The sequence below is a fragment of the Bufo gargarizans genome, chromosome 1, assembly GCF_014858855.1.
Source record: "Bufo gargarizans isolate SCDJY-AF-19 chromosome 1, ASM1485885v1, whole genome shotgun sequence".
In the NCBI taxonomy this organism is placed as follows: domain Eukaryota; kingdom Metazoa; phylum Chordata; class Amphibia; order Anura; family Bufonidae; genus Bufo; species Bufo gargarizans.
Window position 1 is genome coordinate 507,809,434 of NC_058080.1, and position 55,378 is coordinate 507,864,811.

The 55,378-nt window shown below is 43.7% G+C and overlaps 1 protein-coding gene across 1 annotated transcript; it reads right to left on the bottom strand.

Moving 5' to 3' along the window:
* Positions 1 to 4,027: 4,027 nt before the first annotated feature.
* SEC14L2 (SEC14 like lipid binding 2) lies at positions 4,028 to 54,913 on the bottom strand. Its single transcript, XM_044288515.1, has 12 exons — positions 54,737 to 54,913; positions 38,543 to 38,624; positions 35,390 to 35,433; positions 28,080 to 28,142; positions 22,755 to 22,943; positions 21,743 to 21,838; positions 20,954 to 21,014; positions 13,798 to 13,881; positions 12,871 to 12,977; positions 10,569 to 10,708; positions 9,775 to 9,944; positions 4,028 to 5,542 (listed from the first exon to the last, which is right to left on the bottom strand). Exons 1-12 carry the CDS (start codon positions 54,788 to 54,790, stop codon positions 5,400 to 5,402), a joined length of 1,233 nt encoding a protein of 410 aa, XP_044144450.1. The 5' UTR covers positions 54,791 to 54,913; the 3' UTR covers positions 4,028 to 5,399.
* Positions 54,914 to 55,378: the final 465 nt, after the last annotated feature.

The window sequence follows — 55,378 nt, forward strand, 5'->3', positions numbered from 1 at the left end:
ACGGAACCCTACAGAAGCACTACGGAGTGCTTCCGTGGGGCTTCGTCCCGTACTTCTGTTCCGCAAAACGATAGAACATGTACTATCTTTTTGCGGAACGGCCAGATCGCGGATCCATTCAAGTGAATGAGTCCGCTGCGGCTGCCCCATGGACTGTGCTTGTGCATTTTACGGGCCGCAGCACGACCACGGGGCACACACACCCGTGTGAAAGAGGCCTTAGGATGAATAGACAAGGGTTCTAGCCCCTAAGGGGGCTAATAGTAAATAAATAGCAAAAAAAAAGAAAAAAAAACACCAAAATACTAAAAGTTTAAATCGCCTCCTTTCCCAATTTTACATATAAAATTTACAAACAATAAAAAATAAACATATTATATATCGCCACGCCCGAAAAAGTGCGAACTATTAAAATATTAAAAAATATTTCCTATGGGGTGAACAGAAAAAAAATCTAAACTGTGCGATTCGCCATTTTTAGTCACCTTGTCCCCCCAAAAAATAGGATAAGACTGTTCTATTATGGGCCGCACGTTTAATAAAATGTGGAATGCACACAGCTTTTTTGGTGTTTTATTTGTACTGTAAAAAAACATTTCACAAACTCGCGCTCGGGTTCGGTTCCAAGTTTTATTTGAATCGACTTCCGATGTTTCATCCGAAGTCCATTTGCTCATCTCTAGCGACAACCCTAGATACTTGTTTTAAATTTTGTGTCAAAATTGTTGCTGCATCTTAAGCCACACCCCTTTCCACCAAACCACTCTATTCCCATTAATGACACCAAATTAGGCTACTTTTACACTCGCTTTTGGTGCGGATCAGTCATGGATCTGCACAGACCGATCTGTTTAGATAATACAACCGCATGCATCCGTTCAGAACAGATCCGTTAGTATTATCTTTAACATGGCCAAGACGTCTTGAATAGCATTGAAAGTTAATGGAGGACGGATCCGTTTTCTATTGTGCCAGATTGTGTCATAGAAAACGGATCCGTCCCCATTGACTTACATTGTAAGAATGGATCCGTTTGGCTCAGTTTTTCGTCAGACGGACTCCAAAACGCAGCAAGCAGCAGGTTCTGTATCCTAGAGATGAGCGTGCTTTGGTCCGATATGTGCATATCAACCCAAAAACAAAAGACCTCGTGAAGATTGTGGAAGCTGGTAAGATTGTGTCAATATCCAAAGTGAAACGAGTACTGTATCAACATGGGCTGAAAGGCCACTCTGCCAGGAAGAAGCCATTACTCCAAACGAAACATGAAAAAGCCTGATTAATGTTTGCAAATGCACACAGGAACAAAGACCTGACGAAACAAAAATTAAACTTTTTGGCCATAATGACCATCGTTACGTTTGGAGGAAAAAGGGAGAAGCTGGGAAGCCTAAGAACACCATCCCAACTGTGAAACACGGGGGTGGCAGCATCATGGTGTGGGGTTGTTTTTCTGCAGGAGGGACTGGTGCACTTCACAAAATAGATGGCATCATGAGGAAAGAAGATTATGTGGAAATACTGAAGCAACATCTCAAGACATCAGCCAGGAAGTTAAAGTTTGGACGGAAATGGGTCTTCCAAATGGCCAATGACCCGAAGCATACTGCCAAACTGGTTACAAAGTGTCTTAAGGATAACAAAGTCAATGTTTTGGAGTGGCCATCACAAAGCCCTGATCTCAATCCTATTGAAAATTTATGGGCAAAGCTGAAAAGGCAGGTGTGATTAACACGACCAACAAACATGGCTCAGTTACACCAGTTTTTTCAGGAGGAATGGTCCCAAATTCCGACCAACTATTGTAAGAAGCTTGTGGAAGGATATCCAAAATGTTTGACCCAAGTCAAACAGTTTAAGGGCAATGGTACCAAATATTAATGAAATGTATGTAAACTTTTGACTTTGCAGAAAGTAATAAAAATGTCTTAAAATATTCTCTCTCATTATTTTGGCATTTGGCAAATAATAATAATTATGGTAATCTTAATTGACCAAAAACAGGAAGGGTTTATTCTGATTTCATGTCAGATATTGAGAAAAACATGCATGGTTTCAACTGTACATGAGGAATCTATCTGCCAATTATAGGGCTTGTAGATTTCCATGTTTCACAAGTTTTCCCTTCTGCAGACTCTACCTCTAATTGTCAACTTTTTCTGATCCAGTGGGCAGAGAATAAATGTTATGTCTCCCACACACTGCCCAAAGAAGGAGATCCTGCTCCCCTATCTCTCTGTAGTTGTCACGGTCTCTCCTGTTCCTTCAGCTTGGAGGACATTATGACAGTACTGATGTGAATCCAGCACTGGAATGAGATAGAAAACTTACCAGAGCCAGCAGCATCGTCTTTGTGTGTATCTCTGCCTCTTCTCCACTCTCCTTAAATCTCTGTGGGCAGCATGTAACCAGATCCTTGCAATTCAAAGCAGTACTCCATTCTTGATTTAAAAAAGCAGTGTCTTTTATTCACCCATGTTGTGATGTTTCCACTCCAGCTGGAGGTTTATTCAAGTTTGAAACGTTACAATATGGGTGAATAAAGGCTGCTTTTTTATCAAGAAAAGAGAAATGCATTTAACTGGAAGACTTGTGCTGTGGACTGCCTAAGACTACTTTCAGACAAGTGTTAATGTTTTCCGGTATTGTGATCCATCATAGGGTCTCAATACCGGAAAAAAACGCTTCAGTTTTGTCCCCATTTATTGTCAATGGGGACAAAACGTAACTGAACAGAACAGAATGCTCCAAAATGCATTCCATTCGTTCTCATACCAGAGATGCTTTCCGTCCTGAGATGCGGAGCAAGACAGATCCGTCATGACCCACAATGCAAGTCAATGGGGACGGATACGTTTTCTCTGACACAATCTGACACATTAGAAAACAGATCCATCCCACTTTGACTTTCAATGGAGTCCATAACGGATCCGTCTTGGGTATGTTAAAGATAATACAACTGGATCCGTTCATAACAGATGCAGATGGTTGTATTATCAGTAACAGAAGCATTTTTGCTGAACCCTGCCGGATCAGGCAAAAACGCTAGTGTGAAAGTAGCCTAAGTCCAGTTTTCTTGCACCCACCAGTGAAGTATATACATAATAGTGCTGCTTGTTTTCTCCTTTCTTATAGTAACCTGATCCCTCAGTGAGCTGATATTTCATCTCATCTCCAAATAAGGATTTTAGCTGTGAACCAAGGGTCAATAATCAGTTCAGGGGGAGGAGAAGAAGTGGCTTATAAGTGGAGAAAAACGCATTGTTCTCTAATAAGATATATTATAAAGTCTTTTATATTCGCTTGTACTATTGATTTATGCAAAGTTTGTTAAATTCAGAGCTCATTTTATTTTAAAAATGGAGGTCATTATCCTATACGATCACACACAGGGGAGTCTAGAAATGGCATTATTACTAGTTACAGAAAAGGATTAGACATGGTCAGTAAATAACTGAAGGAAGCTGGTCATGGTAATTACATTGTCTCTTTACTGATTCATGAACCTAGTATTGACTAATAATAAGGTCAATATAGCCAACACAGTGCAGAAATGGTTAAAGAAACGGTAAAATATGTCAATCTCTTAAAATCTCATTAAAATAATTCTTAAACTTTATCCCTGTATTTTCTGAGGTATGAATACTATTCCTAATCATCATGAAGGATAGACTCTACAAAAAAGCACTGTGCTTCAAGTATCTCTATGCCTTTAGTAGTCATTTCAAGCACTGATCTTTTCTTATCTACCTATAGGTAATTGTGGCTGCTGCTCTCTGTTTCATATACAGGTGAAACTCGAAAAATTAGAATATCGTGCAAAGTTCATTTATTTCAGTAATGCAACTTAAAAGATGAAACTAACATATGAGACTCATTACATGCAAAGTGAGATATCTCAAGCCTTTATTTGTTATAATTTGGATGATTATGGCTTACAGCTTATGAAACCCCAAAGTCACAATCTCAGGTACCCTTTGCTCAGGGGGTATGGATTAATTAGCTGATTAGAGTGTGACACTGAGTCTAGAATATTTTTTAAAAATTCTAATTTTAAGCTGCATTAATGCAATTCCTTTTAAGTTGCATTACTGAAATAAAAAGACTTTTGCACGATATTCTAATTTTTCGAGTTTCACCTGTATATGGAATGAAATGAGGCACATGAAAGAGCCACAATAGATTTTAAATGGTGGCCAAATGTCTTATTGCAGTTTCAGAACCATAGCCGGTTCATGCACACAGTGCTGTTACATACTTTTCATGGATGTATTTTAGGGTCTTGTACAAGCTTTACAGAAAGGACTACAGTGCATTTGGAAAGTCTTCAGACCCTTTCAATTTTTTCACATTGCTATCTTGTGGCCTCGTGCTAAAATAAAATAAAATAATGCACTCAGCCCCCCTTAATGAGAAAGTGAAAACGGAATGTTAGAAATTTCAGTCAGATCCTTTGCTAAGAAATTTAGCTCTGGGGGCCTCCCATTTCTCTTGATTATCTTTGAGATGATTCTGCACCTTGATTAGAGTCCAGCGGTGGCAAATGCAGTTGATTGGACATAATTTGGAAAGACACAGCCCTGTCTATATAAGGTCTGACAGCTGACTATGCATATCAGGCCAAAATCCAAGACATGAGGGGGAAAGAACTGCCTGTAGAGCTCTAAGACAGGATTGTGTAATCTGGAGAAGGTTGCAAAGATTTCTGCTGCACTGAAAATTCCTAAGAGCACATTCTGCGGTCTGATGAAACCAATTCTAAGTGTCATCTTTGGCGGAAACCAGACACTGCCCAATACCATCTCTACATTAAAGCATAGTGGTAGCAGCATCATACTGGGGGGGGTGTTTTTCAGCAGCTGGGACAGGGCGACTGGTCAGAACTGATAAGAAGCTGAATGGAACAATGTACAGAGATATTTTTAATGAAAATCTGATCAAGTGTGCTCTGGACCTTCTAACAAGACAATGACGCTAAGGACACAGCCAAGACAACACAGGAGAGGCTTAGGGACAACTCTGTGAAAGTCCTTGAGTGGCCCAACCAGAGCCCTTACTTGAACCCAATCGAACATCTCTGGAGAGACCTAAAAATGTCTGTCCACAGACGGTCCCTATCCAATCTGACAGAGCGTGAGAGGATCTGCAGAGCAGAAAATCCCCAAATCCAGGTGTTCAAACCATGTGCCATCATACCCAAGAAGATTGGAGATTGTAATTGCTGCCAAAGGTGCTTCACCTAATTCAATAAAGGGTCTGAACACTTATTAGTTTTTCCTTTTCAATAAATTAGCATTATGTGGTATTGAGTGCAGAATGATTGCGAAAAACAAGGCCGCAACATAACAAAATAAAGAAAAGTGAAAGGGTCTGAAGACTTTCCATATGCACAGTATATTTTAGAGGCTGCAACTGGTCTCCAACTTTTCCTCTAGTTTCTGGATCTTCTCTTCGGAGCCTCGGTCCGGCAGCAGGACTTCTACAGTGAAACTGACTTTCTTGGCATGTATGTAGCTGTACGTATTATCAAAGCGAAGCACATCTGCGGAGGGAGAAGAGCAGTGACAATAAGAGGCTAGCTGTGGTAACTGCATCAGCAGTGTGATAAACATGTGATAAAACAGATGTTTTCTAAAATTTGTGAAACATTTATGTGCTGCATATTCATAGGCTGGTTAGAAAAGGCATTTCCAAGTGCATCAATTATATTCATGAAATTTCTCCAATAAAAAATACATTATGCAATGACCTGCTTTGTGACAGTGAAAAACTGTATGAACGCTGTGGGAGAATTGACTCTATGGACTGCAACCGATTTGACGGCCGTTTTTCCACCGTTGAGTAATTGTACCATTTGATTAAGTGATAGAATCCTACAAACACACTAGGGGGCAGTGTAGGAACGCACACGAATCAGTCAAGAGCTAGAACTTGAATTTCTTTAGGTTATCTCTAGAGATGGACTGGGTTTGTTCACATGGTGTGGTCATGTTTATTTTTTTTTTGCACAAACCCCCCCCCCCCCCCCCCACAATATTACTGACATATTATTATACTCTGATCTAGGAAAGTTGATTCTGTCTAAATTAATTGCATATAAATGATTTATATTAACCTTTAAAGAAGCACTCCCACAAAATGTTTTATTCTCTGACCTGTTAGAAAGGTACATGATGTAACCTGTAATAAAAGGTAGGGTTGGGAAATATACCGGTATCTATAATATACCGCGGTATTAAGAAATAGTGATATGACGATCACCATTTCTTAATTACCGCAGTATTTAATGATGTCATAGGGGTGGTAATGGAAGACTTGTAATGGAAGCTGCAGGATAAGGACCTGACACTCGTAGCGTCAGAAAGTCACGTGGCCTTCTCTTAAGATCATGAGGCTGGCAGACACCAGGACGTAGCTAACTGTCACAGTGATGTCATCTAGTGTATGGGCGCCGCAGCTGACTTCATGGACACTGCCAGTGAGGAGCTAGGCTAGGCTCTGCCTCACTCCTGTGTCCTGCTCGCGCTGACTCTCCTGCTGCTGAGTGGGGCCTTCGTCTATCAGTCAATGCCCCAGGCCTCCCAGCTCTGCCCGCTCAGGCCCTCAGCTGCCCTGGTGACTGGACTGATGGTGGTACGTGCTGTCCAAGTAATATACTGTGTATTATGTATATGTACTAGTAATGTGATCTGCAGTGTATACTATTGCATCACATTACTAGTGCGTTACATAACATGTTACATGAGACATCATTTAATGTGTATATATATATATATATATATACACACACAGTACAGACCAAAAGTTTGGACACACCTTCTCATTCAAAGAGTTTTCTTTATTTTCATGACTATTAAAATTGTAGATTCACACTGAAGGCATCAAAACTATGAATTAACACATGTGGAATTATATACATAACAAAAAAGTGTGAAACAACTGAAAATATGTCATATTCTAGGTTCTTCAAAGTAGCCACCTTTTGGTTTGATTACTGCTTTGCACACTCTTGGCATTCTCTTGATGAGCTTCAAGAGGTAGTCACCTGAAAAGGTTTTCACTTCACAGGTGTGTCCTGTCAGGTTTAATAAGTGGGGTTTCTTGCCTTATAAATGGGGTTGGGACCATTAGTTGCGTTGTGGAGAAGTCAGGTGGATACACAGGTGATGGTCCTACTGAATATACTGTTAGAATTTGTATTATGGCAAGAAAAAAGCAGCTAAGTAAAGAAAAACGAGTGGCCATCATTACTTTAAGAAATGAAGGTCAGTCAGTCCGAAAAATTGGGAAAACTTTGAAAGTGTCCCCAAGTGCAGTCACAAAAACCATCAAGCGCTACAAAGAAATTGGCTCACATGCGGACCTCCCCAGGAAAGGAAGACCAAGAGTCACCTCTGCTGCGGAGGATAAGTTCATCCGAGTCACCAGCCTCAGAAATCGCAGGTTAACAGCAGCTCAGATTAGAGACCAGGTCAATGCCACACAGAGTTCTAGCAGCAGACACATCTCTAGAACAACTGTTAAGACTGTGTGAATCAGGCCTTCATGGTAGAATATCTGCTAGGAAACCACTGCTAAGGACAGGCAACAAGCAGAAGAGACTTGTTTGGGCTAAAGAACACAAGGAATGGACATTAGACCAGTGGAAATCTGTGCTTTGGTCTGATGAGTCCAAATTTAAGATCTTTGTTTCCAACTACCGTGTATTTGTGCGACGCAGAAAAGGTGAAAGGATGGACTCTACATGCCTGGTTCCCACCGTGAAGCATGGAGGAGGAGGTGTGATGGTGTGGGGGTGCTTTGCTGGTAACACTGTTGGGGATTTATTCAAAATTGAAGGCATACTGAACCAGCATGGCTACCACAGCATCTTGCAGCGGCATGCTATTCCATCCGGTTTGCGTTTAGTTGGACCATCATTTATTTTTCAACAGGACAATGACCCCAAACACACCTCCAGGCTGTGTAAGGGCTATTTTACCATGAAGGAGAGTGATGGGGTGCTGCGCCAGATGACCTGGCCTCCACAGTCACCAGACCTGAACCCAATCAAGATGGTTTGGGGTGAGCTGGACCGCAGAGTGAAGGCAAAAGGGCAAACAAGTGCTAAGCATCTCTGGGAACTCCTTCAAGACTGTTGGAAGACCATTTCAGGTGACTACCTCTTGAAGCTCATCAAGAGAATGCCAAGAGTGTGCAATTCAGTAATCAAAGCAAAAGGTGGCTACTTTGAAGAACCTAGAATATGACATATTTTCAGTTGTTTCACACTTTTTTGTTATGTATATAATTACACATGTGTTAATTCATAGTTTTGATGCCTCCAGTGTGAATCTACAATTTTCATAGTCATGAAAATAAATAAAACTCTTTGAATGAGAAGGTGTGTCCAAACTTTTGGTCTGTACTGTACATACATATATATAAAGCCCACTGCACTCACATAACATCACAGGGGTTGTCTGGGCTAGATATTGATGACCTATCTTCATGATAGGTCATCAATATCAGATCAGTGGGGGTATGACTCCCGGCACCCCCACTGATCAGCTGATTCAGGCAGCCGCGGCACCAGTTATTATAATGTGTACGGAGCACAGCTCTGTACATGGTATAGCGGCCATGCATGTGTACTGAAACTCAACTCCAATTTAAGGGAGCTGGGCTGCAGTACACTGGTGAGTGAAACTATACAGAGTACAGAACCTACTGCATCCAGCTCCATACCGTGTATAAATTCTGGTGCCACGGCTGCTCGAAACAGCTGATTGGTGGGGGTCCCAGGTGTTAGACCCCTACTGATCTGATACTGATGACCTATCCTAAAGATGTAAGACTGGTAAGAAAATTACATTCACTATAGTTTATAACATGTACTTTTCTAACATGTCATAGAATACAATTTTTTGTGTGGTACAAGTGTGCTACTTTAAAGGGGCTTAGCTGTGCCCAGGCCACGTGACATAGTCTTGACGTCACTGGCCTGCTGTAAACAGCGAGAAGGCTGCAGCGCTACTGCAAGCGCCACTGCCTTCTCAAACAGCTGATGCCCTCGCCGATCAGATGCTTATGACCTATCCAGAGGATATATCATCAGTAAGAAAAAGGTAAAGAACCCCTTTAACTCTCTAGTAGGTGCACAGTATATCTGTTGTGATGCTCATTTGGCCTTCCATATACTTGTGACAAATGCATTGATCAAATCAGGACGTGTGTATAGATGCAGAGCTGGCCATAGACATGATTTCAGCAAAGATGGCTAAAAGTGTGTTTATCGCACTCGAACCCTCGAAGATAAGTTGTTGCATATACAGAGGTGTCTGGGAGCAGCCCATTCCCCTCTACCCAGTGCAGTAGGGAGAGAAAGCTGTCCGCAGAACAATCATTTGGCTGCCAGCCATTTCTGACGGTGAGAGGGGAATCATCCCACAGGAACCAAGAATCAATTCTGTTAAACACCAAAAACAAATGATCCTTCTTTCTACTGACATCTACCCCCAGTACAATCACCTACCATGACATGACACATCTTGAAAGGGATGGGTTATGCACTGATGCAACTGTTTAGAAAACTGGTCAATAATAGTTTGATAAGTGTTTTTTTTTTGTTTGTTTGTTTGTTTGTTTTTTTAGAAAAAAAAGTTAAGTAAATTCTTTTTAAAATAGCTACAAATCTTCCACAAGGCTTAGATGCCATAACTTCCTTCCATTCTAAACATTTACTAGTTCCCAGGATCTTTCTGAGCGCATGGATTTACTCTCCTTTATACTTACATGCGCCCGGATCAGTGCATGTCAAGGTGCCATCCTCTGGTACCATGTGGGAATTGTATCTTTCACTTGGCAGCACCTCAATCATGTCTCCTGCTTTTTGTCGCTCTCCTGCCTTTGTCTTCCTGTAAACTCCAAATCCAATGTCACCGCCATCCGACTGGAACTGCCACCTAAGTAAATGAAAAGAGGGCCCTGTGTGACCAGTGCAATATAAATTCCACAATTTAGACAAGGGCACCAATATAGGGTATAATATGTAATGTGTTCTGAGCACAGTCATCCAAGGGACATACCATACTACTCGAGCCACATTAATCAGATTCAACTGGATGTGACACCAGAGACTCTCCAGTGATGTCACTCATCGGCCATGGGGAGGGCTACAGAGCAGCCAGAAGCAATTAAAATGATTCATTAGGGAGTTAAAGTCTTCCTAGTGAATAATTACAATTAACAGTATTCCCTTTCTATGTGATATATGAGAACTGTTATTGTGCATAATAATCAAATCAATACCTTGTTAACTCTCTGTGTGGGCAAACACATGGCCTTACAGCCAATCTGGCTTCCTAGGATAAGGGACCAGCCACACGGTCAGGTTTCTGCGTGCAGTTTCAGAAGCCAAACTCAGGAGTGGATCATAGAATGAGAAAAAGTATAAAGGACATATACGACTTCTCCTCCTTTTAGAATTTTTAATTCACTCCTGGTTTTGGCTTCCAATACTGCATGCAGAAACCTGACCGTGTGATTGTACGCTTACAAGCCTCCAAATAAGTGGCTGAACTGCTCACCTTAGTACACATCCTGGGAACAGAATCTCGTACTCCGTTTGATGGCTGGAGCCCCTGTTGATAGTTGCACTTTGCTCATAATTCTGCTGCACTTGGTCTCGCAAATAGTATGATTTAGGGATGTCTCCTCCATAATTTATCTGAAAAAGAATTGACAGAATTATCAGAAATGTAAATCTGATTGACTGTGAACTGTCTTTTTTTGGATTGTTATAATTTTAATCTATCACAACAGGGGTTGTCCACCCCTTTATATTGATTGCCTATCATCAATATCAGATTGGCACGAGTCTGACACCCCGCACCCCGGCAGATGAGCTGTTCAGGAGTAAGGCTACATGCACACGAACGTTGTTTGTTTTTGAGTCCGTTCCGTTTTTATTGTGGATAGGATGCGGACCCATTTATTTCAATAGGTCCGCAGTACGATGTGCTGTCCGCATCAGTATGTCCGTTCCGTTGCCCCGCAAAAAAAAATAGTGCATGTCCTATTTTTTTCTAGTTTGCGGACAAGGCTAGGCATTATTATAATGGATCCGCAAACCACATACGGTCATGTGCATGTAGCCTATGTTTGTGAAATAACCCCTCTAAAGTATTTGTTTCCAGTCATCATGGCTGCTACAAAAACCACGAGTTGGGTCTAAGGCCTCGTTCACATCAGCGTTCAACCTTTCCGTTCTCCTGCTCCGTTAAAGGAGCAGAACAGAAAGGACGGATTGGGCACATAACTGAGCCAAGTGGAGCCTACGGACCCCATAGACTATAATGGGGTCCGTTAGGTTTACGCTCAGAAGATGATTTTGGAGTGGAGACGAAAGTACTGCATGCAGGACTTTTGTCTCCGCTCCAAAATCATTTTCTGAGCGTAAACCTAACGGACCCCATTATAGTCTATGGGGTCCGTAGGCTCCACTCGGCTCAGTTATGTGCCCAATCCGTCCTTTCCGTTCTCCTGCTCCTATAATGGAGCAAGAGAACGGAAAGGCTGAACGCTGGTGTGAACGAAGCCTAATCCTGTCAAACGTAAGATTTTGCTTTCTTTCCAAAGTTATTACTACTACGTGTCAGATGTAGTATGGTGGCAGGTAGACAGCCGTGTGGTGCACAGGTAACAGAAGTTAACATCGCTTCATCTGCACTTAGCAAAGGTGCCAGACTATCATGAGCTGTATGCTATGGGACCTATATGGTTCATTATTTGAGACTGCTGCGTCATGTAATAATTGTAGCCAACCAGATTTCTGCAATTTGTGTCTGGGACTGTCTGGCAGCAGCTTTCTCCCCTTTCAGAATACATGCTTGCTCAGCCATGCTATGGGGATGTAGGGAGAGAGAGCTACCTATGGGTGGATTTACATCACATTTTTCCCATCAATTTAACGTATAAAAAAAAACGTATACGTTAAACGGATGCCTCAGACTGATGCCATACAGTGGCAACCGTTCACCGTAGAGTTCCATTCAAAAAAAAATAATAATAATAATAATAATAATAATTTTTTTTTACCGGACTCTGCAGGATACAAGAACGTGGTGTGCTGCGTTTTTTTTAGCCTTTTTATTTTTTATGTATATGTCAAATGGAGGCATAAAACATTATGTGAACGCACTCTAATGTGTATGGCAGGCCTCAGAGGTCCTTGACAATACACAGAGCCCTAAGTATCAGTCAAAGTTATTGTTTATACATATTCTCGGTATTGTCACAAGTAATGTTTTTACTACATATCTATATCTTTTCTGGTATCTTAGATCTTTATTAAAGGTTGCATTTATTGAGAATTGTGCATACAATGGGTTAAGGAGATGCATGTGCGCTGTTAAAAGGGGTTGTCTCATCTCAGCAAATAGCATTCATCATGCAGAGAAAGTTAATACAAGGCACTTACTAATATATTGTGATTGTCCATATTGCCTCATTTTTCCATCACATTATACACTGCTCATATTCATTGCTTGCACACTATAGGAAAAGGTGCCAGCCTCTCAGGTGGAGTGCATAGGTTGTCACTTTTTCCTATAGTGTGCAAGCACGGCCACGCTACTAGACTGCAAGGTGGTCGTAACCCCTGGAAATAAGCAGTGTATAATGTGATGGAAAAATGAATCCAGCCAGCGAAGGAAGCAATATGGACAATCACAATACATTAGTAAGTGCCTTGTATTAATTGTGTCTACATGATAAATGACATTTGCTGAAGTGGCACAACTCCTTTAACTCCCAATGAAAAAAAAGAGAAAAATTATTAGATAATGTTTCAGATTGAGGTTATGTCTTTTTATTTAGTTGTTTCAGTACCTTGGATTTACATTTCGGATCACCATCTGGGTCTGCAAGGGTTCCTCCATAGTATTTGGGGAGTTGATCTGCTGGAATGTATTTCTGAAGAACCTCTTTCCAGTTGTCTAGAGAATAGAACGTGTTACTTGCTCATTCTAGCAGGACAGTCAAAAGTAGACATTTCTGGTGCAATAAACGATTAAAAGACATTTCCAAAAAAAGACAAATGTTGTAATATTTAAAGGGGTTATCTTCTCAATGCATCCCCTGTCAGTATGCCCCATTTGGGCATATGGGTGTAACAGACAGGGATTCCCTGCACAGTACCCTCTCTATTAACGGCGTCTCTCAATATGGCAGACGTGGCTCATCCATACATTACATGGGCCGTGATATGTAACATCACAGGCAGAATTTCTGGAAAGCTGTAGCTGTTATGGCTGGAGTTTATGAAGCCAGGCATTCAGTACTCAGCGGATCATGGATGGATTCCATATAAGAACCCCTTTAATTGAATGTACTTTAACCCTTTAACGACGGTACCATTTTCGTATTCAGGAAAAATCCCATTTTTACCTCCCCGAATGCTGCCAGCCATAACTTTTTTATTATAATGACTAAACTGCTATTTGAAGCCTTGTTTTTGCAAGATGATTTGCACATTTTTAGCCACCATTTTACGGTATATATTAGTTAGTGTTTAATATATATGAGTTCCGTAACTAAAATAACCATACATTTTTGTGTAGATTTTAGGAGCAGCAGGATAGAAAGCATGTATATGATTATTACTTGTGTGTACTTTATAGGTTGATATTGCAGGCAAACCTATTAACATGTGCATGGATATGTGGCAATATTCCACTTCCCCACATGTACATGATATTACCATAAACGGTTAAAACTCAGTTTTGTTTTGTTTTTCAATGTACCTTGGTTACTCACCTCCTACCACAATGATCTTCCTCCTTGTGTCTTCACTCAAGAAATGTTTGACAAGGTTATATGCCACTGGGAAAAGCTTGGGAGCTGTAACAGGTACATAGATTTATGTATATCAGTACAAACATAAATGCACATATAACGTGTATAATATAGTGATAATACCACTCATCTCTTTGAGGAAAACCAGCAAGCTGCATAAACATGATTTATTTATTTTTTATTTATTTATTTTTTTAAATACATTTTGCAATGTGAACTACAGGGTGGGCCATTTATATGGATACACCTTAATAAAATGGGAATGGTTGGTGATATTAACTTCCTGTTTGTGGCACATTAGTATATGTGAGGGGGGGAAACTTTTAAAGATGGGCGGTGACCATGGCGGCCATTTTGAATCCAACTTTTGTTTTTTCATGTGACACATCAAACTTATTGGGAATTTCACAAGAAAAACAACGGTGTGCTTGGTTTTAACGTAACTTTATTCTTTCACGAGTTATTTACACGTTTCTGACCACTTATAAAATGTGTTCAATGTGCTGCCCATTGTGTTGGATTGTCAATGCAACCCTCTTCTCCCACTCTTCACACACTGATGATGTGTTTCCCTCTTTATGCACTGATTCTGGCACGTTCCCTGAGTTTTTCCAGCAAGATGTTGCACCACCACATTATGGGTGTCAGGTCCGAGCATTCCTAGATGAACAGTTTCCTGGAAAGTGGATTGGTCGTCGTGGGCCAGTTGAATGGCCCCCAAGGTCTCCCGATCTGAACCCCTTAGACTTTTATCTTTGGGGTCATCTGAAGGCAATTGTCTATGGTGTGAAGATGTGCAGCACCTGAAACTACAGATACTGGAAGCCTGTGCTAGTATTTCTCCTGCGGTGTTGCTATCAGTGTGTGAAGAGTGGGAGAAGAGGGTTGCACTGACAATCCAACACAATGGCATTTTATAAGTGGTCAGAAACTTGTAAATAACTCATGAAAGAATAAAGTTACATTAAAACCAAGCACACCATTGTTTTTCTTGTGAAATTCCCAATAAGTCTTGATGTGTCACATGACCCTCTTCCTAACAGAAGTTGGATTCAAAATGGCCAACTTCAAAATGGCCACCATGGTCACCACCCATCTTGAAAAGTTTCTCCCCTCACATATACTAATGTGCCACAAACAGGAAGTTAATATCACCAACCATTCCCATTTTATTAAGGTGTATCCTTATAAATGGCCCACCCTGTAGATTCAGTCCAGTCTGAACTTACACTTTACACATTATTTGCGCGACAAGAGGATCCTCATCCCAAGCCAGTCCAGTCTCCTGAATTCCCCCACTGTCCCTAGTCAGTAAGGCCCCTTTCACACGGGCGAGTATTCTGCACGGGTGCAATCCGTAAGGTGAACGCATTGCACCCGCACTGAATCCGCACCCATTCACTTCAATGGGGCTGTTCAGATGAGCGGCGATTTTCACGCATCACTTGTGCGTTGGGTGAAAATCGCAGCATGTTCTATATTCTGCATTTTCCTTTATAAACATGTTATAAGGGAAAATAATAAAATGAATAGAACACCGAACCCAAACCCGAACTTCAGTGAAGACGTTCGGGTTCCGGTCTTGGTACCACTTTCAGTTTTTTCTCACGCGCGTGCAAAACGTATTGCACTCGTGTGGAAAAACTGAACATCGGAAAGCAATCGCAGTCAATTTCGGGCCTACTCGCGCTGTTTTCCCGCAATGCACATGAGACACATTCGGAGCAAATCCGGGACGCCAGTGTGAAAGAGGCCTAAGGCCTCTTTCACACGGGCGTCATGTTTTTTGCCCGGATAAGAGGCGGGTGCGTTGCGGGAAAATGCGCGATTTTTCCGCGCGAGTGCAAAATATTGTCATGCGTTTTGCACTCGCGTGAGAAAAATCACGCATGTTTGGTACCCAAACCCGAACTTCTTCACAGAAGTTCGGGCTTGGGATTGATGTTCTGAAGATTGTATTATTTTCCCTTATAACATGGTTATAAGGGAAAATAATAGCATTCTGAATACAGAATGCTTAGTATAATAGTGCTGGAAGGGTTAAAAATAATAAAAAAGTTAACTCACCTTCTCCTCTTGTTAGCGTAGATCCCGGTCTGTTCTTTAGCTGTGGACTGAATGACCTGAGGTGATGTCAGATCACATGCTCCAATCACATGGTCCATCACCATGGTGATGGAGCATGTGATCTGACGTCATCAAAGGTCCTTCAGCCCACAGCTAAAGAACAGACCGGCCTCTACGCGAACAAGAGGAGAAGGTGAGTTAACTTTTTTATTATTTTTAACCCTTCCAGCACTATTATACTAAGCATTCTGTATTCAGAATGCTATTATTTTCCCTTATAACCATGTTATAAGGGAAAATAATACAGTGAATAGACTGTCACCTAGAACCCATGCGTGAAAATCGCACCGCATCCGCACTTGCTTGCGGATGCATGCGATTTTCACGCAACCCCATTCATTTCTATAGGGCCTGCGTTACGTGAAAAACGCACAAAGAGGAGCATGCTGCGATTTTCACGCAACGCATAAGTGATGCGTGAAAATCACCGCTCGTGTGCACAGCCCCATAGAAATGAATGGGTCAGGATTCAGTGCGGGTGCAATGCGTTCACCGCACGCATCGCACCCGCACGGAAAACTCGCCCGTGTGAAAGGGGCCTAAGTATGCTAGCTGCTGCTGTACCCACTCACCAACCTGAAGCTAAATTGTCCAGTACAGCAAGCATTCCCTATTTCACTGAAATTCCCTACTAATGCTGCATTACAGACCTGCTTCTTGACAGAATTCAGTATATTCAGATGGTTCAGCTGTGCTAGCTGCAGAACTGTATCTATCAGTAGTACAACTGAGTGCAGTTTTTGCTGCACAGTTCCTGCAACTTGTCAAAAGCTGTGGCACAACTGCGTAGTCTGAATATATCCTTAAAGGGGTTGTCAGAGTTATGTACTGTAAATCTGATGGTCAGCGATATATAACTAAACCAAGCAAGTTTTAGGCAAAAAAATATCTATTTCCTCATTTCCCTGGTTCTCTTCTGGCCCTTTGTTTACTTGCAATAACAATCTCTGCCCCTCCCCCTGCACTGCTAAGGGAGTGAATACAAGTGCTGCCCTGAGTGACATGTCTGCCTGCTGGGAGACTGCAGCATGTTGTATGTGTAGGAGAACAAGTCCCAGCTGTATAATGACACTGCTAAGGGAGTGAATACAAGTGCTGCCCTGAGTGACCTGTCTGCCTGCTGGGAGACTAGGCAGCATGTTGTATGTGTAGGACTACAAGTCCCAGCTGTATAATGACACTGCTAAGGGAGTGAATACAAGTGCTGCCCTGAGTGACCTGTCTGCCTGCTGGGAGACTAGGCAGCATGTTGTATGTGTAGGACTACAAGTCCCAGCTGTATAATGACACTGCTAAGGGAGTGAATACAAGAGCTGCCCTGAGTGACCTGTCTGCCTGCTGGGAGACTAGGCAGCATGTTGTATGTGTAGGACTACAAGTCCCAGATGTATAATGACACTGCTAAGGGAGTGAATACAAGTGCTGCCCTGAGTGACCTGTCTGCCTGCTGGGAGACTAGGCAGCATGTTGTATGTGTAGGACTACAAGTCCCAGCTGTATAATGACACTGCTAAGGGAGTGAATACAAGAGCTGCCCTGAGTGACCTGTCTGCCTGCTGGGAGACTAGGCAGCATGTTGTATGTGTAGGACTACAAGTCCCAGATGTATAATGACACTGCTAAGGGAGTGAATACAAGTGCTGCCCTGAGTGACCTGTCTGCCTGCTGGAAGACTAGGCAGCATGTTGTATGTGTAGGACTACAAGTCCCAGCTGTACAATGACACTGCTAAGGGAGTGGATACAAGAGCTGCCCTGAGTGACATGTCTGCCTGCTGGGAGAATCAACAGCAACTTGTAAATGTAGAACTACAAGTCCCAGCTGTATAAGGACACTGCTAAGGGAGTGAATACAAGTACTGCCCTGAGTGACATGTCTGCCTGCTGGGAGACTCAGGAGTATGTTGTATGTGTAGGACTACAAGTCCCAGCTGTATAAGGACACTGCTAAGGGAAAGAATACAAGTACTGCCCTGAGTAACATGTCTGCCTGCTAGGAGACTCAGCAGTATGTTGTATGTGTAGGACTACAAGTCCCAGCTGTATAATGACTATAATGACACTGCTAAGGGCTCTTTCACACTTGCGTTCTTTTCTTCCGGCATAGAGTTCCGTCGTCGGGGCTCTATGCCAGAAGAATCCTGATCAGTTTTGTCCTAATGCATTCTGAATAGAGAGAAATCCGTTCAGGATGCATCAGGATGTCTTCAGTTCCGGACCGGAACGTTTTTTGGCTGGAGAAAATACCGCAGCATGCTGCGCTTTTTGCTCCGGCCAAAAATCCTGAACACTTGCCGCAAGGCCAGATCCGGAATTAATGCCCATTGAAAGGTATTAATCCAGAGCTGGCCTTAAGCTAAACGTCGTTTCGGCGCATTGTCGGATCCGACGTTTAGCTTTTTCTGAATGGTTACCATGGCTGCTGGGACGCTAAAGTCCTGGCAGCCATGGTAAAGTGTAGTGGGGAGCAGTATACTTACCGTCCGTGCGGCTCCCGGGGCGCTCTAGAGTGACGTCAGAGCGCCCCACGCGCATGGATGACGTGATCGCATGGCACGTCATCCATGCGCATGGGGCGCTCTGACGTCACTCTGGAGCGCCCCGGGAGCCGCACGGACTGTAAGTATACTGCTCCCCCGCTCCTCACTACTACTATGGCAACCAGGACTTTAATAGCGTCCTGACTGCCATAGTAACACTGAACGCATTTTGAAGACGGATCCGTCTTCAAATGCTTTCAGTTCACTTGCGTTTTTCCGGATCCGGCGTGTAATTCCGGTAAATGGAGTACACGCCGGATCCGGACAACGCAAGTGTGAAAGAGGCCTTAGGGAAATAGTTAATACAAGTGCTGCCTTGAGTGACATGTCTGCCTGCTGGGAGACTCAGCAGCATGTTGTATGTGTAGAACTACAAGTCCCAGCTGTATAATGACACTGCTAAGGGAATGGATACAAGTGCTGCGCTGAGTGACATGTCTGCCTGCTGGGAGACTGAGCAGCATATTGTATGTGTAGAACTACAAGTCCTAGCTGTATAATGACACTGCTAATACACACAGGATCTTCCCCCTACCTGCAATGCTCTGCAGAACTTATCTTTTAGCTCCTGTGCCCAGCATTTGTCTCCTCAATGACTACAGTAAACACTTCAGCCCTGAGTCTGTGCAGCTGAAGGGGTTAAGAATCCTCGGAGAGAGCAATAAGCAGCAGCTGGCAGTGCAGGGGGTGTGGCCTATGGTGTACAGATTTCTCAGGCTTGTGCATCAACATTATCAGAGCAGGGAGAGAAGCTGACATCACAGGTCATGTGAGAAACCAGCCACTGGAGATAAAGTAAGTTCACCGGGATTTTCCGTGGGGTGCGAATGCTGCGGTTAACATTTCCCCGCTGATCCTGACCCTTCATTTCTAAGAAGACACAAATAAATCAAACTTTGAATGACCCCTTTTCAAGCAGTCTTCACACTAGGTTTGCGTTCCTTCTGCATGAGTTCCATCCAAGGGGCTCAATACCGGAAAAGAACTGATCAGGTTTAACCCAATGCATTCTGAATGGAGAGAAATCCTTTCAGGATGCATCAGGGTGTCTTTAGTTCAGTTTTTTTTTACTTTTCAGGACGGAGATAATACCGCAGCAACGCTGAAGGTGAATATTTTTCACGATTCAGTGCGGGTGCTATGCGTTCACGTCACGCATTGCACTCGCGCGGAAAACTCGCTCGTGTGAAAGGGGCCTAAGGCCCTATTAGAGTGCACGGTTTCAGGCCAATTATAATCAGAGGTACAAATACTCTTTCATCAGCTGATTGGCATCTTTCATCAGGTTGAAAGATGCCGGATAAATCAGTAGCACATCTCCCTATGTAATCAGTGCTACTGCTCATCTGTAGAAGGGAATGAGGAAGGAATGACTGAAGTAGCAATCGTTCCTCTTTCATTCAAAGTTTGAATTGGCCTGGCTAATCAGGCCGGTACAAACAAGTGGCTTTGGATGATTATCATCCATCAGTGCTCGCGCTGCCCAAAGAAGTTAGTCTCACTCTATGTCTGGCCTACGGGGATCAAGGAGTGAATGCAGCTCTCTTTTGGCACATTTGAGGCAAGTAAAAGGACCTCCTGGAAGTGTAAGAAACCCCTGTCTAGGACTTGGACAGCACTGTGGCAGCTCTGGAGATGATGACACTTGTCATTCTCCCACAGAAGTGTCCAAGCAATTGGCAGGCTCCTTCAAAAGGAATTCCAGAAACCCTTGAGAAGGATCTACTTTACATTTTATTTAAGTACCCCAAGCCATGGTGAAAACACCCTCTCTCTACCTCTCTAAATGAAGCGATAATGTGATCCACTGCTCCATTAACTTCTATGGGGCCGATGGAGCAAAACATGGTAAAAAAATGTTTTCCATGAATATTTGCGTTTAAACAGGTACCCTGTTCTGAGCTATCTCTTTAATATCATTACCCCACTGCAAATCTACTGCACTGGTTTCTGGAGAACTTTAATAGGCAGTGACTCGGTGGGCAAGCCTATTGAGTTGTAGGAAATTTGTGAGGCACCTATATTTTCACTGCAGTTACTCAACTCTTACGGAATTGCTGTAGTAAATTACAGTATATGGCCTCAAGCACACGACCGTTCCGTTTTTTTGCAGTCCGCAAAACACGGAAGCCGCCCGTGTGCCTTCCGCAATATGCGGAATGGAACAGGCGGCCCATTGTAGAAATGCCTATTCTTGTCCACAAAATGGACAAGAATAAGACATGTAAAAAATGTTGGGGGTGCCACGGAATGGAGCAACGGATACGGACAGTACACAGAGTGCTGTCCGCATCTTTTGCGGCCCCATTGAAGGAAATGGGTCCAGACCCGAGACGCGAAAACTGCAGCTCGGATTCGGACCAGAACAACGGTCTTGTGCATGAGGCCTATATGTAATATTTCAGTAACTTAGCTGGTGCTACACTTTAACCATGTACATGAAGTACTAACCTTTAATCACAAACAGTCTCTTTAAAGCTTCAGGATAATTGTCTTCAAACATTTGTAAAACCTGGAGAACATGAATATTTCATCCATTAATTTGCAATAAATGAGCAAATAAATCTGTCTTAGGGTATGTCCACACATGACTGGAATTACAGCGGAAATGCCTGTTGTGGATTTTGCAGTGGATACACAAAAATGCCCGCATGAATTACATGTGGTAAGTGCCACGGAGGTAGCTTTAGATTTCACCCTCTCAAATACAGAGTTAGATCCACAGCATAAAATGACATGCCGCAGACATCAACTCCACACCGCAGGTCAAATTTACACTGCAGATTTTTACACATGGAGATGAGATTTCTTAAAATCTCAGCCACTTTGCTGGTACTGTACGGTGCCGTTTTGTACTTTCTGTAGTGTTTCAGTGATGTGTGGACATAACCTTTAGGGTGTTTATGCTGCTTGCTATGAAAATGTAGCTTTAAATGGTTATTTGAGTGTTTTTACATGTGCATGTCTTTTTGTCATGTGTCTCATTAACTCTCTGAAAAACTGTGCATGTTCTACTGGAAATTCCTGTGGTTTTGCAATGCGTTGTCTGGCTGCACAGCAGAAAGAACTTATTTCACCTATAAAAGACATACAAGCAAAAAACCGCATCGCAAAACCATGCAATTCATAGTAATACACAAATGGTTTTGCTATGTGGTAATTGGATGAGCGGCAAAAAGATGGTGCCATGTGACGACACTCAAACATTGCAAATGGCATTTAAAAGGCAAGATATCTTACCTCACAATATAAATCTACAGCTGGTTTCCACAGATGCTTTAGTCCCAAACCTTCAACATCATAGATCATCACAACCTCTTCAACCCTTCTGCCCAGCTGAAACAGACAAAAACACATACCGTATATTTATCGGCTGATAAACATCCAGACTTAAAAATACATGCAAGATTCCAAAACTTACTACCAGTGACAATAAAATGGCAATGACGAGGTAATAACTTGGAAAAATAATTAAAAACTATAATAGTAAGCTAATAACCAAAAGGTACAAACCAATAAACCCCAAAACATATGGATATTTAATTTATATAGATACATAAAGAATATTTTCCGAATCTGAAGCATGAAAGACTAAAAAACGACAGGAAAACATGGGGTAGGACTTTACATAAGAGCAAAAACCAGCTTCAATTCTGTAACTGGGCCTGCTATAATAACAGAAATATCCACACTTGAGAACCTTATAGATTATGATTATTAGAACATGCCAGGTTACTAAATGAAGCCTGCAACTTAAAGGGGTTGTGTCACTTCAGCAAATGGCATTTATCATGTAGAGAAAGTTAATACAAGGCACTTACTAATGTAATGTGATTCTCCATATTGCTTCCTTTGCTGGCTGGATTCATTTTTCCATCACATTATACAATCCTTGTTTCCATGGTTACGACCACCCTGTAATCCATCAGTGGTGGTTGTGCTTGCACACTAAAGGAAAAAGCTCCGGCCTTTCTGGTGGCTGGGACCGTGGGAGTACACATAGGCTGGTGCTTGTTTCTATAGTGTGCAAGCACGGCCACCGTTGCGGGGCCCCAGGGCGGTCGTAACCATGGAAACGAGCAGTGTATAATGGGATAGAAAAATGGATTGTAACAATACATTAGTAAATGCCTTGTATTAACTTTCTCTACATAATAAATGCTATTTGCCTAAGTGACATAACCCCTTTCATTTTCCCATCATTTATCCATCTCTTCTACCTGAGAAACCCTAATTAATCAAGGGTTGTCACCTTTTCACTCTGTTTAAGGCATTCCTGATGCATTCTTTCACAGTCTCTCATTTTGGTCTTCATGAGGTCCTGTCTGGAAGCAGAGAACAGCAAACCCTTTGGGTCCAAGGGCCCGATAACATCATACCAGATGGGGCTGCCTTCCTGGTCATAACCACACAGCCCTCCTGACAAATACTTTTGGACTACCTGGAGAGGACACAAACAAAGTGAAGTACAGCATCATACATGTGAGTAGGTAACCAGTACTGAGGTTTCTAATATTAAGGGGGTTGTGGAAAATAGCAGGAGGTGTGCTAAAATAATAAGGTATTAGCTGGAAAATCCACCACCGCTCCAATGCTTCTACAAGTCTCTGCAATAATGATGTTGCGGTCACCCACAGTTCAGTGAAAGTGACTGGCTGCAGTGGTCCTGTTTGGGTAGTTGCAACTTCATCGCTGCAGTTAGAGCAGCGGCAGATTTTCTTTGTAATACTGCCTTGTTTTTTCAGCTCATAGCCTATAAACTATGCTGCACAAAAGTAAGCAACAACTCAATTCTGAAATTGACTTTATTAAATATAGATAAAATTCATATTAAGGCTCCATTTACACGTCCGTGTGTGTTTTCTGGATCCAAATACGGACACCGGGAATTGTAGCATTTTGCGGACCGCACATCGCCGACACTTAATAGAAAATGCCTAATCTTGTCCGCAATTGTGGACAAGAATAGGACATGTTCTATTTTTTTCGGGATCGGAATTGTGGACCCAGAAGTGCAGATTCCTGCAGCACATAGTGTGGCCCCATAGAAATGAATGGGTCCGCAAAATGCGGAACAGAATTGCGGACGTGTGAATGGAGCCTAAAAGAGAGTCCACAAAATTACCGATATACAAGAATGCGGGGACATCTGGTGGTTAAAGAATGTATTGACAACCAGGCCAATAGTACACAATTGCATGGAGAGAAAAAGAAAAAAAACCTCATTCCCAGCCGTGATACAGGAGGAAACACACAAATATCATAGTACAATAGCCTGTTGAGATGATATAAGGAATACAGCCACCGTGGGAAAAGGCATGTCACTACATAAGCAATACGAACCTCCAAAGCAGAAAGTGAAAAGGCATCCAGTGCAGGGCTTGTTAAACTCATGGCTCTTAAAAATTGCGGCGCATGTTGGGCCAGCTGGAGTAGATTTCTGGTATAATATGCACAGTTTTTTTTGTGTTTTTTCTATGTTAAATGTGTCTGTCCATGGAGGTCCCACCCACAGCCCACTTACTGCTGCCAACTTTTTTTTGGACAAGTGGCGAGTGTCAGAAAAAGCTAGAAAGTCCCAAATTTTATTGCAAATTGCCACTTTGTGACTTTTATATGCCAGAAAACTGCCATAGAGGTATACTACAGTAAATCTCCCCTGTGTGTGATGGAAGCGTAATGTTCTTATTTTTCTCAATTTTTTTTTTTTCCATTTGGAGCTTCAATCAATCAAAAACTGAAGAGGTCCACATTAAGGGCTCATGCACACAACCGTTCTTAGCCGGTAAACAGCAGGTCTGCAATATACAAGCACCGACCGTTTGTGCACGACATCATGGATGCGTAACTATTCAAATTTAATAGGTCTGCATTCGTCTGTGCCAGCTACACGGATGTTGCCCGTGCATTTGTGTGCCTGAGCCCTAAGAATGTTCTAGACTGGTGTTTTTCATCCCATAGTACTGCCTGACTTACGATGCTTGCCTTAAAAACAACTGTTACATTTCTATCTCTATGCAGGGAGCAGGCAGAAGCAGTCAGTGGAGGCTACAAATCCATATTCAGTAAGCTCCCCTTCGTGTCTGCTCCAGACAGCCATACTGCATTCTTTCATGACTGTGTGAATCAGAAAGTACAGCACTGTCCTGCAGCCACTGGATAATGCGGTCATTTGATGTAATGTTACTATTGGTAAACTGGAGTGGGGCACGTGTGTGAAATATTGGCAGTAAGTATATTACAGAATTTTTTATTTAATTTTTTTTCTAGTTTTTTTTACCTTACCTGTTTACATGGCATGTTTTCACATTGGAAATTTGGCGCAAATTTCCAGTCAAAATGCCGCCCAGAATCTGCCTCCCATTGGACATGCCCTTTTGTTGGCGTTTTCACAACTATAAACTGCAGCTGCATGATTTGCAGTTTATATACCCGTGCCGAATTTCCAATCCCGAAAGACGCCATGTAAATGGGGCCTTGCGGTAGCCACATGGATCATAGGAATCTGCAGACTGGAGATGACTCATTCATTTCTATGGGCTATTTCTCACTGTACTTGGCTTATGTAATTCTCTAAACCCTTTTGTGTAAATATTCTCTAAGGCTGAGCCATGCAAGTGTTTACAAGAAGCATGAGAACGTCTTTAAGAATGTAAAGAAAGTCTCCTGAACAAATAGATGCTGTAAGACGTAATTTGCAGTGTATTTTGTAGTGTTTTTGAAAGTTTTTAAAAATGGGGGGGAAAAAACACCATACCTACAGCATGATAAAACATGGCAATGACCTCAAAAACACTCCAAACCCCAAAATGTTGTGTATGTAGACCACAATATTTTACTATAGACTTCAACATCTGGCTGTTGGGGCTGCTGTGTAAATTTCTGCTTTTCATGAGACTGGAGAGTAAAGACGTGTTTGGTTGGAAGTATCATAAATTAAGGGGTGGCTTTTGCACTGTACTATAGATCATGTGCTCCCACGTTTTTGTACATGAGGGGATTTAATTACCCATATTTGTTTGCTGGCACACAGAAACAAGGTGTCAGTAGGGGTTACCACTAATCGGACACCTTTCTATATCCTGAACAGGTTTTGCGAGTGGATCAGTGGAAGGGATTTTGCAGCCGGATAAACCGGTCAGCTTAAAATAAACATCCTCCTACTTTATTCAGCGCTCGCTTCTAGTTCATACATTACACTAGAATGAATTTTAAACATTTAACAGATACTTTTCAGAAAAAGCTTTCATGTGTGTGCACATGTGCAATAATGTGTGGCCATGATAGCACTTGTAGTCTGCCTTTTTCACAAGTTTTCCCCTGCAGGCCACGTCTCTGTTTCTTAGGTGTCCCTGAACTAGTGGGTGGAGAGTAGATGCTATGATGTCTCCCATACACTGCACACACGGAGAAGAAGAGATCCTTTTCACCTAATACTATTTCTTATACAGAGAAGCAGCAGCATGCAAGAAACTATAGAGGACTGATCCAGTAGCTGGAAGAAAAACTGTTTTTGCTGCAGCAGCATGTCTGTGTGTGTCTCTCTGCTTCTGTCTCACTCAGCTCCTCATCCCTCCCTTCCCCACTTCATACACGTCTATAGCAGTGATGGCTACAGACCTAGTGCCCAAACTGCAACCCAAAACACACTAATTTATCGCAAAGTGCCAACACGGCAAGTTAACCTGAATCCTACAGTACCAATATAGTGTATCTTCCATGTACTTTATCATTTAGCTATAATATCCTGCCTACATTCAGTGCGCTGCCTGTGCTGTTCATAGTGCGTCCTGCACTGATGGATGGCAGGAAAAGTCTAAGGCATATTGGTACACCATAGACTTTTTCCAGCATGCGGGTGCCCACAGAGAGGGCTCTGAGTGCCACCTCTAACACCTGTGCCATAGGTTCGCCACCACTGTTCTATAGGGTGCATGTAATATGATCCTCAAACTGATGATCCATCTCATCTTTTAATATGGATTTAGCAATGAATTCACTGTAAGTGAACAGGGGTCCAGGATCAAAGCTGGACAAGTGGAGAAGAAAGCATTTTTCTCTGATATTATGTACTGGAAAAAGTTTTTAGATTCACTTGTACTACTTTTTTATGTAAAGGTATAGTTTCCATATAAAATATATAAAAAATGATCAATATGTTGTAGGCTGTGTAGTGAAAGATTAAAGACCTGTCAGCTCTCCTGACATATGTGTTTTAGCAACTACTTGCATCCACCTTGTAATACGAATTCTGGAGCATCTATTCCTGATTTTATTATTCCTTCTAGAAGTTATGAATGACTTAGTAACCGTTTACAGTGAAGGTCTGGATGAGTGCTAACAGTTGGGGTTTTGTCCCTGCACAGTCTGACACTATCCAATCACTACTGCCAGAGTCATACTGTGCAGGGACACCCCTTTGGACACTTGTTACAAACTGCTAGCAATTCATTAATAACTTCTATCAGGAATACAAATGGCACATCATAGAGTCATAAGAATGGTACTCAAGTAGTTACTAAAACAGACATGTCATGAGAAGTGACAGGTCCTCCTCAAATAATGTTCTGGTTCTTCTGGCTGGCAGGAAGCTCCCTTTCTCCACAGATGTCTATGGAAGGTAGACATCTAATGCCCTTCTAGAATAGAAGTTTTATCATCCAGGCACAAATTGTCTACAGCAGTCATAATATGTAGAACATGTGCAACATTCTTGGAATGTGACTTGGTAAGAATGTGCAAATATTCTCAATGTAATTTTAGCTGTAGGCCAGGTTGTGGTGCATCGCAAATACTAATCACACTGAGTACAACTGTTAGCAAAAAAACACTTAGGGGGAGATTTATCAAACTGTGTAAATAAAAACTGCCATAGTTGCCCATAGTTGTCCAAAGAAGCTCTCAAGATTGATTGGTTGTTATGGGCAACTAAGCCAGTTTCCCTGACCACCAGTTTTGGTCAATCAACCCCTTAAAATGGCCAAACATATTAGATGAATGTTGTCCAAACTCCGATTACATTTGGACTGGAGGACCATTTAATGTGTTTGGGGGTGTCCTGACTCTCCAAACAGCAGATCTTAGGGAAAAAGGGTCGGGCATAATGGATTTCAACATGACTGATACTTTTGTTTTCAGCAGAGATAAGCTAGCCATATGGACAAACGCTTGTTCAGCGCAAATCTATCGCCCCCGACACCCCATACACATTCACACCGGGCACGAATGAGCATGCATGTGTCCTGAACGGGGAGAAAGCAACTGCCAGACACCTCAACAAAAGGATTGGGCAGATGAATTGCAGCTGCTCTATCCTTTTGATCTCTGGGACACAAACTGAGAGGATAGACTTGGGAGTCCCTGGAAAAATTAGATGGTCATTCACTCTTACCTAAATTGTCAGCTAATATTTATCTAACGTGTATGGCCACCTTATTCCCCTCTCTCTGCGGAGAACATATCCAAACTCAACCCACCCGAGCCTAAATGTGCATGGGGGGGTTTCAGTAGGAACAGATGTCAACAGCTGTAAAAGTCTTAATGTTTCAACCTCAGCTCTGCAGAATGATATACTCACTTCTGGAGGCTGCCACTTCTCCAGCACGTTGTCAGAATCCATGTGCTTCCGAAACTCCACATGCTGTAGAAAAAGAAAAGAATTACCCAACTTCCTAGTGTGAACTGTAGTGAGATAAAGTATAACTGAAGTGGCGGCTTTAGGACTCTTTGCGTGTTACAAACGGTTAACATCCGGACTGAATCCTGACCCATTCATTTCAAGCACTGTTTATTACTGATCATTTCTGCCTTAAGGAAAATTTGCAACATGTTCTATTTAGGTATGAGCGAATCGATTTGGGATGAACCAAGTGGTACCTTGGAACCGAACCCGAGTTCGGTAAAAGGTTTTTTACAGTAGAAATTGATTTCTGAAGTTATTTCACAAAGTCTTGCGAGACTTCGCAAAGTAATAACTTTGGCTCATTGGAGCCAATACATTCTAATACTGTACAGAGCGCTCGCTCCGTACAGTATTCAAATGAAGTTTTATGCGAATCGACTTTGGGTGGTTCATCCCAAGTCGATTCGCTCATCCCTAGTTCTAGTCTGTGTGTTTTACATGCAGCCCTGGCTCCATGGAAATGACTGGGGCTGACGTGAAAAACTGAAGGCATTCAGATGCAATGCGTTTTTCACTGATGCTAGGAGAGGTTAAGTGTTGTTCTTCAGTTTTTTTGGCACACATCAAAAACTCACTGAAACATTGAACGTAATTGCAGACAAAAGTGATCGAACTTGCTTTCAAAACCATCAGTTTTCCCCTGAACAGATCCTAACGCAATCTGGATTTTTTAGTGACCTAATATTAATATTCATTATTCAATATTAAAAAATAATAGGTATCAGAAGCTAGAGCAGCAATGAGCACCCAATGACCATGCGTCTCTTAAAGGGGTTATCCCATGACTAATGTAAAAAAGGAAAACCAGACATCATATAGTACATGACAACCTCTTTCTAACAAAGCCAGAACCAGCCCTGTACCTCACATGGATTCAGAGATCTCCCTATTCATTGCTCTGCTAGATTTATATCAGGCTGGCAGCTAAAGGGGAGTGTCTTTTCTGCTGCAGCTCAGGGGGCGTGTCCATGCTCTACCTATCACAGGAAAAACAAAAGGGTGGTCCCTAGAGGGAGATAGTGTATGAGCACTCTCCCAAGGTATACTGCTCTGTAACAAAGAATGTATAGAACGAGTGAGGGGCAGTAACGTTTTAAAATTTAAGAGTTTATTTGAACTGTTTTAAGAATAAGCCCCTACCAAACAAACAGTGTGGGATCCACATTAGTGAATCACCGTTGTACGAATCCGCTGGTAATATTGCAGTACCGCGGGGCCGAACAAAAAAGCAGCACCATATGCAGTCTTTTGGTGGGGTACCGCAGACTAATAAAGATGCCAGAGGCAAATAAAAGGGTGGATCTTACCGGTGGTGCCAGTTGGGACCTTATAGTCCAAAATCCTGGAGGATGAGGGGCTTCTCGGGTCCGAAAAACACGTCCTCTTTTTGATTTCACCTGGTGCCAGGGGCTGCAGGGAGAACCTATCCCTGTTTTTGCCCTACTTGGCCTGTGTATCCCTAGGTGCCTCCTAACACGGGGTCCTTTCCCCGCAAGGGGTGGCCTCGTCCGGAACCTAACCCTAATAAGTGAACCCTAATTGGCCCTATAGGGACAGCGTAAATTGGCCCCAAGGGTGATGATGGCTAGTAGGGTGGAAAGAGATCTAAATTCTGATAGATTTATTCTGCGTCCCTACGCGTTTCATCTAATAGAGAATAAATCAGAACTACAAAAAAATGCCTCCACTTCATAGAGATAGAATGAAGACCCCCCGACTCATCAGGGGACAGGGGTCATGGGTGGAGGATTAGGTCTATACCCTTATCCTATTGTGATAAATAATGGGAAAGGGTCAGCCAAAAAGAATTGCGCAGACCTGACTAGACCAGTGTGGTCCCAAATCAGTCCGGATACCTGTGGTGTAATAGCAAAACAAAATCCATTCAGATATTGAACCCACCAGAAGCAGATGTATTTATAGCATGAAAACAGGGAGGTGTACTTACTATTAAGGTCATGGAAACCGTGTGGCTGGTGCCATGAGAAGCGGGAGTGTGGTCTGACGCCCGCATGTGATGTCAGCGTCTGTCTGCGCTGATAAATGCGCCAGTACGTTTAAATGGAAGAGGGGTATGTGGTGCGCCTGCGCGAGGAGTGCGGCCGTCGTCATGTGACTAAGGCATATGTCAGCTGACGTCGCGGTCCGCCTCCTAGCCAGCGCATGCGCACATATGCGATGTGCTTGGTGTGCAGCTCAGATGCTGCGACTGCTGTGACCTAATGGTAGGCGTCACCATCAGGGAGGTCCTACCAGTCCCGGCGCGGCGTCGGCTGTATAATGAGGTGGGAGGAGTGTCCATAAGGTACGATCGGCTCCTACTACTGCACCTATAAATATTGGTAGTGATAATACAAGTCACTAGCAACATGGGACCTAATAAAGGGGGAACATTAAATAACAGGCATACCCACTAGGACCCAGACAAGGTCCAGTGGCCACCTGAGGCCTAAAGACAGTTGGGACAGAATGACCGGCACCTTGGAAGGTGTCGTCATCAGAAGGATATAATCAACCGAGATATAATGATCATATTTAAGATGAATGAGCATACACACACTCTATATAGAGTGATATGCTAATACTGGTAGCACTGTTGAGTGCTTGATGCGTGGTCAGTGCATTTGAAGAGCCGTTAGACATATGTAATTCTGATGATGCAATGAGGGAACCCCTGCTATTTAGCAGATAGTGGCGTACACATATTTGTATGTGTAGGAGACTGGGGATGGTTACAAGAAGCACCCAAATTGTAGCTGGTCATTCAATCCATTGGGGTTGGTGGTATTCAACTTGAATATCCACCAACACTCCCTTTGGAGAATCTTCTTGTCCCAGTCTCCTCCACGTGGTGGCTTTCTGATTGCTTCCAACCCTACAAACGTGACCCCTGACGACCTTCCATCGTGCACGGATTGAATGTGTCTAGCTATTGGGGTATCCCTATTGTTGCGTATGTCACCCAGGTGCTCACCTATGCGTACCCGCAGTTCCCTACGGATTTTGCCGACATATCTAATGCCGCATTCGCAGGTAAGTAGGTAAACAACTCCTGCGGTGCGGCAGTTGATAAAATCTCGTATGGTGAGCGGGATCCGTAGGACCAACCGCAACCGTTTTTGCCTGGGTGACATACCTGCAAAAAGCTGCACCGCCCACATTTGAAACAGCCATTCAAAGTCCATAAGGGCACTGTGCCCCTTAAGGGCAGGCCAATAGTATCAGGGGTAGGCAGTTTACCACAGAATTGTGGGGTATATGTTGACCGCATACTGGGTCCATTCGTACAATCGCTCCCATCTTATGTGAGAGACACAGGAGACCTCCTTTCCAAATTGGAAAATATTAACTTAGAATCGACTTGGCTTCTGGCATCAATCGATGTCGAGGCACTCTATTCTTCTATTCCGCATGAGAAAGCGCAGCCGCAGCACATTTTCTAAAGGCAAGAGGTCTCCAGTTCGCTGCACACAACGAGCTGGTCCTGCAGCTTTTAGATTTTGTCCTGACAACCAACTGTTTTGTTTTTGATGGCCGGATATATCACCAGCTCAGGGGCACCGCGATGGGCAGTTCCTGCGCACCGTCCTACGCAAATTTGCTCCTGGGCTGGTGGGAGGAGACCATGGTATTTGGTGATATACCCAACTGGTATACCGAGCACATCATCCTCTGGGCCCGCTACATAGATGATATATTCATCTTGTGGAGCGGGCCAGAGGACGAATTCAAGAGACTGGTGAATGAACTCAATATCAACACCATAAATCTTAGATTTACATCAGAGATTGTACACAATCATTTACCGTTCTTAGACATTTGCATCTCAAGAGATACTCAAGGGAACCTACAGACCACCATCTTCCGTAAGGAGACATCCACTAATTCACTCCTTAGGTGGGACAGCTGCCATCCCGTCCCACTAAAACGTGGTATTCCAGTGGGCCAATACCTCAGATTGAGACGTAATTGCTCGGAACCACGCGAATTTACCAAACAGGCACACGAGCTAAGAGAGCGCTTCCGAGCACGGGGGTACCCGGACAACACACTTAGAAAGGCCTATCAAAGGGCACGACAGGAGCCACGGACCACACTTCTACATCCCACTGGGGGCCCCAAAATGGATCCACAACAACAACAAAAAGTTACGGATCATTGGAACATTTGACTCTGCGGCTAGACAGGTTAAAGAGATCTTAGCACGCAATTGGGACACCCTCCTGATGGATCCGGACCTGAAGGATGTTGTGAGTCCTTATCCATCAGTAACCTTCAGGAGAGGAACCAATTTAAGGGATCAATTTGTGCACAGCCACTATAACCCCCCTAAAAAGAAGACGTGGCTGGACAAACCTTTGAATGGCTGTTTCAAATGTGGGCGGTGCAGCTTTTGCAGGTATGTCACCCAGGCAAAAACGGTTGCGGTTGGTCCTACGGATCCCGCTCACCATATACGAGATTTTATCAACTGCCGCACCGCAGGAGTTGTTTACCTACTTACCTGCGAATGCGGCATTAGATATGTCGGCAAAACCCGTAGGGAACTGCGGGTACGCATAGGTGAGCACCTGGGTGACATACGCAACAATAGGGATACCCCAATAGCTAGACACATTCAATCCGTGCACGATGGAAGGTCGTCAGGGGTCACGTTTGTAGGGTTGGAAGCAATCAGAAAGCCACCACGTGGAGGAGACTGGGACAAGAAGATTCTCCAAAGGGAGTGTTGGTGGATATTCAAGTTGAATACCACCAACCCCAATGGATTGAATGACCAGCTACAATTTGGGTGCTTCTTGTAACCATCCCCAGTCTCCTACACATACAAATATGTGTACGCCACTATCTGCTAAATAGCAGGGGTTCCCTCATTGCATCATCAGAATTACATATGTCTAACGGCTCTTCAAATGCACTGACCACGCATCAAGCACTCAACAGTGCTACCAGTATTAGCATATCACTCTATATAGAGTGTGTGTATGCTCATTCATCTTAAATATGATCATTATATCTCGGTTGATTATATCCTTCTGATGACGACACCTTCCAAGGTGCCGGTCATTCTGTCCCAACTGTCTTTAGGCCTCAGGTGGCCACTGGACCTTGTCTGGGTCCTAGTGGGTATGCCTGTTATTTAATGTTCCCCCTTTATTAGGTCCCATGTTGCTAGTGACTTGTATTATCACTACCAATATTTATAGGTGCAGTAGTAGGAGCCGATCGTACCATATGGACACTCCTCCCACCTCATTATACAGCCGACGCCGCGCCGGGACTGGTAGGACCTCCCTGATGGTGACGCCTACCATTAGGTCACAGCAGTCGCGGCATCTGAGCTGCACACCAAGCACATCGCATATGTGCGCATGCGCTGGCTAGGAGGCGGACCGCGACGTCAGCTGACATATGCCTTAGTCACATGACGACGGCCGCACTCCTCGCGCAGGCGCACCACATACCCCTCTTCCATTTAAACGTACTGGCGCATTTATCAGCGCAGACAGACGCTGACATCACATGCGGGCGTCAGACCACACTCCCGCTTCTCATGGCACCAGCCACACGGTTTCCATGACCTTAATAGTAAGTACACCTCCCTGTTTTCATGCTATAAATACATCTGCTTCTGGTGGGTTCAATATCTGAATGGATTTTGTTTTGCTATTACACCACAGGTATCCGGACTGATTTGGGACCACACTGGTCTAGTCAGGTCTGCGCAATTCTTTTTGGCTGACCCTTTCCCATTATTTATCACAATAGGATAAGGGTATAGACCTAATCCTCCACCCATGACCCCTGTCCCCTGATGAGTCGGGGGGTCTTCATTCTATCTCTATGAAGTGGAGGCATTTTTTTGTAGTTCTGATTTATTCTCTATTAGATGAAACGCGTAGGGACGCAGAATAAATCTATCAGAATTTAGATCTCTTTCCACCCTACTAGCCATCATCACCCTTGGGGCCAATTTACGCTGTCCCTATAGGGCCAATTAGGGTTCACTTATTAGGGTTAGGTTCCGGACGAGGCCACCCCTTGCGGGGAAAGGACCCCGTGTTAGGAGGCACCTAGGGATACACAGGCCAAGTAGGGCAAAAACAGGGATAGGTTCTCCCTGCAGCCCCTGGCACCAGGTGAAATCAAAAAGAGGACGTGTTTTTCGGACCCGAGAAGCCCCTCATCCTCCAGGATTTTGGACTATAAGGTCCCAACTGGCACCACCGGTAAGATCCACCCTTTTATTTGCCTCTGGCATCTTTATTAGTCTGCGGTACCCCACCAAAAGACTGCATATGGTGCTGCTTTTTTGTTCGGCCCCGCGGTACTGCAATATTACCAGCGGATTCGTACAACGGTGATTCACTAATGTGGATCCCACACTGTTTGTTTGGTAGGGGCTTATTCTTAAAACAGTTCAAATAAACTCTTAAATTTTAAAACGTTACTGCCCCTCACTCGTTCTACCTATCACAGCTCAGGAGGCAGTTGGAGGATGAGACTGAGCATGTGCGGCCTTCTTAGTGAGCAGGACAAGGAAATAAGAAAAAAACTAACTACAGGTGGCGCTAAGCAGATCTATTTTATTGAATAGCTCACTGGCTATGCAAAATATTTAATTACATGTAATATATATATATAAAGTAATATATATATAATATATAAAGTATTCAGATCCAGGTGCTGGTTTTAAAACTGTCGAATATTTTTAGTGGGACAACCCCTTTAAAGTACAAAGTGCAGAAATTCTAATAAAGTGTAGCTGCTGACTCTGGGGTAAACAAATTCAGTATGGGACCAGGCAGAGGGACTATAAGGGTGCCTTCACATGATGCAGATTTTGTTGCAGAATGTTCAGTGATTGAAAATCAATTCCATTTATTTTAATGGTGCAGCAAGCACATGGTTTCATTCATGGTGTGTGAAGGCGTCCTAAGGTGCTACGTAAGCCCCTGCTCTGTGAGCCTTGCTATTCTGGAAAAAAGAAGGGAAACACTTCTACTTCTTTTAGGATCAATTTAGTGCAATAGTTCCAATTTGTCAGTGTATCCTTTGATTGCCTGTTATTATATGTGCACACACAGAAACTCCGGGAAGGTGAAAAGTGCTCTCTAATGTTTGTGAGCAAACTGCGGAGTATTAATACAGGGGTTAAAGTTCACACATGTTATCATTTTTTCCTGCAGGTATAAAGTCCTCACCTTTCGAAGCATACTTTCTGATTTCTGCAGGTTAAAGCATCGGGCTGGGAGATGGGGCAGAGAGGAGAAGAGATTAGACAGAGATTAAAGGGATATTACATTACAGACACATAATCCATAATCCTGCTATGACAAGAGTGCCATGCAGTAACAAGAATAATAATTGTAAAATAACCAGTACAGCAGCATGCAAAAAGTATACAGTGACTCTGTAACCTGTGGCACTAACCCCTGCCTCCAGCCTGCCTAGTCCACAGGGGTGACTGTAAAATCAAAGGCAATCCTTGCCATAAATATCTCCATTTACTGTACAGCTGTGTTCACATGTGCCATGTTTAAAGCATTTTTTGTCACAATTCTTTAAAGACTGACAGTAAAATGTTTACTATTATAAAAAAAATATTAAAGGGAACCAGTCACGTTGAACATGGAGCATGTTATAGAGCAGGAGGAGCTGAGCAGATTGATGTATAGTTTTATGTGGAAAGATTCAGTAAAACTTGTAATTTATTCATGTAAATTCTTGCTCTTTCTGGGCTGTGAAGTCCAGGAGGCGGTCCTATCCGTGATTGACAGCTTGCCCTCTATGACTGTGTATACAGAGATAGCTGTCAATCACTGATAGGACCGACTCCTGGACTTCACAGCCCAGAATGAGCAGAGGTTTACATGAATAAAATACTAGTTTTACTGAATCTTTTCCCATAAAACTATACATCAATCTGCTCAGCTCCTCCTGTCCTATAACCTGCTGCAGGCCGATTACTTCGCATTTTCATGGTAACAGGTCTTCTTTAAAACCGTGAATGAATCAGTATGTGTCACATTTTGAACATTTACTTTCTCAGTAGAAGTTTGTAATGAAAACTTGTGGAAATTCAGGCTGGAAATGATCTCTGCTAGCAAAATTCAGAATCAATGTTCCTCTACCATTCTGCAGGGGAACTATTGAACACTCATTCAGGGATCTGCAGTGCGCTGTCATACTTGCATTGATTTTGCCAACCTTGTGTACCCTTGTCAGCGGTGCCAGCTGAAAAGTGCTGGGAACGGAGACAGTTTTCCCTGTTTTTCCAGCAGTCATAGGTGCACAAGCAAGCTGTTCTTCATTGCTGTAAACTGTCTACCTTTTACTACATCTGGTTCTGGAAGAACACATCATTTATTGTGTCCCTGTGGACATATGGTTGACTTGGATTTTTAGAAATATGTACTTGTCATGTCAGTGGCTGCAAAGCATTTAGCCTACATAGTAAGTCATGTATGTTGATTCCAGGCCTTGGAGGAGAGTCTGCCGGAGAAAATCACTCAGCTTTTTTCTGGGAGATAGCTTGTTGCATATTTGTTTCCCAGGGAGCATTGTCAATAAGTCTTCATACCATGGAGCACTTCAAGTACATCTCCATACGGTGCTGGTCTCTTTGTGCATACCCTGTACCCTGCACTCAGCCAGCCAGAATGCTTCTCTTCCCCTTGGAGATACCTCCTTGCATACTTTTTTCCCCCACTGAGCACTCCCAATAAGTCTTCAAACCATGGAGCGCTGGTCCATGTCTCCATACATAGCTGGTCTCTTTAAGGAGAGCCAGCACCCCACCTAAGCTGTGTTGTGGGATCACAATCAGCCAGCCAGAATCCTACTCCATACTGATGAGGTGCAAGCACCCCAAAACAGCTGTCTATGGATGGGTATCTGGCTTGATTATTTTCACTTGTCATGTTCCAAGGCTTTTTAAAAACTTTGATTTAGGGCTCATGCACACAAACGTATTTTCTTTCCCTGTCTGTTCCTTTTTTTTTGCGGACCATATACGGAACCATTCATTTCGATGGGTCTGCAAAAAATAAATAGAAGGTACTCCGTGTGCATTTCGTTTCCGTATTTCCGTTCTGCAAAAAAAGAAAACATGTCCTATTATTGTCCGCATTATGGACAAGGATAGGACTGTTCTATTAGGGGCCAGCTGTTCCCTTCTGCAAAATACAGAATGCACACGGACATCATCCGTATTTTTTGTGGATCCGTTTTTTGAGGGACCGCAAAATACATACGGTCGTGTACATGAGGCCACTTCCAGAAGCTAGCACTAGCGAGCTGGTTCTCTTTCACTGGAAGATACCTCTTTGCATATTTTTCCTCATAGGGCATTGCTAAAACGTCTCCATGTATATCTGGTCTCATTAAGGAGAGCCAGTGCCCTGCTTAAAAAAAGTTTGTAAGTCTTGGTTATTTTACTCTTTTATGTGGTTTGCAGATCTTGAGTAAAAATCATATAGGTGCATATAGTGTTACCATGTAGGTTATTCATAATCTGAGGTAATACGTATGGGCAGGGTAATGACTACCTCTAATGAGTTGGGACATGACAAGGTAAAATAGCCAAGCCAAATATCCATCCTTAGACAGCAGGCATTAAACTCAGCCAGCCAGAATGCTACTCCATATTGACAAGCGACAAGCAGTTTACGGATGGATATTTGGCTTGGCTATTCTATAGGCTTAGTAAATCTGGCCCATGTCTTACTGCCATGTGCACACAGTATTGACTGTAAGAAACCATTTCCAGTTGCCTTCACAAAGTGATTGAGAAATAGTTGCTATGATTATCACATTGCTTGTAACACACAGTGGTCTATGTAGCATAGTATAAAACAGCAATTCATTTATAATGATGTGGGGTAATAAACCCAAAACAAAATGAATTCTTATCTTATGGAGCAAGGTTTCAAGGCTGCTAATAAAGTGTGATGATAACAATTGAACTTCAATTCCATAGAAACCTCATGTACTGGTAAAACCTTTTACCTTTCATCCCCGTTATCAATAGCTGTTGTTCTGAAGGTTTGATATCATTGGTCATGGTGTTTGACTCGGCAAATCTTACTGTAATGTTGCCAGAAATGTCATCACAACCACTATGATCCACATTGAAAGTGGAAGGTGCAGTGCTGATAGTGAAGCTTCAGCTATTATGTTCCAAGAAGAATCAGCTCAGGAGGACTGACTAGTTCAACTCTATTCCATCTTCATACTAAATTGGCAAGGGGTAAATAATGAAAGATTTCTGGCCTTGAGTGGTAATAAAAAGGACAGTATTTTAAACCCTGGTGTCTTATCACATTACTGGTATTCCCGTTTTATATTCCTCTTACCTCGAAGCCACCTCAGCAGAAAGTGGTCATCCTGGCTGAATGAAGGGAGCTGGGGCAAAAGGTCTTTTACATTCTCACGAAACTGTGGACAAGGAAAAATGGGTGTAAAATACTTGTTACCCTAAAGATCTGAACATATCCAATCACACAACATTGATGAAATATCGTCAAACACAATAATAATCCTGGTTGTAGACATTAGATAATCAGTGGGATCTGCTGACAATTTTTCAGATTGGTTCAATGGTCCCCATTGGACTGGCTGGATTTTTATTTGTGTGGCCTTTTGTTCCTCATACATAATCAGCATCCTGTATGTAGAAAGAACATTCCCATTTCTACGGAGTTGAACAGGCATGTCAGTGGAGAAGCCTTGGACGATAGCTGTCGGCCAAATCATCCTATGCCTATGGTCAATTTACACGGTCAGAGAGAATGCAATCCCATTTGCTTTAGTGTTTATACATGTTTTGGTGAACTTTTGCTTTATAATATTTATCCTTTTTTCTCTTATTGGGGATGGCCACTTTCTGGTTACTGTTGACCAATGTGTTTGTGAGTTGATTACATGGCACTTACTAATATAGTCTTGAAATTCTTGTTTACAAAGTCTATTTTGCCGTCCACACAGAGGTCCTGTCCATAAGATGGCCGCTGATGGAAGGTCATGTGACAAGGCAAATCATCTCCATGGGATGTGTTCTCTTTTCAAACACACTGTACCTGCACTAAACTCCCAACAGGACAAGTAAAGATGGCAGGTGCAGTGTATCTGAATGGAGGAGACTTTCCATGGAAGTGATGTGTCTGGTCACATGACCCTCCGTCAGCAGCCATTTTATCGACCTTTGTGCGGACAGCACAGGACTTTGTAAATAAGGGAAAATACCTTATAAAATATAGAAAATGGTGCAGGATTTCAACAAGTAAGTGCCATGTAATCATCTCACAGACACATCGATCAACAGTAACCAGAAAGTGGCCATCCCCTTTAACGATATTATTATTATACCAGTGACGTAGAGGCATGGGCTGGGTTTCCACTGTCAGGTTTTCTTTTTATGCAGTTTTATTTCCAGCCAAAAGCAAGAACAAATCATAAACAAAGGGCATGTATAAAGGAGAAGTGTCTATATGCCTCTTTATAAATCCACTCCTGGTCTTGGCTTTGAAAACTAGATCAAAAATGTGTTTGTGGAAAATAAAATGTTTTATAAAGTTGCTACAAACAAGGAGATCATTTATTCCATGTAAACTTTATTGAACTAGAGATGTCATTAAAATGACAAATAAAAGGGGGTCTGTTCTACTAAAAGCCACATGGTATAGTCTTCTGTATGGCTGATTATCAGAGCACTTACAGTCACAAATTAGATTTAAAAGAGAAGCTCTGGCAGGAGACCCCCCAAGATATCCAGTCTCCAGCTCTGGGTTGCTAGCTCTGCATCTCTAATGACCACTACCACTTCTACTGAATGTACAGTGCCTGATCAAAAGTTTAAGACCACTTGAAAAATTGCAAAAAAATCATATTTTACATTGTTGGAACCTAACAAGGTTCCAAGTATAGCTTCAACATGCAACAAGAAGAAATGGGAGTGAGACAAAACATTTTTTGAGCATTCAATTAATTGAAAATAACGATTAAACTGAAACAGGCTGTTTTTCAGCTGATCCAAATTTTAAGACCACATGCCTTTTAAAGGCCAAATCTGTGCAAAGATGTGGTTTTATTGTCATTTTCTGTCAGGTAGTCACACGTTGTGATGGCAAAGGCAAAAAAACTCCATTTTTGAACGTGGTTGGGTTGTTGAACAGCATAAGCAGGGTCTCTCACAGCGCGCCATCGCTGCTGAGGTGGGACGCAGTAAAACAGTCATTTGGAATTTCCTAAATGATCCTGAGGGTTATGGAACAAAAAATTCAAGTGGAAGACCCAAAAAAATGGCATCAGCACTGAGCCGGAGGATCCAATTGGCTGTCCGTCAAGACACTGGACGATCCTCGACCCAAGTTAAGGCCCTTACTGGTGCTGACTGCAGCCCCATAACCATCAGACGGCATCTGAGACTTGAAGGGCTTCAAAAATAAAAAACGTCTTCCAAGACCTCGTCTCCTTGAACGCCACAGAACTGCTCGTTTGGACTTTGCAAGAGAGCACCAAACATGGTACATTCAAAGGTGGAAGAAAGTTTTATTCTCTGATGAGAAAAAAATTAACCTTGATGGTCCTGATGGTTTCCAACGTTACTGGCATGACAAGCAGATCCCACCTGAGATGTTTTCTTCACACCACAGTGGAGGGGGCGCCATAATGGTCTGGGGTGCTTTTTCGTTCAGTGGAACAATGGAGCTTTAGGAAGTGCAGGGGCGTCAAACGGCCGCTGGCTATGTCCAGATGTTGCAGAGAGCATTCCTCATGACTGAGGGCCCTCGTCTGTGTGGTAACGACTGGGTTTTTTAACAGGACAACGCTACAGTACACAATGCCCACAGGACAAGGGACTTCTTCCAGGAGAATAACATCACTCTTTTGGCCCATCCTGCGTGTTCCTCTGATCTAAAATCCAATTGAGAACCTTTGAGGATGGATGGCAAGGGAAGTTTACAAAAATGGACAACAGTTCCAGACAGTAGATGGCCTTCGTGCGGCCGTCTTCACCACTTGGAGAAATGTTCCCACTCACCTCATGGAAACGCTTGCATCAAGCATGCCGAAATTAATTTTTGAAGTGATAAACAATAACGGTGGAGCTACTCATTACTGAGTTCATGTTTTGGAAGTTGGATTTCTGTTTTGGGGGGGGGGGGGTTCTTTTTTTTTTTGGAGGTGTGGTCCTAAACTTTTGATCAGCTGAAAAACAGCCTGTTTCAGTTTATTCGTTGTTTTCATTAAATTGCTCAAAAAATGTTGTCTCACTCCCAATTTCTTCTTGTTGCATGTTGAAGCTCTAATTTGAACCTTGTTAAGATCCAGCCATGCTAAATATGATTTTTTGCCATTTTTCAAGTGGCTTAAACTTTTGATCAGGACTGTATAACTGACCATACACACGTCCAGTCCTCCCCGGCAGATGATGTTGGAGGAGATAAAGATAGGGCACGCTGGATTCTATTGCCCGATCCTTTTGCTAGTAGAGAGATAGGTCTTTCTCCTCCATCCCAATCACTACATAGGCATAGTTGGCCGAGCTAAGCATGCATATGTATGGGAGGATAAGTGGAGAAAGCTGTCGGTCGAATAATCATTCGGCCGACAGCTAGCTAATCTGTGTATGGCCAGTTTAAGTGAAATATAGTCTTCTTCTGTCCATGGCTTGAGTCTAACCCTAAGTTCACACCTGAGCGTTTTACAGCGCGTTCCTACGCGCTGTAAAACGCTCAACAAGGAGAAACCAATGCTTCCCTATGGGAATGGTTCTCACCTGGGCGTTTTACAGCGCGTACGATCGCGCTGTAAAACGCCCGACGCTCCAAAAAGTACATGAGCTTCTTTGGGGCGTTTTGTCGTGCGTTCCCGTACATAGACATTCGGGAACGCGCGACAATGGGCGTTCGCTTGTCTCTGTATGCGTGATTGCAAACGCCGGTACAATCGCGCATACAGAGCTCTCCTTTCAGAACGCTCAGGTGTGAACCCAGGGTAAAGGCTGCTCTTCCCCCCTGACACCGGATGTTTTCATCCGTGTGCAGGGAGAATCAGCAGCACCGATGCGGCGCCAGGAGCAGGGTAAGTATAGTAGCAGTGTGGGACCCGGCGCATGGGGGGGAATTAGATAACCCCTTTTAATAGAATAAATGTACCACAAAATAATATTATGATGAAGACTATAGTGCCCTGTGAAAGTATTCGCCTCCTTTTTTGTCGTATTATACAACCTGTAATTAAAATGGATTTAAATTTAGATTTTATATAACTGACAAAAAAGGTCCCGACTGTTACAGTAGAATGAAAAAAATACATTGTTTAATCAGTCAATCAATCAATAGTGAAAGGTTATTTACCCTCTTTACCATGAAACCCTGAAATAAGGTCTGGTGGTCCTTCCAATTAGGGTCCATTCAGTAGTGATGATCGAGCATGCCCAGCCGAACACCTGTTCGGCTCGAGCATCTCGATGCTTGGCACATGGCGATACTCAGCCGAGTACGTATGTGCTCGAGCGCCATGCTAGAGTCTACTCCCCGCACATTTCTTGGCTGCTACGCAGCCAATAAACGTGCAGGGTAGGCCTACTTTCACACTTGCGTTTTGTGCATCCATTCTGAACGGATCCACTTGTATTATCTTTAACATAGCCAAGACGTCTTGAACACCACTGAAAGTCAATAGAGGACGGATCCTTTTTCTATTGTGCCAGATTGTGTCAGTAAAAACTGATCCGTCCACATTGACTTACATTGTGTGCCAGGACGGATCTGTTTGGCTCAGTTTCATCAGACGGACACCAAAACGCTGCAAGCGTTATACGCATTTTATACAACACGGATTACCGCTACAAAAAGAACTTCTCATCTCTCATTCCTCAGGTGGAGAGGAAGAACAAAACAGTGCAATACCAGAAGATCCTTGTTGAATAATTGCTCCAAAAATTTCCATCTGGCAAAGCTGGCGGTAGAGTCCGTAGTTCCTTGGCCAACCGAGGAGAGGAGACAAGGGGAACACACAGCAGTTCCAACAGAGGCAGGGCAACACTCTCCAAAGCCTGGGACAGTTTCATGACACCCCGCCAGCACCCTCACCCTGATGCGTGGCCTAGTGTCACAAGGAGGGAAAAATTTGGAAAGATGGTGAAGGAGTACATAGCAGACCGTGTCAGCGTCCTCGATAATCCTTCAGTGCCTTACAACTAATGGGTGTCCAAGCTGGACACGTGGCACGAACTTACGCCTTGGAGGTGCTGGCCTGTCCTGCTGCCAGCAGTTTTCTCTGAGCGGGTATTTAGTGCTGCTGGTGGCATTATAACAGATAAGCGTATCCGCCTGTCAACTGAAACAGGTTGACTCTTATAAAAATGAACAAGGCCATCAACAAGATTGACCATGACTTCTCGACTCCACCAGAGGAAAGCGGCTGAACATAAAGGCAATTTGAATGTGTTGTTTATAATGTACTGAACACACTGTATTCCCATGCACCCCTTCCACCACAAACAAGGGTATATGGTTGAATCTTCCTTTTCTCATCCTCCCTCTCCTCTTCCATCATATCAACACATGCTTATTCGTCGCATATAATGCCTTCATATATAGGCTCTCGCATATAATTTTTTTAGAGGGGCAGCTCACCAGCAGGCCCTCACATATGTTTTACAGGGTCAGCTCACCAGCAGGCCTTCACCTACAATCTTTTACAGGGTCAGTTCACCTGAAGGCCCTCGCATATAATGTTTTAGAGGGTCCTCTCACGAGCAGGCCCTCACCTACAACCTTTTAGAGGGTCAGCTCACCAGCAGGCACGCACCTAAAATCTTTTACAGGGTCAGCTCACCTGCAGGCCCGCACCTAAAATCTTTTACAGGGTCAGCTCACCAGCAGACCTTCACCTACAACCTTTTAGAGGGTCAGCTCACCAGCAGGCCCGCACCTAAAATCTTTTACAGGGTCAGCTCACCTGCAGGCCTGCACCTAAAATCTTTTACAGGGTCAGCTCACCTACAGGCCCTAACCTAATTATACCTAAGGTAATTTACGCAAATGCTGCCTTGCTTGGATGTGGTAGCCGTAGCTGTTTCTCAGGCTCCCTCTCCAGAATCGAACCATGATTCCCAGTTACCCGTAGTCACCATGGTTTGCGCTGTACAATAACATCGGGCAGACATCTGAATGGATCGTCTCCGGTCCCGGGGAAGTGCGATCAGCCCCAGGTTATCTAGAGTCACCAAAGGGGCAGCAGGCCCTTACCCTTAATGTTTTAGATGGTCAGATCAGCAGGCCCTTGCTCCAAATGTTTTTGAGGGTCACCAGCAGGCCATCAATCATAATTTTTCAAGGCTGTGTATGAAGTCCTCCTTTATGTGTAACAAAGGGTGTATTGGAGTGCCGGTTCCTTGTAATTTTTGGCAGCCCTTTCACTTAGTGCATAGGCTTTATGAGTGTAGGTAGTCCCACTACATGAACAATTGTACCACAATGTGAATGAGGCCCTGCTTTATGTGATATACAGGTTGTATCAGAGTGCCTCTTCCTTGTAATTTTTGGCAGCATTCGCACTTTATATACAAGTAAATATACAGGAAAGAATGTTTCCTAACAATTTTTGCTCTAAAATCAATTTTATATTCGGTTTTGTGCATATTATTGTCAGTCTGTAAAAGTGGCGTACTACTCGGACAACATCATTCCCAGCAGCGACCTGGGAGTCCAAGATGCATCCAGACATCCTCCCCATGCTGTTCCTGAACCATTTCGGTGGTGTTTCCATCAATTTCTGACCTTTTCCTATGAACCAGGCACCCTCCCCTCTTCAGAGCAGGGGGTGCCTGTCACTACCAGATCTTTAAGAAGTTCTGATAGACGTTCTTCAGTACCTCCTGCATGATCTTCTTTTGTTTTGCTTTAGTTTTGACATCTCTCCTCCCCATACTGCCTCACCTTGCGGTTTATACAACTTCCTGGAGTGTGCTCATGCTGCAACTGATGCTTCTACAGATAAGTCTGTTCATTTATTTGTGTTTTCCTGTTGCCTTGATCCTAGGTGACCCTGACTCCCTCCGTATAAAGTGTAGGGAGCCGGTGGTTGTGTCCCCTCACTATTATAGGGTGTTCAGGTGTCGTACAGTCGAGACATGAGGGCATGCAATTATCTATCATAGAGATCTTTGCATGGGCTGAGAAGACAGGGAGAGCTTCAGGGCTTTAATAGGGGTCACCCTTTTGTTCCTAAGTTTCGGATCAAGCCAGTCGGATCCTTATTTGTAACTTCTTGTTTTCTGTTACACCATCCGTGACAGTGCCTGGTTTAATGCTCTGGTTCTCCCATTGACTTCCATTATACTCGGGTGCTCGATCAACACTACCATTCACACGTCCGCAAGTTGGGTCCGGATCCATTCCGCAGGTGCGGACTCAATCATTTTAAATGGGGCCGGAACAGATGCGGACAGCACACTATGTGTGTAAGGCTGCTTTCACACTAGCGTTCGGGTTTCCGTTCGTGAGCTCCGTTTGAAGGAGCTCACGAGCGGACCCGAACGCAGCCGTCCAGCCCTGATGCAGTCTGAATGGAGGCGGATCCGCTCAGACTGCATCAGTCTGGCGGCGTTCAGCCTCCGCTCCGCTCGCCTCCGCACGGACAGGCGGACAGCTGAACGCTGCTTGCAGCGTTCGGGTGTCCGCCTGGCCGTGCGGAGGCGTGCGGATCCGTCCAGACTTACAATGTAAGTCAATGGGGACGGATCCGTTTGAAGATGCCACAATGTGGCTCAATCTTCAAGCGGATCCGTCCCCCATTGACTTTACATTGAAAGTCTGGACGGATCCGTCCCAGGCTATTTTCACACTTAGCTTTTTTTTAGCTAATATAATGCAGACGGATCCGTTCTGAACGGAGCCTCCGTCTGCATTATTATGGGCGGATCCGTTCAGAACGGATCCGCCCGAACGCTAGTGTGAAAGTAGCCTAACTATGTCTGTACTTCCGGATCCACAATTCCGTTCCCGAAAAAAATAGAACATGCCCTAGTCTTGTCCTCAACTCCGCACAAGAAAAGGCATTTTGTATTAGAGTGCCGGTGTCCGTGTTTTGCAGATCCGCAATTTGCGGACCGCAAAACACATGCGAACGTGTGAATGGACCCTTAGAGGGGTTATCTTGGTATAAATTTATTCCTTTCACTGTGCTTCCCCTGCAACTTACTAACGCACTTGCACTACTTTTTCTGTCTCACGCCGGTGACTGGTCACGTGACTGAGTCCTCTGTGGAGACTGCATTTCCTCTGATATCACCAGGCCTTCCATGATCCTCTCTGTCCGAATCCCCACCGGAATGATTGTGAAGTCACGTGATGTGAGTATCACTAACCTGTTCTGAAAGGGCCAAGAGTCTGTAACACTACAAAGCAACATGAAGACCAAGAGCGATCCAAAGGTCAGAAACAAAGGTTGTGGAGAGGTACAGAACAGGGCTGGGTTATGGAAAATGTATCCCAAACTCTAAATAACAAAATGGAAAGAATATGGCACAACTACAAACCTGAGAGAGTGCTGCCAACGATAACACTGAAGGAGCTCTGAAGGACAGCTAAAAAATGTACACTTCATAGTGAGGGTTTAGGGATCAGTGGGCAGAAGACATCCTATAGTGTGATATTCTGTTTCTAATAAACCTAGAACCAGCCATGTACCTGGATCCAGAGTTTGCCCCATTCTGTGCTGTGCTAGATACTTCAAGCTGTCAGCTTATGGGGCATGTCCTTTTTCAGGAGGTGTGTCCTTTCTGCTGCAGCTCTCTTCCTGTAAGGGTACGTTCACACGGAGGATTTGTTCACTTTGAATGCCATGCACCTGCTCACAGCTTAGCTCCACTGAAAGGAGCCGAACCTTGATTGAACACCCGCTTCAGCTTCAAGTGGCGTGCAATTGGACAGTGCTCTAAGAAATGATATGTCCCTTCTTGGCAGTTTGCGACTTTAAACTTCAGGCAGACACCTCATGGCCACTGTCTGAATAGATGGTAGCCCTGGCATTGGATACACATTGTTCCAGTCGTAAAAGGTGTACCTTGGTTGCTATGGCAACCTATTCACTAGCAATCTATAGTGGCAGACTGGCATTCAGCAATGTTCCCATGGCACTCGCTGCTGTGATTTTCAGTTGGTCTGGTGTAGGGTTTCACATTCTGGATATGTGTACCTGTGTACCTTTGTACCTCAAACACGGTGAAGGGGTGCTTAAGCCGTCTAAGAGAAAGTAAAATGTCTGCATAGGTCAAAAACAAAGCCAACACAGAGAAGGCCGGTTCTCTGTCCACGCTGCATGGTATATGAGGATTACAGATGAGCGAAGCGAGCTTTGGATGCTACATCCAAAATCGCTTTGTTCCAAAATTCGGATTAATACTGTACGGAGATCCATCCCCATACAGTATTAGAATGTATGGGCTACAATGAGCCGAAGTTAGTTATTGGAGAAGTCGCGCGTGACTTCGTTGAAAAACTTCAGTATTTGATTTTTTAAGTGGAAAACCACTTTAAAACTTGGATCCAAACTCAACTTCGGTTCTGAGGTACCAGTCGGAACTGAAGCCGAGTTCAGTTTCAAGTTTTAAAGGTGGTTTTCCACTGCAAAAATCAACTACCGAAGTTACTCAGAGAAGTCACGTGACTTTGTGAATAACTTACTTTGGCTCATCACAGCCCATTCATTCTAATACTCCGTACAATCCGAATTTTTGAACGAAACGACTTTGGATGTAGCATCTGAAGCTCACTTTGCTCAACACTAAAGAGGATACTTTATGTAAAACTGCTCAAGCCAAGCAATCTAGGTCATGTTCACACAGGAAGGTTTTTATGTACGGTTGTGCGTTACATTACCTTACCATCAGGAAAAGAACCTGAAAATTCTAGAGACAGAACACGCTGCTGGGGATTTCTAATACCTCATTGCTCTACAGGGAGTGCAGAATTATTAGGCAAATGAGTATTTTGACCACATCATCCTCTTTATGCATGTTGTCTTACTCCAAGCTGTATAGGCTCGAAAGCCTACTACCAATTAAGCATATTAGGTGATGTGCATCTCTGTAATGAGAAGGGGTGTGGTCTAATGACATCAACACCCTATATCAGGTGTGCATAATTATTAGGCAACTTCCTTTCCTTTGGCAAAATGGGTCAAAAGAAGGACTTGACAGGCTCAGAAAAGTCAAAAATAGTGAGATATCTTGCAGAGGGATGCAGCACTCTCAAAATTGCAAAGCTTCTGAAGCGTGATCATCGAACAATCAAGCGTTTCATTCAAAATAGTCAACAGGGTCGCAAGAAGCGTGTGGAAAAACCAAGGCGCAAAATAACTGCCCATGAACTGAGAAAAGTCAAGCGTGCAGCTGCCAAGATGCCACTTGCCACCAGTTTGGCCATATTTCAGAGCTGCAACATCACTGGAGTGCCCAAAAGCACAAGGTGTGCAATACTCAGAGACATGGCCAAGGTAAGAAAGGCTGAAAGACGACCACCACTGAACAAGACACACAAGCTGAAACGTCAAGACTGGGCCAAGAAATATCTCAAGACTGATTTTTCTAAGGTTTTATGGACTGATGAAATGAGAGTGAGTCTTGATGGGCCAGATGGATGGGCCCGTGGCTGGATTGGTAAAGGGCAGAGAGCTCCAGTCCGACTCAGACGCCAGCAAGGTGCAGGTGGAGTACTAGTTTGGGCTGGTATCATCAAAGATGAGCTTGTGGGGCCTTTTCGGGTTGAGGATGGAGTCAAGCTCAACTCCCAGTCCTACTGCCAGTTTCTGGAAGACACCTTCTTCAAGCAATGGTACAGGAAGAAGTCTGAATCCTTCAAGAAAAACATGATTTTCATGCAGGACAATGCTCCATCACACGCGTCCAAGTACTCCACAGCGTGGCTGGCAAGAAAGGGTATAAAAGAAGAAAATCTAATGACATGGCCTCCTTGTTCACCTGATCTGAACCCCATTGAGAACCTGTGGTCCATCATCAAATGTGAGATTTACAAGGAGGGAAAACAGTACACCTCTCTGAACAGTGTCTGGGAGGCTGTGGTTGCTGCTGCACGCAATGTTGATGGTGAACAGATCAAAACACTGACAGAATCCATGGATGGCAGGCTTTTGAGTGTCCTTGCAAAGAAAGGTGGCTATATTGGTCACTGATTTGTTTTTGTTTTGTTTTTGAATGTCAGAAATGTATATTTGTGAATGTTGAGATGTTATATTGGTTTCACTGGTAAAAATAAATAATTGAAATGGGTATATATTTGTTTTTTGTTAAGTTGCCTAATAATTATGCACAGTAATAGTCACCTGCACACACAGATATCCCCCTAAAATAGCTAAAACTAAAAACAAACTAAAAACTACTTCCAAAAATATTCAGCTTTGATATTAATGAGTTTTTTGGGTTCATTAAGAACATGGTTGTTGTTCAATAATAAAATTAATCCTCAAAAATACAACTTGCCTAATAATTCTGCACTCCCTGTATATGTGACATCTGGCTGCTCCAGGACAGGTCATGAATATCAGATTGGCAGGGGTCCGACACGCGGCATCCCCGCCGATGAGCTGGTTGAAGAAAAGGCCACGCTCCGTGCCAGCGCTGCCTCCTCTTCATAGTTTACCTTCTCGCAGCAGTGAACAGGTGTAATTACAAGAAGCTGTCCCATCCACTTCTATGGCACGGCTCCTTCCTATTCAAGTGTATACTACAGAGCTGTCCTATAGAAGTGAATAGGACGGCTTCTTGTAATTACACCTGCTCAGCGCTGCGATGTTGACGGTGCGCAGGTAAACTATGAAGGGAAGGCAGAACGCAGGACTGGCACAGAGTGTGGTCTTCTCTTCAACCAGCTGATCGGCGGTGGTGTTGGACCCCCGCCGATATTGATGACCTATTGGTGACGGATGCCATCTGTTTGAGGCACGTCAAGTGTATACGTTAAACGTTGGACAAATACATGATGTGAACAAAGCCAAAGATTGAGTCCTCTTTTCTCCTCTCCTGGCTTCACAAAACCAGAAGGTAAGAAACCCAGCCATACTGCCGTCCAGCACAGTAGTATTTGTAAGCCAGAACCAGGAGTGGAACCTGACTGTGTGAACGTGACCTAAGAAGGGAAATAATTCCAGCCCTGCATTCCACAATCCTAGCTTCAAAAAGTTGCAAAATAGGACTTTGAGACTTTTTGGGCTTATTTGCATATACATCTTGCTGTTTTACACTGCTCACTACAAATTTTTAAAAGTAGGTAGGAAAGTTGGAGTGGTGATCCTGTCAAGGTGATTTAAAGGGGGATTCCATTTGTAGCAAGTTATCCCCTATAACTGTTGACTGGGTGGGGGTCCCGGAGGTAGGAACACAAGAACAGGGATCTTGTACCCCCAAGGGCCCCCAAAGTGAATGGAGTGGCAGCTCGAGCATGCGCACTGTTGCTCCATTCGCTCTGAGACTGTCAGAGGTTGCCAAGCGCTGGACTCTGCTATCTTCAGAACTTCCATAGACATGAATAAATTCGCAGAATGAATGCTTGACCTGCTGCTCTGTTCATTTCAGGGGGCGCCGTAGGCTACAGGGTCCTTATTTCCGTGATCAGTGGAGGTCCCTGCATTTATTTATCCCCTTATCATGTTAATAAAAGATAGCTTGCCACAAGAGGAATACCCCTTTAAGCCAGATTTATCAACTGACACTTTTTAGAAAGTCAAAAAATTGGGTGAAATGGTATAGAAAGCGGAGTAACATTCCAGACCTGAAGTGTTAGACTTAAAGATGCACCAAATATCATGCAACATTTGATCATTTTGAGCAAATTACAGCATCGTGGACTTCTGCAAAAGTGACTTTAAAAAATCCCCTCATGATCACTCCCCCCCCCCCCCCCTTAGTGTTATAGCATGTGTGGGGGGTGAGAGATCATTGTCTGGTATCAGGCGTTTGATGGCACTCCGGTCATAAACACAGTGGCCTTAAAGTCAAGGTCCTACTTTGCTCTATGAACCTGATTAGATAAATCAGTTGCATTAACTCTTGGATGACATTCAGCTTCTGCACACAATAAATGCCCCGGTTCCTGGACCAGGCTGGTTATTAAATGATATACTGTATAGATAAAGCTTTATTCACATGAACTGTTATGTCACTTGTTGAAATATTCTTCTTCAGTCTGGTGACCTACATCACATAGAAAGATTTTCTAGAACTCACCGTTATGATGTTCTCCTGGTCTTTTATGAATTACATAAAATCCGGTAATGAGGCTTACTGATAAATGTGGTATTGATTTAGAGATCAAGGGGGCATTCACGCTACAGTAAGTGTTCTGCGGTCCGCAAACCGTGAAACACGGATACTTAAATGGGTCTGTGGTTTGCATGTTGTGGCGAAGTATAGGACGTGTCCGATCTTTTGCGACGTGGCTGCGCAGATGTGGAAGCACATGGAAGCCCTTCTGTGTGCTTCCACGTTCGTGCAGCCACATGCAAAACATCTACTTTATTTTATTTTTTGCGGAATGGACATATGGATGCCGAAAGCACAGGGCTGATCAGTGTGCTTTCCACATTCCTATGTCCATTACGCAAAATGATAGAACATGTCCTATACTTGTCCGAAACATGTGGACTGTGGACCCATTAAAATCAATGGATCCACACACAATGCAAATGCAACGCGGATAGTGAAGGAGCTCAAAGGGGTTTTCTGTGATCCTGAAGGTCCTACAAACCCTTACACATGACTCACGGGTGTAAGAAAGCTTGTAATATACTTACTGTTTTGCGGAGAAGGATAGGCATTGTTACAATGGATCCCCCCCCCAAAAAAAAAACAGATGCAACATGGATGTCACATGGACGTTATCCGCATTTTTGGTGGATTCGCATATTGCAGATCGCAAAATACATATGGTTGTGTGCATGTAGCCTAAGTGACACTTCAGGCTTGAAATGTTACTCGACTTTCTAAACCTTTACAGGCTACGATTTCAACCATTTTTTGGATTTCCACTTGCAAAGCAGCGTAGGGCAACATTCACACGACCGTATGTGTTTTGCGGTCCGCAAAACACCAATCCGCCAAAAATACGGATGACTTCCTTTTGGCAGCCGTATTGCATCTGTTTTTTTGCGAATCCATTGTAACAATGCCTTTCCTTGTCCGCAAAACAGACAAGACTAGGACATGCTCTATATTTTTGGCGGGGCTATGGAACGGACATATAGATGCGGATAGCACACGTTGTGCTGTCCGTATTTTCTGAGTGGATGGGGCCTCACTACACTGCTGTACTGATGGTAATGATGGGATCCTGCCTATGATACATGGCTGAGCAGCCTGACAGGAACGCTCATCAATATGTAGAATATGTAAGTGCCAGAGCATAGTGTGTAGTGAGGCCCCGTCCATTCACCCCCTTAGGCTGCTCCGCAAGTGGAAGCAACCAGTCCTGCTCATGTTCTAGGACAGGTTGCTGGAGACCATTTTTAAATCATTCCCAGGATGGGACTAGAACTATCCCTCTCACTGGAGCCTGCATCAGTGAGAGGAATATCTCCGACCCCTTATATAGAGGAAGTGATTAGAGGAAGTGATTTTGAAATTCGTTCACACTTCGTTTGGTGGTAAAAGGTGAATTCCGTTATGCATTCCGTCATAGAATCGCGTTATGGTCCGTGGTAACGCAATCCATAACGCAATTCACCTTTTACCAGTAAACGAAGCGTGAACGAATTTCATAGGCGATAATTCGCTCGTCTCTAGAAGTGATGTCTCCTCCGTAGCTCAGGCCAGAGCTGGTAAATCACATGATGACAGTGAACACAGGATTCTCCGAGGAGATTCACATGACCAGATCTTTGAGTGGCCAATCCCTGCAATTGCAAACTTTCTTCTACATGCAAGTTATGTGTAGTTAAGGTGGGTTTACATGACCCCCAGGGAGCTGATAAACGTCACATCACTGGGGGCCCCACTGATCACTAGTGCACCCCGCTGTTCCATTCAGTGTCTCAGCCGTTCCTGCAGGCCCCATAGACAATATGAAACTGCAGTTTACATGCGTCACCACTGCTCCATTCAAACACCCACTCAATGCAGTCAGAAATGGGGGCTGAAGACCTCTCTTCTAGTGGCCGATTGAGCAGTGGAACCCCGGCAATCAAGACATTTACAGGATCGGCTATAAATGTGCCTTGTGGGACAACCATTTACCAATCTACAGGACATGAGGGGTGTGAAAAAAAGCATTTAGGCTAGGTCTACACGACGACATTTGTCGCGCGACATTCTGTTGCACCAATGTCGCGCGACAATTTTTATAATGGCAGTCTATGGTGTCGCACTGCAACAGTCTATGGTGTCAGTCTATGGTGTCGCACTGCAACATCTTGAATGGATTTTCTGCGACTGTCGCGTCGCAGTAGCAGCATGTCGCATGTTGCAGTGCGACACCATAGACTGCCATTATAAAAATTGTCGCGCGACATTGGTGCAACAAAATGTCGCGCGACAAATGTCGTCGTGTAGACCTAGCCTTAAAGGGCTGGTTTTGCCTCGTGGACCAGCCACTTGTTCAATGGGGGAAAGATCAGCGCATCAGTCTTGGTTTATTGGCTAGGGATCTGCTGACTCCCCTGCCTGGTAAAAACAATGGAGATGGTCAAAGCTGGTCATATGATCAGTCTGAACCAATAAGATGCAAGGGGTGCATTATCCGGTAACTAACCCGCGAGTTGGATCTATTAAGTTATCTAGTGCTACGTAAATACACCTTTCAATACATTCGGAAAAAGATGATTGATTAAGGGGGTCCTGGGTGAAGAGGATACTGGCTCTGTGACTATGAGGGCGACTTGCCCCCATTCATTTGACTGGGGCCAAGCACCCTGTGCCATATGCAGAGGGTCGGGCACTAGGGGCCCACCTTGCTCGGGGGACCACCAGGGGATTCATCTGTTTACCTGTGCACGTCCCTATAGAGATGTAATACTTCTCACAGCAGCAGGTTTGCTACTATTGTATCCAGTCTAGGAAATGCAGGCTAAATATCAGGACAGGAGGAAGATGGCTTATGTATGTGGATCACGTAGGATTTCCTAAACTGTCAGCTTAGAGAAATATTAGATCTGTGCACTGTAAACAAGAGTGGCAGATTCGCTGACAGCAAGCAGAGATATTAAACGTAGTGAAGAATAGAACCCATCTCCTGCATAGGGCACATGCATAGTGCAGGTAGAGCAGCTTCTGAGGACAGTTGCGGATTCTGCTCCTTCCTCAGCATCTCATGTTACATAGCAGATACATGGAGGGAGAGTCAGCATTCTTCCTGGGCATGAAGAGGTGTGTGTTGTGACTGCTGCAGGTCCCATGTGCCACACTACAGGGAATACTGTGGTACCTGGGCACAATGGCATTTACAGGGTCCCTCCCAGATACCAGGGGCGGCTGCGGAAAGAGTTAATAGTGATGCCATCCCGGCTAGATGCATGTCTGCGGAGCTCACCTTGTCTAAGGCCTCCTCCTGCTTAGGACTCAGATCACCGACCCTTCCACTCATCCTGGCACCTGCTCTGCCCTCTTCCGCCAGCTGCTGCCTGTGCCCGGGCGGGTGTGTCGTTGTCACACGCAGTCCCTGGGCTTCCCTGTTACGATTATATGAGCAGCCCAGGTTCCTCCTCCGGGGATGACTAGCCGGCCTCTCTGCTTCCTTTAAAGGAACAGTGCGCCCTTTCTTCTCTGGGTTGTTCCCTCTGCGGTCAGTGAGCGGGGGAGGCGCTGCGGTTACTAGCGGCTTCTCCCTGGCTGCCCCTCTGACGGGCTCTGCCTCTTAGTACATGGCTACCGTCCTCACAAGTTCTGGCAGGAGTGTTATAGAGGAGGACCCCTCTCCTGCACACCACAAAATACATACGGTCGTGTGCAAGAGGCCTAATATAGTACCAGCCAAGTGAATGAGACTTGTCATATCTTAGGTACACTGTGGGGGAGATTTATCAAACTGGTGTCAAGGAAAAGTGGCTTAGTCGCCCATAGCAACCAATAAGATTCCACCTTTCATTTCTCAAAGGAGCTAAGAAAAATGAAAGGTGGAATCTGATTGGTTGCTATGGGAAACTAAGCCAGTTCTACTCTACACCAATTTTGA

Coding starts and splice junctions, on each gene's coding strand:
- SEC14L2 (XM_044288515.1), bottom strand. CDS start 54,790: ATGAGTGGAAGGGTCGGTGATCTGAGTCCTAAGCAGGAGGAGGCCTTA. Junction 13,882..20,953: donor GAGACTGTTTGTGATTAAAG/GTTAGTACTTCA, acceptor TACCTGTTACAG/CTCCCAAGCTTTTCCCAGTG. Junction 5,543..9,774: donor ATGCACTGATCCGGGCGCAT/GTAAGTATAAAG, acceptor CTCCCTCCGCAG/ATGTGCTTCGCTTTGATAAT.